Raw genomic sequence first — 72,089 nt, forward strand, 5'->3', positions numbered from 1 at the left:
CTGGCTGTCCTACAGACCAAATAAAAAATTATCGACCGGTAACCCTACTATCTGCCCCATCTAAGATATTTGAAATTATTATATACGAAAAAATTTATTCACATGTACGGTCATTAATATCTCCGTTTCAACATGGTTTCATGCCAAAGAGGTCAACTGTAACTAATCTTTCAGAACTTATACATTTTATAGCTAATCAAGTTGATAAAAAGGAACAAGTAGATGTAATTTATACAGATTTCTCCAAGGCATTCGACGTAATTAATCACGATATACTTCTAAGCAAACTTGTGACATTCAATTTTTCACAAAATCTTCAACAACTTATAGCATCCTATCTTTATCAACGGAAACATCGCGTTCGATACAAGAATATTTTAACTAAGGAATATGTCGTAGACTCTGGTGTGCCTCAGGGATCGAACTTAGGACCTCTGTTATTTATACTACTTGTTAACGATTTACCACCTGTAATAACATCTTCCCACGAACTTTTGTTTGCTGACGATCTAAAAATCTATCGCAGAATCTCCACGGAATTAGACGCAATTTCTTTGCAAAATGACATTAATGCTATTTCCCAATGGTGTGAATCAAACAAGTTGCTACTAAATATTAGAAAATGTAAAGTAGCATCATACACCAGGAAAATAAACTATGTACGCAATGTGTATACTATTAATCAAATGCCAATTGAGAGAGTGGATTATGTTACTGATCTTGGAGTCACTCTGCAGTCAAACCTATCATTCGATATTCATGTCAACAGAGTAATTGGTGAGGCCTTTAGGAATCTTGGCTTTGTGATGAGATTAGGAGGTGATTTTTCTAATACTAATGCTCTCAAAACATTATACACTGCCTATGTACGGTCTAAGGTGGAATATGCAGCGATAATATGGGATTCTAATAGTAAGAAATATATAAACAAAATCGAAAACATTCAAAATAAATTTGTGCGCTTTTTGACATATAAAGAAACAGGTATATATCCAAAATTTGAGAACTACGAAGGTCTTCGAAACAAATATTCATTACAATCTCTTGAAAGCAGAAGAAATCATTTCATATTATCTTTCTTACATAAAATAATTCATGGTGCAATAGATTCAGAATATTTGTTATCAGAAATCAAAATTCGCGTCCCACATAGAGCAACGAGACTCCATAATGACATATTCCATCTTACAGAGCAAAGGACTAATGCATTAGATGTATCGCCTATCAGAAAAATGTGTATATTGTATAATAAGATGTCACAAGAACACCCAGATATAGATATTTTTAGTTACAAACAAAATTTTCATTCTACATAAATTTGTTGTATCCTGTATATCGTGCTATTTGTATTTTAACGTATATTTTACTTTCATATTATTATTTTATTATGTGTATTTTAGAGTGTATTACAATAGAATTGAGGTCATATTAGTATGTTATTATATATGTATTTTAAAGTGTATTAAATATACACTTTACAATAAGGGAAAACTGTAATTAGGCATTTGCCTGTTGTTTTTCCGAAATAAATAAATAAATAAATAAATAAATTGGCTTGGTAATGGTCGCCATCTTTATCCCTTTTATGAAATTTTAGCCCTCAGTAGTGACCTAGTGTCTGACAACTCTTGAGGTTCGGCTGCCCGACGATTGAGCGTTCGCCAATTTTGGTGGATGAACAATTTAAAATATAGAAGTAGTTTTTATTCTGCAGGAATAGATTATTTATTTATGTACTGTATATGTGTAAAATATACTGTTAAGTAGTAGATTGTATCTATTGTTTCTTCTTGCATCGGTGACACTCTTAACAATGCAAATAATAGTTCTAACAGCTTCACACATACTCCTAGAATTGACGGACATATACTACTGGCAATAAATTTGTATCAATCATTGCATACGTATGATGAAACAAATTTTAATAATTACCAATAATATGTTTTTGATAGCAGTTAAGTGTTTCTTTATAGCTAAAGTAATTATTACAGATTAAGTATAGCACGTTGTAAACGCTCATGAGCAGACATTTCGTACTCAGATGGTTTGTAGTGTTCTTCTCTATCTTCTCCAAATACCAAAACTCCGGGCTTGTTTTTTGCGAGATGCGTTTGAATTTCTTGAACAACCTTTTCAGGTTTGCAAATCTTGCATGGGCAACAACAGCAGCACCATCCTGCAATATACATTATTGCTTTGTGATTATTTTGATTAATTTTACGTATATATCATTTAATATCTTAATTTCTTAAGTTGGCTAACATGCCAGAAAGTTTCTTTAATTTCTTTATTGTACGTGAATGTGAAGAATGATTTTTATTGATGAAAACTGTTTAATAAAACTTAGAAGACGATAGTAGACAGTGAACGCAGACATAAGGCGTATGTCAATTCAGTCAATTTTCTACTTTAACATGTGAGCGACAACTAAATGTAGTAAATATTGCGTATTCCTGCTGGATGGGACCGAGGCTACTTCGCGTTATCGAAAACTCGAATTATACAGAACAGAGATAAAATGTACAGATTTTCTACATGTACAGCATAGTATAAATTAGCTATAGTCCTTTTTTGTTTTTAAACAAACTTTAATCATGACTAATTCATAACAATCGTTATACCGCTATCGTTTTGAACTAAACATTGTTCAGCGTAAGCTCTAAACTCCGATAAACAAAATATTTGTATCCTTCCGCTTGTCACAAATACGATTGGCTAGTGATGTATCACTCCCACTCCCCACGGGGAGGAGCAAATTATACACGTGAATTTTGAGAATACTGTCTCGTGTTGTTCAGATACTTACAGCAGCAGCAGAAAAGAAAGAAAAGAAACTCGAAAGATTTTTTTAAAAAAGTATTTGAATTTCGCTCGTAAACAATTGTTGCTTAGTGAGTAAAGGTTTGCGTTGTTGGTGTTTCACCACAACACTCGCGGAACCAGGATTCATGTCAGTCATCTTTCAGACTTTAAAAGCAGAACACCCGTCCACAGTTGAGTTGGCGCCATAATTACTGCGCATGCTTAGTGTTTATTTCTATTGTTTCATTAGCCACACTCGATTGCAGTATTATTAGATAATCCGTATTATATTTTTGTCATTTATAATACTAAAGCAGTTTTATATGAAGCTTCATAGTAAAAGTAATAATGCAATCACATGAACTATTTTGCGGAGGAGTACAAGCGTCGGTAGGACAACAGCAAATCAGCGAGATTTAGTTTCACGTGGCTTTGTTTATTGCAGTTTAGAGCTTACGCCGAATAATGTATAGTATTGAGTCTTCCGGAAATTATTTACTAGTGAGTGTATTTGCGTTAAACAAATTAAATTCTGATATAAGCGCTCAAAGATGGCAGAATACAAGCAGAGAGCGATAAACATTGTGATAGGCTATCAACAAATAAAGTGCGAAAAAAAGGATTTACATAACCCTTGTTCTACAAAATTCAAGTGGCATTTTAGCATTAGTTTTAATAAAACTTGTACATACAGATATGGCATTAAAATTGGTATTACTGACATTAACTAAGGAAAAGAAACAGCATTGTCTCGAAGTTGGCCTGGATTTGCTTCAATCTTCTAATTCCGATCCCAATTTTATGAAATTGGTTATTTCTTGTAAAGATATCTAGGTTTACAGGTGAAGGCGGAATCACAAACCCAATCATTACATTGGAAATCTCATAGCTTCCAGCGACTGAAAGTGGCACGAGAAACCAGACCAATGTAAAAGTGATGTTGATTGTTCCTTAACCTTCGTGGTGTGATCCGCTACAAGTACACTCTGGAGCATGCTACCGCCACGTTCGTAGTCTTCAGGAAGTAGTTCCTTTCTCAGATTGGATGTGAAGGTCAGGGTTCTGGAAGTTTTGTCATGATCGCGATTAACCTTATTACAATCAAGAGTTTTTGCCAACAAATCCATCAACCTTCCTACCTAGAATCCACAAGATAGTGATTCTGGCTTTTCTTAAGCTAAAGTTGCCACTCGAGGATAGCTGTTTCCAAAGCAGATAAAAGCTAAAGATAACGAGAAACTTTTTAATGAGACTATGTTAGGACTTACAAAACTGCTTCAAACAACAGAAGAGCTTTGCACAGTGGAAATGACTTATTTAGAAGAGTATTGGAAGCGGAACTCCGCAGGTAAGATGTGTTACTTTTTGTTGGTTAAAGTTGGATATTATTTGAAGTGCTCAATTTGTTATCTTCAAAATTATGTGGAAGATATGAGGCGTTCCGGGTGGTGAGGTCGAAGTAAACAAAAATATTACAGAAGGCTTAAACTTTTGTGCTTATTATTTGTTCGGGGTAAGTTCTCCTGAGTAAGTCACATGATTTACCAGTAAATCTTGTGATTATGTTAGGGATTTGCTCTCTTTTATAAATTACTATATAAATTCTTAAATTTCATACATTTGTATAACATACCGATATTAAAATTTATAAAATGTTATTTATGTAGCTCTATACAAGTATTAGTTAAAGAGAAAATTACCAAACTATATATTTCTTAAAATTACCTCTCTGGCACCAGAGTATGATGGCTGTAATTGTAGAAACGACAAGTAGTATAACCATTATCCGAAATTTTCTAGCTGCGTTGTCTGAACTTTTATTTCCGATGTAATCAGAAAGACTTTTGTGGTTAAAAGATTCATCAGTGGTTCCCTCAGTTGACTGGTTACGTTCGGAATCGGTGAGATTTTCAACATTTGCTTTAATTAAGTCGTTGTATTCTTCCTTAAGTGATTCGTAGTTATATTCCACATAGTCTTCATGTTCTGAGTCTTCATTTTTCATTTTTTCTTCTGTCTTTGTGTCTCGTATATTGTTACGGTGGTGATCAACGAAGGCCTTTTGTGTTGGTTGCATTTCTTCTATTCTGTTAGTTAAAGAATGGAAGATAGGTGTTGTTGCAATGAAGTTTCTCGTGTTAAATACATAATTCCGCTGTGTGTGTTTATTTCCAAGTACTGGAAAACGTATTTGAGATTCGTGCTGAGGTTTTCGACTTTCAGAATCCATTCGCATTTCAAATTCTGCCCTCTTCATCATTGATACTTTACTATGTAATAAATCGAGTTTACCGTTTTGAATATTCAGTTTTCGACGATACGAATCATCATCCGTTAATAATTCGTCCTCATCGTAAGGTTTCATAATTGAAAGCTCAAATACATGTTGATCCTTTAAGAGACTATCATAAGACACAGGCCACGAGTCAATACAGACATTGCAGAAGTGCATCATGAGAGCAATACGTAATATTGTAAAGAATCTAACAAACATCTCCAGTTCTGAAATGAAATTTAAAAGAAATTTGTAGTTTTTATACTCAACGATGTATTTCATTCTAATAGCTAATAGATATACTTGTATAGAAAATATAATCTTGCCTCAATCTTTTATTAACATACCACTTCACAGAATAAGAGCTAAATCAGGAGGAATAAAGTAATCTTAAAGTAAATCCAAACTTCACTTCACGAATCACCCTGGTATTTCGAATGTATGTGTGTAAATGTGGTAAACTGTAATAATTTAATGACATGTTAATTTCGTAATACATTGCAAGAATTACAGGTGCGGCACTATTAGGTGCTTGTTTCGTAAACGATGCAAGTCTTATAATACCAGCCAGACACTTGTATAATAGAAACATGTTTTTTAGTGATCTTTGCCACGAAATCGGAATAGGACATTAATATTACAAATATTAACACGTTTATTCATGATTAGCTTGCTTGGCATTGTACTATTGTTACTGTTTTATAATAAGGGTTCGGCACTGAATCAAACGATTTGGCACTGCTATATATATATATATATATATACATTGTGCCGCTGTGCAATACATGAAACTATCAATAAGTTTTTGTCTTCGTATAGATAATATTGTGCTCATACATGAACTTTATGGCAAATATGCCCATGTCTAACTCTATGGCCTATGGAGCCCGGAGGTTCAATGCCGCGTTCTGATGTTCTTCAATAATTTCATCTGTGTATGGGATCAATCTTGCTAATACAATGTTTGAGAGGATTTTATAGGATGGTGACCCAAGAGAAATGTCTCAATGATTATTACAATCAGGAACAATGATTGATTCTTTCCATACTTGGGGAAATTTTTCTTTCTTCCAGACAAGGAGAATGAGTTTGTGTATCCTGTTCCACACTTTTTAACTCAGCCGGAATTTCGTCTTCACCCAGAGATTTGTGTTCCTTTAATATTTTAATAGCGATTTCGACTCCTGTTGGTTAGGCTATAGAATATACAGTTCTGTAGTGTGCATTCCACTTTCTCCACGAACATTAGTTTTGCCTACGTGTTAAGCAAATCGTCAAAGAAATCTTTCCAGCTATTCAAAATACTATATGTATCAGCCAGAAAAATAGTTGCGAATACCTGACAGATTTGGGACCCTAATCCCCTTCAAAGTAGGCCCCTTGTGCTTCCACACACTTAGCCCACCGATCCTTCCACTGCTGGAAACACCGCTGGAAGTCTTCTTTTGGAATGTTGTTCAGCTCCGTCGTCGTGTTCCGCATTATGTCTTCTCTACTCTCAAAACGGGATCCCTTCAGAGGCGTCTTCAATTTTGGAAACAACCAGAAGTCACAAGGAGCCAGGTCTGGAGAGTAGGGAGATTGGCGAACGGTTGTAATTCCATGTTTGGCTAAGAACGTGTGGATCAATTGGGATGAATGTGCTGGGGCGTTGTCATGATGGACGTGCCAGTTCTTCGCTGTCCACATGTCTGGTCTTTTGCGCCGGACTGCGTCACGGAGTCGCCTGAGAACATCTTGATAGTACTCCTTTGTCACTATTTGTCCTTTCGGTGCGTACTCGTGATGCACAATTCCACGGGCATCGAAGAAAACAATCAGCAACACCTTGATTTTGCTTCGCACCTGCCGCGCTTTCTTCGGCCTTGGAGAATCGGGATGCTTCCATTGAGACGATTGTTGTTTTGTTTCTGGGTCGTACCCGTACACCCATGACTCATCTCCAGTTATCACGGTATTCAGATACCCAGGATCAGTGTTGGTGGTGTCCAGAGGGTCCTGTGCAACGTCAAAACGGGTGTCTTTTTGTTCCTGAGACAACAACTTGGGTACAAATTTAACAGCCACTCGTTTCATGTTCAAATCGTCACGCAAAATTGCATGTGCAGAATCTTTACTCACTCCAACATCTTCTGCAATCTCCCGCACTGTCAAACGGCGATCTGCCATCACCAAATTTCGCACCCGCTCAACAACAGCTGCATTCCGAGCAGTTTGGGGCCTGCCGCTACGCTGCTCACTCTCGACTGATGTGCGGCCATCTTTGAATCGGTTGAACCATTGTTTAATTTGTGTTACACCCATCGCATCTTCTCCAAACACCTGCTGAATCTTACGAATTGTTTGGCTTTGAGAATCACCCAGCCTTTGACAGAATTTGATGCAGTATCTTTGCTCAATTCGTTCAGTCATCTTGCGAGAAACACTAAATCCGACGAACATTACCAACAGCACCTCACTTCGCGACCACCAGCTCACGACTGGCACACGCGAACGCGGTGAAAAAATTCAAGCATGCGCATTAAGGTTCCTCCTTCCACCGTGCACGGTGGCGCCGCCTGAGAATCACTACTTTGCGTGGAAAAAATTAAGGTCGGATACTTTTTAGACAGGCCTCGTATAAGCGCGGAGTTGATAACCTGTCTTAAATTCGTTGATGCTCTTATATATATATATATATATATATATATATATATATATATATATATATATATATATATATATATCCCTATTATCTTCAAGTTCATTAAGTTTTGCTTTCAAAAATTGCGTTTCTTTGTTCTAAAATTTTGGAAGTTTCCCGCCTAATGTCAACGAAATTTTTTGCAGTTAATATCGTTCGGATTTTGTAACCAACCCATTTTAGTGTTTTCTCTTCTTTGCTAGTTTAGTGCATTCCTGCTCAAACATGGTTTGTTCCTACGTATTTCCGAGTGTCCCAATTTTCCTTTTGCTGAAATTTTTGTGCTACCCCTAATTTCAACGCAAGTATCCCCAACACTTGTGCACTCCGAACCTTCTAAAACCGAGAATCTATTCGAAACTTCAATCTCATATTCCCCTCTATTCTGAGTCTCTTCTAACTCCTTTAAATTGAACCTTTCCATTTTCAGATGTTGAAGATTTCCTTTATTCAACGATTATCTCTCTCTTTTATTACAGCTCTTACCAGGTACTGAACAGTGTCACAGTCAACTCGCCTGAACGACCGACATCAATTATGCTAAACTGTCTTCTATTTAAACACGATCAATTTGAATATGTGTTTCTCCATCCGGGGAGGTCCAATAGTGCTCTCAAAGGGTCGGGTCGGGTTGAAGACCGACCAGACCCGACCCGTTACCCGAATTGACTGACCCAACGCGACCCGTGATTCGATCCGATTGACCTGACCCGACAACCCGACCCGTGATCCGATCCGATTGACCTGACCCGACAATCCGACCCGTGATCCGATCCGATTGACCTGACCCGACAACCCGACCCGAGCTGACCCGACTGACCAGACCCGGGTCGGGTCGGGTCAACCTGACCCGTTTGAGAGCACTATGGTCACGATACTGGGTGAACGCCAAAATGCACTCCCATTGGGAATTAAACCCGGACCACGTGTACCGAAGTCTTACACGTTAACCACTAGCTAGATCAAGCGGGGGATTTGTATATGCATCTTAATGAATATTTGGCACTTTTGAGGTTTGGTTATTTCTTTTTATAACTGATACCAATATCCGACGTGGGAGAAATTCGTTTTTTTTTCTTGCTTTAGTTCTATGTGACGAAATTTTTATTCAAGGTCAGTGTTCTCACCTGCTCGGACGGCAGGGGTCTTCGCGGAAGGCAGTAGCAAGTCTCTTGGCGGAGACGAAAGGAAATCGTTTAACTACAAAGATAAGGGTTGAGGAAAAGGGAGAACACCTGTGATTTTCCCAGCCCTTCAACTTTCATTCCAAAATAGGTTCTTATGATTCCGGGACCTGCGCCACTTTGATTTTTCTTCCTCTGTAATTAAAACGTATTTTACAGTATATATAGTTGCAAGTAAGAAGATACATAATATGAATTTTGTAATTTAAAATTTAAAAATACAGTACGATAATTAATTATAAAGTACTACTTTTATTTCATCACTTTCAGCCCAACAAATGAAATTCAAACAATTCACATCCTGGGTCTTGGTCATCAATACTGCGTCTTATTCTTTGCCTCTTCACAGTCAAGCCTTGGTTCTGCATTTCGTAGTATTGATGGTCTTTCATGTTATACAAGAGCCAAGAATGCTCGCCTCATCGGTACAAATGAAGACCATGTGTGATTTTGATTATGGTCTTTCATACTATACGGAAAGCAAGAAAATATGCTCATTGCTACTTGGTGATAACCAAAACAAGGCCAAGAGCAAGATTACTATGCACTTCGTCTTGCATATCCAATCTTTATCTTATTCTTGTATCGATGTTCTTGGGCTTGGTGAAATAAAATGAAATATTCAGTTTAAGGTCCCTCGATTCTGCACCGAGGCTAAGGGATATGGTGACCATGAGAAATGAATGAAATGGTGGAATGAAGAAATTAGGAGGGAAGAGGAGAACCTCGAGAAAACCCACTACACAGCGTTTCTCCACCACAAAGCCCACTTAGCACAAGCTGGGATCGAACCATGGACACCATGCACCAGAGATTAATTCTCTACCACTGAGCCACCGCGGCCCTGCTTGGGCTTGGTCGTCCATATCCAATATCTCTTTTGTCGTTGCTTAAACAACTTCTAGTTTTGTTCTAAATCCAGACTCCATATTGGCGTAGATATTAATATTACAGTCGATTGGTAAAATCAATCTTCCCCATTCAAAAATTAAAGTACATACAAGTACAAAAATAAGCATTTACCATAAAAACACGAGCTGCAAGTGTTCAAAATAGATTTATGGTTTCTATAAAATCTATTGAAAATTGCTATTTTTAATTAAGCAGCTAGTGAAAAACAGCAGCTTTCGACTCCAGCCGAGTTTAAGCTCAACCTAAACTCAGTTGACCAAAGTGAACTGACCCGACTGACCCGACCCGAGCTAACCCGACTGACCCGACCCGATAACCCGACCCGACAACCTGACCCGATTGACCCGACCCGAGCTGACCTGATTGACCCGACCCGACCCGACTCGAGCTGACCCGACCCGAATAACCGGACCCGACAATCCGACCCGAGTAGCATGACCCGACAACCCGACCGAAGTTGACCCGACCCGTTTGAGATCACTAGGTCCAAGTGTATTTACGAACGTCGCAGTCTGGGAATTTGTGTTCTTCGCAATAAGGTTTATGGATGTGGCAAAGTTAATTACTCTAACGCCTTTGTCATTACCTTCCTTTTGCGACTTTCATTCCCTATAGTTGGTTTGAAAATATCCTCTCGTCCTACCTTCGCATTGAAATCCCTTAATATAATTTTCATATGGTATCGCTGAAGTTGGTCAAATATATGTTCTACTTATTCGTAAAAACTGTCGTCTATATATCGTCATTATTATCTTCTGTTGTGACATGTTTGAGAGGATTTTGTAGGATGTTGACAAAAGAAAAATGCCTCGATAATTATTATAATCAGATTTGTCGCCTTTCTAGTGAATTGGAACACTCTTGTGGCAATTCCTCCTTGTTCCGGATAAGGAGAATGAATTTGTGTATCTTGTTCTACAATTTTTCCCGTCCAGCTAAGATCAACTTCGCCGGAATTTCGTCTACATCTGCCGGAGATTTGTGTTTCTTTAACTTCTTATTAGCGATTTTGATTTTTGTTCGGTTAGGCTCTAGAACAGTGTATTCAACCGGGGGTACGTAATGCTGCTTCTGAGGGTCTGCTGGAAATGTTTGTTGACAGCTCACTGCAAACGTAAAACTCTATACTTGAAAACAGTACAATGAAACTAGTGACAATACTATTTCACAACTTCTTCAATTTCCATCAACATATTTGTGTGAACAGGGTTTCTCTGCATTAACATCAACAAAAACGAAGTACAGCAATTGCTTGAATCCAGAATCAGTTCTGAGTCTCGCACTCTCGAAGATTCGACCAAGAATCGAGGAGTTGGCTTTCCGAAAACAAGAATCTCATTAACAGGTTAGTTCTAAATTACTTTTAGTTTTCGGATTTTTTGTTTTCGGATTGTCCTCAGTGTACGAATTACCAGGGAAGATAAGGGGAAAATCCTCCTCAGTAGAACTGGATGTCTCCCATATGTTTTGAAATTTTCAATGTTAATTTTTTTGGATGTGCACTTTATTCCCCTGTCTTTTGATTGGCAGACTGATTGTCCTCTTGTTGGCTCTCTATTTGCCCCGTTTTTAATCAACGAACATTTGTATTCAGTTTAATAAGTTAATTTCGATTTAATTTCTTTTAAACACCATCAGGGTTACACAATTGGTTGACAAACTGTGCCTAGGGGTACGCGAGGAAAAAAAAGGTTGAATAGCACTGCTCTCGAATATACAGTTCCGCTGTGTGTTGCTGAGTAGTATTGTTCCCTTTCATATACCAACACTTTTTTATGATTAACGATAATTTCGGGCTAAATATGCAAATTTGGCGATTTTTATGGCCCTAGAGGACATGTTTACCTATTTTGGGGCCAAAAGTAACCAGATTCTGGTGATATTTCCCATAATAAACCTCGATATTCATAAAAATACAAGAGTCATTATTATCAGTCCTTAAAAACACATTTCCTCTTTTATCAGACCTTGAAAGCACGATTCGTTTTTTACCTACTCTTAAAAAACGCGATTAATTTTTTTATCAGCTCTAACAAGGAAGATCCTCTTTATTTAGAAGTGTGGCGTATGTAAAAGAGAATGGAAAGTTTTTTACTTACCGAAAACCTGGTCATATTGCCGCAGCTTGTGGTTCTCTTTATAGGTGGGGGGCCGCGGTGGCTCAGTGGTAGAGCGTTCACCTCTGGTGCTGGGGGTCTCGGGTTCAAACCCTGCTCCCGCCAACTGAACTTTGTGGTGGACAAACACCGTGTGCGTGGGTTTTCTCGGGGTTCTCCCGTTTCCTCCCACTTTCTTCATTCCACCATTTCATTCATTACTCATTATCACCGTCTCCTTTAGCCTAACCGGCATAATCGTGGGACGTAAAACTCAAAATTTCATTTCATTTCTCTTTATAGGTATAGCGCGACGGGCTATTGCTATGTTTTCGTCATATAACGGAAAATCTGTGAATCGCACCATACCGAGGGCGCATATGACGTTCTCTGCACGTGGTTGCAGGTAGCGCGCTATCCTTCGTTTGAGAACCGGTCGTTTTCGTTATGCTCCCTTCGCTCGCAGTCACTGAGTGACCTGGCTTAGTTGCGTCACTGCTTGTGAAAAGACAGGCAGCCGATAGCAGGTACACTCCGCATCAAAAAAAATTGCGACACCTAACGCCGTGGAGCTAGGCCACCCAATATACACCTTCTTATCCCATAATCGTGTCTGGTAAAAAGACCCCCTCTCTCTCTCTCCTCCTTTCTTCTCTCCATAACTAAAATTAGCTAACAACATGAACGCAATTCTAATTCCAAACTACACATGCATTAATATCGATGAAATGAAATAACAAAACCGAGATGAAACAAGAGTCATAAGTTGATTTAGGGAGAAACTGAAACACACACAATGAAAATTTGAAACCAATGGATGTATATTACACAGAGGTTCAGAAATGAGCCAGAGAGAGAGAGAGAGAAAGAGATAGAGTGAGAGAGAGAGAGAGAGAGAGAGAAGGCGAGAGAAGAAGAAAAACAAAAGGGAGAATAAATAAAAATGCGGAATTTTGAACTTAGTAAGAAAACAACCTAACATTATAAAGTTCCGTTACCAGAAATCCAACAGTAATATAGAAATAAAGTTTGCTTTATATTTTTTCAGGACTATTCGAATATAAAGCAGTGGCGTGGCGTGACACTTTCACAATTGTTACCGGTTGTTGATATTACAAGTATCTCTAGTTTTTCAATATCAGAGGGAGCTCCTCAGTGGCTAAGCGGTTAGCGGGAGACCCGGGTTCGATTCCCGGAGGGAGCTCATGTGGTTCGGATTCCACATTAATCAGTAGGTCCACGTCTCATATAGCCTGGCTGCTGAAAAGGGACGTTAAACTCAAAATCAACTCAACTCAATATCAGAGAATCTAGTACTTTTTTTCTTTTAGCGTTTGAATCATTTCAGACTACAGGCATTGGCAACGATTTTTTATGGGGGAGTCAAATCCCGCTTCATTTACCTTGATCTTTTTGAAAAGTGTGGCTCTTCAGGTTCTTCCATTTTTTACTAAATATAATCGAAACCTTCTCTCAATGATCTTAGGTATTCTTCAAGTCATCTATTTTTTTGTGCAAAACTTACATCATGAATTTCCTTCTGATTCACTTTCTTGAACAAGATTTCTTATCTTGATCCTTTAACATAAAACAGGTCAAGTAAAAAACTGAAGTCAAAACTTTGAAGAGTTTGGTAGAATTTTGCTGCACGAACTCTGGTTTGAGAATCTTATTCGTCGATGTTTTCGTCATGGATTTAAAGAGTCCTAACAGTTCATCTTTAAAGCTATACAGCACATCATTTATCCTACTTCTATAATTCCACCTTGAGTTTGAGACTGTTGGGATATTTTTGTTGACTTCACAGGCCGGTAGCCAGCCCAAAAATGTAGGGGAGACGGCTGAAATTAGGGGGCCCGATCCAATCTTTTTATAGTTCATCACCAGGGCCCGGATCTTGTTGACAAGTCAACGTTTTTCTGTTACGCATAGGACAAGGCAACTTCAAATAAAAACGTTATCTGTCAACTCAAAGTTCTAAAAGTATATTGTTTTATGGTCAACTTTTGGTCACTTTTTGCCGTTTTGAAGTTTCAGGTCATTTTTTAAATATTTTAAGGTAACTTTCAGGTCACTTATGGTCTTTTTAGTTTTTTTTCTTCTACATAAGGAAATCTTAAAATGAACACTGTTCACGGATTTGAAAAATACGAAGTTATCTCTTTTCCTGGTTCCTGATTATTGGAGTGGAAAACTGCATTCCTAAGAAGCTAATGAACACTAAGCTTTAGCTTGTTGACTAGGGGTAGGGGTTGGTCGGTGGCGAAACAGATGGTTTTAGATCATTGACCACAAAGGATGTGATCACGTGAATAACTAACAATGGATTAGAAGACGTACAAAGATTTTAAACGGGGTTTTTATCTATTATTCTCATGTATACAGTCTATACTTGCGAACGTCTATTGTTTAAGTGTGTTTCCTAGTCTCAAATCGGGAGTGAATTGACGCTTTCAGTACGTACAATGCCGTACAATGGACTGATCAACAGACTGCAACTAACTGAAACAAAACTTTTGAGAATGAGTCAGAAATGGTAATTAAAATCTAATAGATATTCAAAAATGACAATGTTTAACGAAATAAACGTTTAAAAGAAAACAAATTTTAGGGTCAATTTTTGTGAATTTTAGGGTCATTTTAGAGAAATTTTAGTGTCATTTTATAGGTCACTTTTTAGAAAATTTTAGGTCAACAAGATCCGGGCCCTGTTCATCACCATATTATAGTTCATTTGCAAGCCTACCAAGAAATTTTAGGGGGGCAGCAAAAATTTAGGAGGACCCGGACCCCTAAAACCCCCTGGACACGGGCTTGTGACTACATAGCCCAAAGCATTTGTTCTTTCTGAAGACTGCGAGAATAAAGAAGCAAGTCACGACATAGTGGAAAAAAAAACTTACACCCTTTTGTACAGTCAACGGACTTTTCTAACACTAAATTAAGCCTATGGGCATGACAATAAAAAAAAAAATACTTTCTTTAACAAGAGACTGCTGCTTCCTACCTCACCAACCATAACCGAAGCTCCATCGTATGTTTGAGCAACAAGTTTTCCGTATTGAAAACTAGTCAGACTGTCAAACACAATTTGGGACAGTCAAACTACGGTATGATAAAGACGATTGCACTGTTCTTTTTCAACACATCAAACTGCAACAAAGTGCAAATTCAACTAGTAGCCTAGAGGCTAGAGCTGGAAATTTGCTGAATCAAAAGTATTTTTACTAAATTAAAAACAAAATATTTTCAACTTAATTATTATAAATCCTAAATAATAATAAATATACGAATTAGAAGGAGCGTCGGGAAACATCTTTACTTCTCTCTAATTATCATTACTATGAAATTGTATACTGTTAAGACAATGAGATAACTTCAAAGAATACGGAAATTATAGCCAAGTTTCCATACTTGGATTAGGAAGCAAACGAAACAGTATAGTTGAATCACACTGCCAGCTCGATCCTCTATAGCAAGAGGAGAGCGAGTAGAATAAACATGCTGATGATATTCTAGATTCTCCTTATTTTGACAGGGAACGCTCCTGTTTTTTCCTGTTCCACTCAGCCGAACGGTAACATAGGGGCTATTTCGAACGTCCAAATACGAGCGCGCAGGATGCTTCTGGCTGGCACGCTGAAAGGTGCTTGTGGAGTGAATGACCACTATCCGGGTTCGCGTTACCTCTGAAATCTACGGTATCAACAACAGTATGTTCCTATTTGGCGCTGGCAGTGTAAATGCGGCATAGACCGTCCGAACTTTAATAATAATAATAATAATAATAATAATAATAATAATAATAATAATAATAATAATAATAATAAAGAAAAAGAAAAAGAAAATTTGTAAACATCTTCCCATGTTGATGATGAAATTTAGGCATATGAAAACAACGAAAAATTGTCGCACTTTTACCGTTACCGCCGATAACAGCGGTAATATGCACTACACGCCCCTGATATAGAGGATGCTTGAAACATCCATTAAGTCACTTTCAAAAAGGATAGCATACTCAATTTCCAGTAAAACTGTAGATCTCACAGACACATCTAAGATAATGTCAACACATGCTTTGTTTCCGCGTAGTTCAGTTGTAAATTCGGTAGTGTTCATTGGACGTACTAATGCAAACCACATTCTAATAAACCAAGTAGGTAGGGTAGGTCATATCTTCCATTCCAGACTACTAAAGCAAAGTGAACAAAAAAGAAAAAACGAAAAGAAAAAGGAAGAAAGAAAGAAAGATAAAATTGAATGAGTGCCATTTTACTGGTAAATTTTTATCAGAAATATCCTATATTAAAAGTCCAAACCGTGTCAGTATGAAAAGTTACAAATGTTCAAATGGAAAACTGGATGTTCCTTATAGATGTAGCAAACCTTGCATGTTTCAAATTTCAACGTGAATAAATTACATTGAATTATAGGAAGAAACAAATTTGTATCGAACTAGTATAAATAAAATTTTGTTTTCAAATAACCAAAGAGGTTGCCATTCAACTGAGACTCGGTAACCCAGATGATAAAAAAGATATTTTGATTATTTCCTTGCGTTTAAACAGTATTTCTTTCAGGGATGACCACGACTGGAGATGTTTACCCCAGAGCACAAAAACTCGACGCTGAAGTTGGCAGTTAGTTACATTTTCCAGACCAGGTCTATCGGTCTCTTGCTCCGTTTTAACTTTGGAACATGCACACGCACAAGAAGTGCGTGTGTACATGAGAGAGGGGGGAGAGAAGTGAAAGATGCAAAGACAGGATAGGGAAACGTAAAGAAAGAAAGAAAGAGAGAGAGAGAGAGACGAATATAAATATGAAACATACTTATAATTACAGTGTATGATGAAGAACACACACATTGTTTATTCGAATTCTCGCCAGTGATGCTCTGTAAGTTCTCCAACAGAAGATAAATCTCTGCAGCCATTATTTTATGCGAAAAATTTATATTACCTGACGGGGAACCGAACCTAGATTTTTCGTTTGGAAGTCTGGTACTTTACCACTACACAACCGATTGCTTCACCCAAACTTTGTCCAACAAATACTGTAATATTTCTTTTTGAGAACGATAACACGAAAAGTGTTTACTGCAGATCAATGAAGTGTTTCGAATATCCTGGTAAATCCCTTGCCCTTTCCCAACCAACATTCGTAAATCGTCTCCATCATGATAAAGGTGTTTGTTTCCACATTCTTAAGTATTGCACGTCTAATATGAGAAATTTATTCTTCACTATCACTTTGTAAAATAAATGCAAGTTTGGCGTGAACAGGATTCAAACTTATGCTGGACTGTTGTACTAATCGTAATTCCATTACGTTACCGCTAAACTATCATGCCACCTGAAACTAGAAGCCAAATATTACTTACTTTTGCCTTGATCATTGGAACGATCAAGCTTCTTCCTGTAATTTTATTTGCACCTATGTGCACAACGAAATTCATTTATTTGACGACCTAGAGAGAAATTAGTGCCCACTAATAAAGAAAATCACATTCAATCCAGAAAAAAAATACAGAAATAAAAACATATTATACAGTAATTTCACCGTGCAAATTCAAAAGGACGCGAATAATAATAATAATAATAATAATAATAATAATAATAATAATAATAATAATAATAATAATAATAATAATAATAATATCCTATATTATAAAATTAAAGTGACTGTGACTTATAGTCTCTTGAACCACCCGACCGATCTCGTTAAATATTCAATATTTATAATGTTCGGACCTGGGAGTATTTTTATCTATTCGTTTGGATGGTGTTTCTTAGGGGAAGGGGTGAATGAAAGCATATAAAAAATAAAGAAAACTTAATAAGTTTTGAATCCAACGACCAATCTGGATGGAATTTGCAAAATAGATTACGTTTGTGCATGGAATGCTTTTAACCATTTCACCTTGATGGAAGAATGTTGGAAAGGGGGATTAAGGGGAGATATACAAAAATCAATGCAAATAAAAATAAAAGTGACTATGTTAATTAGTTATTAAGTCTTGAACCACCGGACAGATCTGCATCAAATTTTCAATATGGATGAAGTTCGAGCCTGGAGTAAATTTCATCAGTTTGACGGTAAAACTTATGGTTGAGGAGGGGAGGGGAAAGATATATAAAAATAAATAAAACTTAATAACTCTTGAACCACGCGACCTATCTCGATAAAATTTTCAACCTAGATGAAGTTCGACCCCAAGATGGTTTTCCTCATATCATTTTGATGGTGTAACTAAAGGAAGGGGGAAGGAGAGAAACATTGAAAAGAGAACGAAAAATGACCGATATTAGTACCGAATCTATAATTTTTGGAGTCGCTGAGATGAACAGTGACACATCTGATGCCGTTTAAATTCAAATTCCGCCCGCAACATGGAGGGGGGAAGACATAAAAATGATCAAAATAACCAATATCATTATCGAATTCATAGTCTTCCAGGTGGCTGAGATGAATAATAACACTAAAGATGCCGCGCTCCGCAACGTGATATATAAAACTCATTGAAATTGACCGATATCAAAGAGCGCTTTAGTAATAGAAAAAATGACTGAATAACGGAGCATATTATTATTTTTTCTCAATTTAGCCCAGCAAAGCGGCCAATTGATGCTAGGAATAATAATAATAATTATTATTATTATTATTATTATTATTATTATTATTATTATTACTATTATTATTATTATTATTATTATTATTATTATTATTATTATTATTATTATTATTATTATTCGCGTACTTTTGAACTTGCAGGGCGCAATTAATTCATAATATGTTTTTATTTCTGTAATTTTTCTGGATTGTATGTTGTTTCCTTTATTAGTGGGCACTAATTTCTCTCTAGGTCATCGAGTAAATGAATTTCGTTGTTCACTTAGGTGCAAATAACCTTACAGGAAGAAGCTTGATCTTTCCAATGATCAAGTCTAAAGTAAGTAATATTTCGGTTTCCGTTTTAGGTGGCATGATAGTGTAGCGGTAACGTAATGGAATTACGATTAATAAAGCTGTCAGGCGTAGGTTCAAATCCTGTTCACGCCAAACTTGCATTCTTTACAAAGTAATAGTGCGGAATAAATTTCTCATATCAGACTGTAATGCTTAAGAATGTTGAAGCAAACATCTTTATCATGATAGAGACGATTTAGAAATGTTGGTTAGGAAAGGGCAAGGGATTTGCCAGGATATTCGAAACACTTCATTGATCTGCAGTAAACACTTTTCGTGTTATCGTTCTCAGAAAGAAATATTACAGCATTTGTTGGACAAAGTTTGGATAAAGCAATCGGTTGTGTAGTGGTAAAGTACCAGACTTCCAAACGAAAAATCTAGGTTCGGTTCCCCGTCAGGTAATATAAATTTTTCGCATAAAATAATGGCTGCAGAGATTTATCTTCTGTTGGAGAACTTACAGAGCATCACTGGCGAGAATTCGAATAAACAATGTGTGTGTTCTTCATCATACACTGTAATTATAAGTATGTTTCATATTTATATTCGTCTCTCTCTCTCTCTCTTTCTTTCTTTACGTTTCCCTATCCTGTCTTTGCATCTTTCACTTCTCTCCCCCTCTCCCACGTACACACGCACTTCATGTGCGTGTGCATGTTCCAAAGTTAAAACGGAGCAAGAGACCGATAGACCTGGTCTGGAAAATGTAATTAACTGTCAACTTCAGCGTCGAGTTTTTGTGCTCTGGGGTAAACATCTCCAGTCGTGGTCATCTCTGAAAGAAATACTGTTTAAAAGCAAGGGAATAATCAAAATATCTTTTTTATCATCTGGGTTACCGAGTCTCAGTCGAATTACCGGGTCACTACGGTTTTGAACCCTCGACCAAGTGGTGGTCCATAAGCTAACCAACATCATCCGACTGACACTATGATCCGTTTCAGGTTTAGCGTGTTTATTCTATTAGTGCAAATTACAACGTTATATCCACAAGAGATGAAAGTGATGCTGGATGTTCGGAACAGATAAGTCTTCGGAAAAGACTAGAAAATGGCAACCTCTTTGGTTATTTGAAAACAAAAATTTTATTTATACTACTTCGGCACAAATTTGTTTTCCCCTATAATTCAATGTAATTTATTCACGTTGAAATTTGAAACACGCAAGGTTTTCTACATCTATAAGGAACATCCAATTTTCCATTTTGAACATTTGTAACTTTTCATAATGATAAGGTTTGGACTTCTAATATAGGATATTTCTGATAAAAAAATACCAATAAAATAGCACTCATTCAATTTTATCTTTCTTTCTTTCTTCCTTTTTCTTTTTGTTTTTTTCTTTTTTGTTCACTTTGCTTTAGTAGTCTGGAATGGAAGGTATGACTTACGCTACCTACTGGGTCTATTAGAATGTGGTTTGCATCAGCACGCCCAATGAACACTGCGAGTTTACAACTGAACCACGCGGAAACAAAGCATGTGTTAAACTGTTGACATTATCTTAGATGTGTCTGTGAGATCTACAGTTCTACTGGAAATTGAGTATGCTATCCTTTTTGAAAGTGACTTAATGGATGTTTCAAGCATCCTCTATATATTGGAATAGTCCTGAAAAAATATAAAAACAGACGTTATTTCTATATTACTGTTGGATTTCTGGTAACGGAACTTTATAATGTTAGGTTGTTTTCTTACTAAGTTTAAAATTCCACATTTGTTCTCCCTTTTCTTTTTCTTCTTCTCTCGCCTTCTGTCTCTCTCTCTCTCTCTCTGGCTCATTTCTGAACCTCTGTGTAATATACATCCATTGGTTTCAAATTTTCATTCTGTGTGTTTCAGTTTTTCCCTAAATCAACTTATGAATCTTGTTTCATCTCGGTTTTGTTATTTCATTTCATCGATACTAATGCATGTTTAAATTGAAATTAGAATTGCGTTCATGTTGCTAGCTAATTTTAGTTATGGAGAGAAGAAAGGAGGAGAGAGATAGGGGGTCTCCTTACCAGACACGATTATGGGATAGGAATATGTATATTGGGTGGCCTAACTGTACGGCGTTAGGTGTCGCAATTTTTTGATCCGGAGTGTACCAATTGCAGGTGGCTCGCAGAAGGTTGTCTTGCAGTTTTGTTGTGGAGTGGCGTCAATTAGCGTAGCTGTGTTGTAGTAGGCATCTACGCAACTTGTGGGTGATATGCATAGTCCGATGCTTTGGTGTTACGGGTGGAACTGCTGTAAAACAGGATAGGACGTGTTATGCTCAACGGTAGAGGGAGGGTTGCGTCCAGGTATTAACGATCGTGTAAAAATGTTGACATTGGTGTAGGGCTATAAGTAAAGTTGATTGTGTTAATCTGTAACGTGCCTGCACAATGGCAGATTACCCTGTCCACGAGCTGGCAGATATGCACTTCATTTATGGAGAAGCAGGGGGAAATAGCCCAGAGGCGTGACGTTTATATCGTGACCGTCGCCCTCAAACGAGAGTATCTTTCCCTGTGCTTTTTCCACTCCTCCATATTCGCCTTCGAGAGATAGGGTCTCTTCAATTTCCCCTACGTGAAATCGGAGGAAATCGTGCCATGTGGACAGTTAAAATTAAAGACAGCATACTGGAAAATGTCAGAGAACGTCCTGAAACTAGCAGTAGCTATGTATAGGGCATAAAAATCCGAATGTTACTCTAGTGAACGATCAGCAGCAGAGGTTTAGTGTGAGCATGCGGTGCGGTATAGTAGAGAATTTTGTGGTAGGGCCTTATTTATTTCCGACCCGCCTGTGTGGGAATAGGAATCTTTTATTTTTACGTAATGTTCTCCCAAAATTGATAGAAAATATACCCTTGAACATAAGACAACAGCTGTGATCCAAGCACTACAGTACACCTGCACATTTTGACAGGAATATGCAAACCTACCTAAATGAAACGTTTCCAGATCGTTGAATTGAGAGAGAAGCACCTGTATTATTTACCACCTCGTTCACCCTACCTCACGTCCCTTGATTTTTTTCTTTTATGAGAGAGTTTTGAAACGCCTTTTCTATGCAACATTAGCTACGACAGTCGAAGAATTGTTGTTCGTGTTAACATAACTGCAACAGTAATCACAGAAATTTCAGGTGTGTTTGACTGCACGCAGAAAGATTTGCAATGCAGTCAACGGTCGACAATATGAGATTGTGAACTGTTATTCTTCACAGCTGTCTCGTGTACATATACTGCATTGCACAAATAATTTACAAAGTACCTTTGAGTATTTCACAGTTATCCTACTTTGTACCAAACAGAATAAATTGGAAGTTTGAGACTGTATTTGTTTGTATCGTTGGCCAACACACACAACAGCTTGTGTTTCGTCGACTTTCATCGCTTGTGTGGTCAGAATTATTATCTTCCACGGAATTACGTACTACGAGGAGAAAATCTTTTAATGCAGCTTACTTTCGCCCAAATTATATTCTCATAATTTGTTGGAATCACTGTTGGAAAAATAATTGTGGGAAAAAGTAATTTTGATCCAGATTAGGTTTATAACGACTGTGCATAAGACATTCAGGAGGCAAATATCATGTATGATGAACGAGAGTACAAGGGATTCTCCACATAGGAATCACTGTTGTTATGTGGAGAATCCCTTGTACTCTCGTTCATCATACATAATATTTGCCTCCTGAATGTCTTATGCACAGTCGTTATAAACCTAATCTGGATCAAAATTATTTTTTTTCATTTTCACATACTCTTAACTTGGACAAGAAGCTGTTCAATTATCATCCGTCACCATTAGTCTAGAAGATATAACTGTGATACGTTGACTTCTTTTCAGTTAAATTCTTGATAGAGTTTATTCTGTGCTTAGACAAAATAGATCAATCACACATGCGTATCTACCTTCCTTTCGAATTTTAAGTGCTCTAATTTGAACGATGTACTATTACTTTTGATTGTTTAAATCTTGTACTTGATTGTTGTTCACTTTCCTCATTCAACGTTTGATAAAATATTCCAAGGAATACTCCAGTTTCTTTGAGAGTCACTCTTGCACCGCCACTGCACTACATCCGATTGTACACCAATGGAATCTATAACTAAAAATTATGAACATTCCTTTTGCAGGATTTCGATCCGACATTTTGTTCTCGAGTATGGCTGTTTTTGCATTTTTTCGAAAACTTTCGGGTGGTCATAGCTCCAAGGTATTTCCACACCCTGGTTGGTCTATATTTTTCGTTTTACCTTGGGGACAGAAATCACCTCCCGACGTTTACTACATTAAAGTTACTATATATATATATTGTTGATACATATGATTAATATTATTTTGGAATATATTATTTTGGGAAAGGAAGCATATTTAATTATTGAATGTTATGTTAGGATAAAGAAACTCAATGTTGTCATATAACGTAAACACGTGTGTGTGTTTGTGTGTTTACATCAATGTTTTGTATATGTGATGAATGTTATGTTTTGCTACGGCGAGACGCTAAGTCGTCAGTTCGTATGCTATTGTAATTTGTAATTTGTAATGTTGTGATTCAGGAATGAGTTGTCATCAAATTGTAATACGATAACATTGACACACTTTGACTGTGGCATAATCGTTACGTTTGCAGAAATTTGTTCGTCTGAGAATTTGATCACGATGTAAGTCGGGTGAAACCAATGTTTTACCAATAGCTGAGATATACAGAAAGTCAACAACAATGAATTCCAGGATGTCTGGAAACCTAGTATAAAAACTCAGGGTCCTAAAGGATTGGGATCAGAAGTGGACCGTCATACGTTGAGTATTCACATCGAGAACCACTGATACTTATATCACAGTTGTCATTTAGCTGTGATTCCAGTCTGCGATTAGATCAGGAGATCTACTACTTCTAGTAAACCATTAAAGTGGATTATGGTTTAACAATAGTCAACTACTACAGACTATTGACAGCGAGACATTCATCTTTCAGACCATCAACATCAGTTCCAGGCATCATCACTCGAAGGTATGTGTATCTCAGCTATGTTCGAGTTATTCGTGGTTAACTTCTTAGATGTTTGAGATATGTGATCTTGCGTTTATACACAGTCTACGATCAACAACAGTATTACACGAGATTTATGGAAATACAAAGATTTCATTCAAAGTTAATTTAATGTGGTTTACTTCTGTCATCCTTAACCTACTCATTCTAGATGGTGAGTAGCAGCGATCTTCGACCGTCAATTATCATTCCATCCTCATGCAATCTAGGCACGACGGTGGAAGGTTGTTAATATATATATATATATATATATATATATATATATATATATATATATATATATATATATATATATATATATATATGTATATATATATATAATACGTATTTACGTTTGCATGGGCGCCCTTTTGGTACACTTGTCCACCGCCCTCGTTAGTATCCCAGCACGGGCCTGTCAACGACATTGCATGCTAGTGAATTCTATTAACGTTAAATAGGAGACAACGTAGCTAACTATTACCATGATTATGAAGTGTTAAGATAGTGACTGTCAGACTGATGCGACTTGTTTCTCATAATAAGAACTAGCCACCTTACAAGCAGTGTTGCCAGACCGATCAGTTGGAAAATCGGAAGACTCGAAGATAAAAAAAAAGGAGAAAGCAGTAGATACATAAAGTGGCGGCATTTGAGTGCAAATCCAGGGAAGAAAAAATTTGCCATTATTTAGGAGACAGTGGTCAAAACAAGAAGTCCAGAATTCATTATTACTTTCATTTCAAAGTAATACATGCAAAAGATAAATTTGAATTTTAATTACTTCAAAATAAGTTACACAAAGAAAACGTTTTCCGATGATTAGGTAGTCCTTTGTAGGTAGAAAGACCCTTATGCCCCTTTTATATTAATAATGTTTGATACACTCGTGTGTGAAGTAAGTCGTAGTGAAAGGGCAAAGTGGAGTGGGAAAATGTCTTATCATGCACCTAGCGATAGTATAGCTATATCATACAGTCACATGTAATCACAACATAAGAAGATTCTTCGCCGACTATCGTGAAGAGGTGATCTAAGCTACTTTTTCAACTACGGGTAAAAGTGGTTCTGAAAAGGTAGGGTAAAGCATGACGTCACACCATCCCCCGTGCCTATCTTTCCTAATATAGATTTTTTAGAAAGTGGGGGACGCCATATATATTATAGATTTTCCCTATTGTAGATTTTTGAAAGTGGGGTAACAACGTCGCCCCGCATTTCTCCTCACTTTCACCCGCACTTCCAACCCATGTCCCAATCTAAACAACACGTACTCGTAAATCTTACCGTAAGTTATAAAGATCGCCTACCATCATGCATATAGAAGATGAGTACAGTTGTATCCTTGTATCATATTGTATACATCAAAGCTCTATAACTATAGGCCTATGCTTTACAGAGCTTTATACATCCAGAGAAATTTCCTCTGTTCATGTAACGAAAAATGAAAATTTAATATTAATAATAATATGTTTCTTTAACTTCTCGAAGTAGGGAAAAAAGCAGGAGATTGTTCACTTTCCATTTTCTTTCGCAGTAGATCAGTAGAACGTGGAAAAAGCAGGAGATCTCCTGCAAAATCAGTAGCTGTGGCAACACTGCTTACAAGTCTTCGGATAATCAACTGAATAGTGCATTAGTGACTAGTAACTGTGCTGCCTAGACTATCTAGACTAGTAATAGATAGGAGGGAGCACAGTTAACATTGGTCACTATACTTTTAGAACCATTAAATGCGTGACTATCAGATCGAGACGTTTCGCTTGCCAAAATTTAGATTAAAAAATACTCGAAATACCGGTACATATAATTTCAACACTTTATGGTGTAATATTGCAACACCACAATACTACAAGCCCCATATAACAACGTAACAAGCCTTAATCAAAGAAATATCGGCTTAGGATGGTCACGTTAGGACACATACCTACCCAATGTCCTAACCCAATGTTTTAGCGTCGCGATTCGCAAAAGAAAACAAACTTTTAAAATGCAAAAAATAAAGACTGCATTTGGATATAATACGTACTCACCTTAGCATTGTACACCACTTGAAAAACAGTTTGAATTACAGTATGCGTAAAATTTTATTATTCATAGATGTACCTGCAAAAGTAGTTTTCAACCTGTTTTCATAAAAGTCTTAATGATAATGGAGGCATTCCAGATACCGTAATACAGTTGGATACCTTTCGCTGTAAATGCAATGCAACAATATATTCATGTATCTTGGACTGTACTGAGCTAACAGCTAATGCATTTAAAGATTACGAAAAGAGAAGATACATAACGTACTTGCATACTTATTCGACTCTGCCAAAACTGTATTTCATTAGATACTTATCTTCTATTATTTTTTCTCTAACACTTCAATTTTAAAAACTTACTAAATAACAGATCTGGACAGTGTTGCCACAGTCCAATCTCTAGAGTGGGCTGAAAAAAAGTACCAAATTGAAACGAAAAGAGCTGAATTCATTATACCAGTGTAATACATGGCTCTATAACACAAAACTAAAAGAGGTGAAGTTCTACAACACTCCCACCCCCCTCTTCCAAGAGTGCAAATCAAAACAGTACTCTTTCTAAAAATTACTTTTTAAAAACATCCAAATAGGAGGAACCCGAACAACCTTGGAAGTAGAAGAAACTTTTCTCGCACGTAGGAAGTGTAACAGAGGACGCAAATTAAAAAGGGGAAAACAGCTATCAACTTCGGTACGTATTGTAAAGAAACCAAACGCGCCTCTATCTCAAAGTAACCAATAAACCAAAACAGTATTATGACCATACATGAAATAAATATAAATTATTACACCTTATTCTCCTTTATTTCACGACCGAAGGAGGAAAATAGATTGTAAGAAGAATATAAGGCAAGTAAACTGTCATTTGTAAAGAAAAAAATGTAAAACCGGTCCCGGGTTCTAGAACCTTCCCTGAAAGACATCAAAAGAAAGAGATGTAGGGAAAGGCTTACTGACACTTTTGAAAATGTTACTAGTATTTGTTAAATGGTGCTGAATTGGGTATAATTGTACTATTTTTTTCACAAAGGGGCTGGAAATGCCAGCGTGGTACCAACGGGCCGATGAATCACAAAAAGGGCCGAATTTGGTACAATTGTACCATGTGTGGCAATAGTGAATCTGGAATTACAGTCCTGAAATGAAATCTAGTCTTTAATTTTCATTTCGGCCTGCAGTAGGACACCGTCTTCATAGGCTCGAACGATAAGTTCTTGTAGCCTTCTTCCTATGTCAGTAATAAAATAGATTTGAGAGTGGTTTAATTAAGGTTTTCATTTTATAATTGTATACATTGTATACTGGAAACACTGGGAAGATAGTAATGATTTTTTTTCATATATGAATATCTTACAGAATAATGTTATATTGTCTATCTTTCCGGAATTGATGAAAATAAGAAGTTTTATTAGTTGATTCCCAGTTATTTCCCTTTTTAAAGATGGTTTGTTGAAAAAATATGTATAGTTAACAAAGACATTAAAATGCAGACTTTTTATAGATTCCAGTTGTTGTCTTGTATAAATTGTAATCATAATTTGATTAAGTCCCAGTTTTTCGCCAACAAAATTAACGACCCGCTCGGGAGAGTAATACTCCCGGAAGTACGTTTTTTCGCGCGCTACTCTAGCCAGCTGTTTTACGCGCTATCCTAGTCAGTTGTTTTAAGTTGGTCACAAAATCTATATCATTTAGTACAAGGGGAACAAAACGATCCTTATATCATGGAGTACAAGGGCAACAAAACGAGCCCTGCGGGGCTTCTAACCCGTTCCTACTACTACTTATCTGCACAAAAGTAGGTCCATGTTCCGTTAAGGGGGTCCAAACTACACTGGACCCCCTTAAGCTAACCTAACCTAACTTGACCTAAGCTAACCTACCTTAACCTAACCTGGCCTGACCTAACCTAACCTAATATAACGTTATATTATGTAATCAAACGAAAATCAATAGAAAGAAGTGGTGTCAAAGGCACTGGACCCCCTTAATGGAACATTGACCCAAAAGTAAGTAAATCACATTTTTGAGTATTAGTTTGGTATTACTTTAATTTAAAAAGTGTTATAAAAATGTAAAAAAATGTTAAAAAAACTTTCCTCGGGCCGGGTTTGTACTCACGCCAAAAGAGATCTTCGTTACTAGCATGTAGCGCTAGCCCACTCGGCCACGAGAACCGACACCAACAAACGTCTGAATTCTGCTATTTGAATACAACGTGGCAAGACTTAGATAACGCGAACCAATCAGAACTGTGTTTTTCGTTCCTACTTCCGGGAGCATTACTCTCCTGAGCTAGTCCTCAAAATTATGTTCATTGTAAGTGGCAACGTATGAAAAAAATGTAAAGAGATTATTGGATAAATTATTTCTTTCTTTAATCAGTTTACATTGGAAGATTAAATGATTGATGAATGATGATTGATGAATTGACTCATTCATTAAATGATTAAATGAATGAGTCTACTTCCTGAGCACGCCAGCAGTAATTTGTTTCCCTTTTACGTATGCTTAAGAGCTTATTTGGAGTTAATGCTGTATTGAAGATCAATCGGTAATATAGTATTGTCTTTGATCTTGACCATGCTTTAATTATATCCCTCGTATTTTCTTCCTTTATATCTATGAGGTTCCAATAATAAATTCCCGGCCCATCTCCGATTTTCCTTCTTCACTGAATGGTCTTTCGTTCAGTTTATTTGAGATGATATATTTAGTCATAGTAAGGGATTTTAGTATGTGTAGTTTTTTCCACTATGTACTGCATTTTTACATAGACTGTCTGCTTCTTCATTCCATTTTATCTGTACGTTAGCCTGTTATATATTAGTATTGTTTCAATATTATTACTATTTAGTGTATGATATAATTTGTTGATAAACATCACGTTCCAAGAAGTTTGTATAGGCCAGTTGGCGTTATTTAAAGCTTTAATGACACTTAAGGCACCAGTACAAATCCAAGCGCGTTTAATATTAAAATATTTGACATATAAAATGTCTTGCCGTATTACAAAAGCTTCTGCTTCAAAAATTGACATATCACTGGGTAATTTGAATTGTTGTTTAATATTTAATTTAAGAATTATTAAAGCAGCTCTTACTAGATTGTTCTTTTGTTTAGAGACGTCTCTAAAAAGTGGTACATAATCTTGAGGTAAGGAATCTATTGTTAGCAATATGTCACTACGACACATGTTCACTTACAGCTTTTTAATGTTCAAAGTTAACAGAGTATATGCGGTGTTATACCACACGTGTCCCGATATCAACATTAATCTTCTAGTTATGGCAAAAGCAAAATTCTTACCTTGTTCATGCTAAATTTTATCTGCCCATATATATTTTCGTCTTCTATCTTGTATGAAGCGTTCTCTCCCTCGTGACTTACTTCTTACAGAGGCAGTCCTGTGCACAGGCTTTTACTGTATTTCTTCATACACTTTTACTTCCTGATGCATCCTCTTCTGTTCTAAGTCCACACTTAATCCACCACTTTCGAAGAACTTCACTACCATAGAAGACACAACAGTTCAATGGAACTATTCTCTTTTAGAAAAATGGCGACTCTTCTTTTCAACTTACGTACTGAATCTCGGGACGAACGAGATCGAGACGAACCGAGAACTCACGATATTCACCGAACACACACGAAAACTTGTAAACATAATATACAGATTCTTCAGTATATGTAACACTTTCCCTTGTTGACAAGTTTTCTGTGAAAAAGAAATACTAACTAAATACAATAATGAACATAATAACATATACACAACTATGTACATCGACTCATAACTTCTTAGTTCACTAGTCCTTTCTGCTTACATAGACACACTAACTGGTTCTTCATAAGTGGTTTCGTTAGTAAATTGGCTAGTTGTTTCTCTGTAGAAATTTACTTCTAATTCATTTAATGTAACCTTCTCTCGTATAAAGAACTGTTTCGTCTGAATATGCTTAGTTCCCTTGTGAAATTCAGGATTCTCAGAACGTTTCACAGCTGCACTGTTATCTACTTGTATTACCGGTATCTGCAGTGACTGTGATTTCTTGAAAAAGTCGTTTAAGCCAAATGACTTCTTTTTCCGTTTGAATAGCTGCAACTAGCTCTGCTTCAGTAGTTGATGTCACCATATTTTGTTGTTGACTTATTCAACTAATAATTCCACCTGAATATACTACAAGTACACCAGTGGTTGATTTTCCTGTCTTCTCACATGCAGCAAAATCAGCATCATTGTAGTGTTGTAAAATCCCTGTGTTCGTATTGTGCAAATAAACAATTCCTAATTCAACAGTTCCTGCTAAATACCTAAATACACGTTTCAATCTCATAACATCTGTCTCTGAAAGATGTTCCGAAGTTCTTGGCAATACGCTTACACTATAGGCTATGTCAGGCCTTGTCCCTAACATCAAATACATTAAACAACCTACTGCTTGACGCTAAGGATACATCTTGTTTCCTGTTTCTGTTTCATCTGATATCTTCATTCTCAGAATCGAAGTAGACACAGTTCTACATGAGTCAAAATGAAACTTGGAGTAATTTCCTTGTGTACGACTTTTGATGTATCTTGATGTTACCATTGCTATACTTCTCTATTTCTAGTCCTAAGAAGTATTTCGCTTCTTGTACAGATATCTTAAATTCTTTCTTCAGTTCTATCAAGAATTCTTAAACTTCTTTCCTGTTATGGAATGCAATTAATCCATCATCAACAGATAAAGCGATAAGTATCTTATCTTCCTTTCTTTCCCTAATAAAAAGTCTTGGATCTGCTTCACTTCTCTTGGTTGAGCAGAAAGTCACCAAAGCGTTTATTCTAACAACGAGGTGCTTGCTTCAATCCGTATAAGCCTCTTCTTAACCTACATACTTTCTCTGATCCATCTTCTTACCCGTCTGGCTGTTTCATATATAACTCTTCCTCCAGTTTTCCGTATAAAAAGGCTGTTGATACGTCAAATTGTAATAAGTGCAACCCTTCATTGGCTGCTACACTTAAAATTGGTCTTATGGTTCCAACTGGACTGAATGTCTGTTTATAGTCAACGTTCTTCTTTTAACTAAATCCTTTTGCAACTAATCTGGCTTTGTATTTTTCAATTCTACAATTTGGTTGCGTTTTCACTTTATTAACCCATTTACAAGGAATTGCTTTTTTCCTTCTGGTAAGTTACATAATTCCCATGTCTTCTGTAATGATTCCATCTCATTATCCATCGCTTTCTTCCATTCAAAACTCTCTTTAGTTCGAACAGCTTCATCATAGGAAGTGGGATAGTCTATTTCACTGACAATCTCTTCCAATGACATCACAAAATCATCATATTTTGCTGGCTTTAGTAACTTTGAACGATCTCTAAGTACTCTTTCTTGACTAATGAGTTCTTTTTCATTACTGGACGTGGGACGTAACTGCGAATCGATCTCATCTTTAATTCAAATTTCTTTGTCCTGAAACGAAGATTCTGAGTTTTCTTCTGTAGTATCTTCATTCTGAGTTTCTCTTCTTCGAAGATGGACTTCTTCTCTTGAAGTTTCTTCATTTGTGTTCTTTTTAAACATAACATCTCTGGATATTACTACTCTCCTTTCATCTTTGATCCAAATACGATATGCTTCATTTCCATTATATCCAATAAGGTATCCTTGTTTTGCTTTCTTGTCCATTTTTCTTCTTCTTTGTACTGGAATATGCACAAAACACTTATATCCTATTTGTCTCATGTGCTTAATTCTCGGTTTCTTCTTCTTCCAAAGTTCATACGGACTTCACCTTTCTGAGATGACTTTCTCGTTCTGTTTAAAATGTAAATTGCAGTAGAAACCATTTCTGCCCACATTTCTGATGGAAATTATATTTCTGGATTAGAATAAAGAAACGTTCTTGCCATTTCTACTATGGTCCTCATTTCTCGTTCACTACCACCATTTTACTCTGGTGTGTAGGGAGCTGTGAATCTTTGATAAATGTCGTTCTCTTTCAGTATTGTACGTACTTCAGCATTATCAAATTCTCCTCCATTATCACTAAGAAATTCCTTAATGGCATGTCCTTCAGCTTTAGCACTTGCTAATACTTGTCGCAATACCTTCCTTTACCTCAGATTTCTGATGTACAAATACACCAAACCGATATTTCGAATAATCATCGCGAAACACTACCAAATATCTGTACTTTTGAAACGATTCGTGAAAAGACCCATATACGTCTGCCGACAGTAAATCTCCTACTGCTGACGCCGGTTTTCGATTGTTAAAGGGTAACCTATGTGCTTTCCCATATACACATGATTCACACAACGTGCTGCTATCTTTTAGGCAAATACTCAGTTCTCTCTTCATTAATTCTTTAATATGTTGTTTGTCCTGATGACCCCACCTTGAATGGTATAGCTGTAACAGAGCTCTGCCCGACAATACAACATTTACTTCTGGGTTGTCTTTTAAGATCACAGGTTCAAACTGAGCTTTAAATAATGTGCCTTGTACATTCCTTTTTCCTTGTACAATCACTTCATTTTCTACTGTTAAGCAACATTCCGTTGCAGAGGACATAAACTTACTATTACGATTTCTATTTTTAGCTGCTAACACTGAAAACAGATTGTTACTAATTTTCGGAACATACCAGACATCAGAAAGCACCAAATATACATGTTTATCGTTTACCTTTCATATTACCTGAACATCACCTTTTCCTAGGGCAATCAGCTGCTCTAGTACTACAAGGATTTTCAAACTTTTCAAAATTAACGAAAAACTCTGAAGTATTAGTAACGTGTTTCGTTGCTCTATTGTCAATCCTCCAGGCTTGAGGACTATCTTCTTCAGATGTATAGTCTTCATTCGTTACATTAACTACTGTTAACCTCATTTCACTTGGCTTCAATTTATTCTGACTATTTCTAGAAGGCTTTCCATCTGCTATCCATTTTCTACAAGTTCGAACCCAATGACCTTTAAGTTTACAGTAGTTACAAATATCATTCTTCCTAGATTTTTCAATCCTTGCTTCGGTTGATTAACAACTAACGCCTCTTGTCATGAAGATGCACCCTTGTACTCTGTTTCTGATGCATCTTGCTCAAAGTTCAGTTCAAACATACACAATTAGGTACTTAACTCGTCAAAAGTACGTTTTTCATACTTCGTGAGCAACATCCAGCTTGATTTAAACGTTTCAAAATTACTGGGAAGGATGTGTAACACCTTACAAACCAATAACACAGGGACGGCATTAAGGGTGAGCGGGGGTGGACAACCGCCCACTCGATGGATGGCCTCGCCCGCCCCACCAAAAGTAGAGTAATGAAGGTGACATCAAATACTTTGTAGTGCCCCTCTGTACGTTTGGTAACTTTTGGTGTTATATTATAAAATTAGTGTGCAAAATTTTCCTTTTTATGTTACCTGGCAACACTGCAAGCCATCATCTTTCGCGCGACCGCGAACAGGGGAAATATGTGTAATCATGGCGGCGGATGGACAGCAACTTATGTCGCTTAATATTACATTTATTAATTAATCATTGTGTTCAAGATATTATAAACTCAATCTTATATCGAGTGTAAAAACTAGTGCTGAAAATCATAAATAGTGGAAAAATAACAGAAGAAAAACCATCGAAACTAACTCACAGACAATTAAAACATAACGTGTTTAGTGAGGTCGGTGGATTTCTCTAGACTGTTCCAGATCAATCCAGTATTGGTGAGAACGTTCTTATATTTTATGTAATAAGTGTTTGAATTAATTAACATTAACAATTTTCATTTGTGTATATAGGTTTTTATTTTAAAGTGGTTACATTATGTTATGTTGTATATATAAAACTTAAAACAGAAATAGAAAATGATTAATGAAACGGAAGTTGAATGCGAAGAAGCTACAATACAATCAGATAATAATATTATGGACATGGAACAAAGTTCCAATACAGAAACAAATACTAACAATGAACAAACAAAAAGTTTGATGTCATTTTCCGTACATGGCATCCAAATTATAGGTAACAAAGTAGAAAAAACTACAAAAACTCAAAATAATTTTACGGAAATAAGTAAGACAAAATATAAACCGCATCATCTTGCGCCATATTTTGTTTTCGTGAAGTCAACCATTGAGGAACTAGGGAAAAAACACATCATGTCTATAAGTAGAAAACTATTCCTTGCGGAAATTCCAGGAATCGAAACAGTAGATAAAATAGGTAGAAACCTATTAAAAAATTAAATTCAGGTCAGGTGAGGAAGCTAATAAATTCCTAGAGCATCCCATTCTTGATCAAAATAAATGGGAAGCATACATACCCCACCATTTAATATACACCACTGGTGTAGTACATGGAATAGAAACGGAAATACAAATGAATGATCTCCTAAATGACATTAAAAGCGACTTTCCTGTCACTTCTGCCAGAAGAATATACAAAAAAAATTGCAAAAAGTGAAATTCAACCAACCGCTACTGTTATATTAACGTTTGACTCACAACAATTACCAACAGATATTAAGTTATATTACATTAAACGCACTGTTCATACATATATACCAGCTGTAAGACAATGCATCATGGGATGCAATAAATATGGTAATCGAAAAAACAATTGCCGCTTAAATAAAGTGCTATGTATTAAATGTGGATTACCACATTCAGCTGATCAATGTACTAACCCCCTTCATTGTATAAATTGCGGAGGAAAACACGCAGCGAACTATTCACAATGTCCAGAACGAATTAGGCAAAATAAATTGATGGAACTCATGGCTAGGGAGAAGATATCATTTAATGAAGCTAATGCTCTTCTGAAACACTCTAATAGCGTGACAAATAATTCAAATCAAGATAACGACAAACATAATAACAATTATAGGCCGACATCTGAAAATAATTCAGTGTTACAACAAAAAACGTTCGTGTCAGCTCTCAATTATGATAATATGCCACCTTTAGTAACTCCCCTATCTCCTCCAATAAATCGTATGTCTACTTGGGTACAATCCATGAAAGATATTTCAGGCTCACCACCTGAAAAACGACGCAGAGGACATGTGGAAAGTAACGCATGGAAAACACACAATACAGCTACATACCGAGAATATACAAAAATTGGTAACAAAAATAACAAACATGCCCAACCTTCTACATCCTTTGACTTTAATAGTAAAATCCTACAATCACAAAGGGAAACTGGATTAGATAAAAACATTAGTGAGAAACAAAATACAGAAAACTCATATCCAGTTAAAAACAAATCCTTATTATTGCAACAAAATACTCAGAATAAAAAGGAATTACAAAACACATACTTAAAGGGACCAATTAACAACGACAATTCAACTTTCACTAATCAGTCAGGATGGAATCACTCATCACAGAATCAGGATCAATGGATGGTTATAAATTCATCATCAAACGTGACCTTAAATATTCAAGACCAACAAAAAATACGAGAAGGCATTAAAAAATTTTATATACGTATGCCACATCTAAAGAGGATACTTTCTCGCAAAATCAATTTGATGCAACTTTAAATAATGTATATACATTATTAAAATTGTAAAGTATTATCTTATATGGCCATTTGCAAGAAAGAAAGACTAACCATAATACAATGGAATGCACAGAGCATATATGGCAAATTACAATATTTAAAAATATTAGTGTCTATTTTTTTTCCTGATATTTTATTACAAGAAACTTGGTGTATACCAAGAATTCCTCTAAAACTCAAAGGATATCAATGTATTAATCAGATTCGGCATGATGCTCACGGAGGAATTGCCATTTGTGTTAAAAATCATTTAAGTTTTAAAAATTTAAATTTTAATTTACAAAATATACATCCACATATACAGCTGCTTGGTATAATGATTGAGAACCTAAAAATAATTAATATTTATATACCTCCAAAAATAATTGTGGATCATAACTTTTGGAAACAATTATTTGCTAACAATGATATTGATTATATAGGTGGAGATTTTAATATTCATTCTAAATTATGGGGATCAAATAGAACTGATTCAGGTGGTAGGAGTTTTCTTAAAGAATTGTTAAATTCATCTTATATATATATATCTCAATAATGGATCTACTACTAGAATACAAAATAATATATTAAGTGCTCCAGATTTAACACTAACGAAGAGCTCACATTATATAGAAACAGAATGGCAAACGTATTTTCATACTTTCACCAGCGATCATTTTCCTATTATTTTCAAAACTCACTTTATCTCAACAGGACTTACTCATAATGACAGGAAAAATATTACCTTTAAATCAAAATTACATGTGACCACGAACATATCATGGACAGACTATCAACATATAATTCAAAATCAAATCACTCAAGACCAGAATACTTCAGAAATATTTAAATTGATAAAAACTACAATTTCTATTTTGAATAATGAAACTAAAAATTCAGAAAAAAAATTAGACAATCATCTGAGAGGAAACATCAAAAACCCACCTGGTGGAATACACTATGTCAAAAATATGTGAATCAAACTATTCAAACCTTCAAAATTTTGATATCAACACGCACACCAAAAGCTTTCTTCAAATAACAACAAAGAGCTCAAACGAAAAGAATCATTAACCAAACTAAACGCTCAAAATGGCAAGAGTTCTGTAATACTTTATCTGATCGTACTCCACCTTATAAAATATGGACTTTCTGGAAAAAACTTCAACAATATCACTACAAACATGATAATCAAATGTATCTGCATGATTTAGAATGGATACCTAATTTTCATTTAAAATTAACACCATGCACCGTTAATAATGATCGGCGTTTACTATCCAAATTTTTATTTTCTAATACGAATTTCGAACTGGATAAGAACTTCACCATGGCTGAATTAGAAACTGTATTAAAAATATACGTAAAAATACCACTCCGGGAATAGACGGTATTAGTTATGTACATTATAAAAATCTACCAACTAAAGGATTACAGATGTTATTAAATTACTACAACCACATTTGGAATACAGGACAAATACCATTAAACTGGAAAAAAGTGTTAATATTACCTATCCCAAAAAATACTACAGATCCAAATGCAGCAAACAACTTCCGACCAATTTCTTTATTATCTTGCTCATACAAAATTTTCGAAAATTTAGTATTAAACAGACTAAATTGGTTTTTAGAAAACTCACGAACCTTCTCCTTCAATATAACTGGTTTTAGAAAAAAATTTTCAACATATGATGCATTAACGATATTAATACTTGATATTTATAAAGCTTTTATTTCAAAAGGAGTTCTATTGGTTACATCATTTGATATAAAAGGAGCATATGATCATGTGATATTAGATATCCTAGTGGAAAAAATGTATAAACTTCATATTCCTGGGAAGATGATTAGAATCATACATAATACTTTGATTAACAGACAAGTATTTATAAAAGTGAAGAATTCATATTCAGCACCGAGGATAACTTCATTAGGTTTATTACAAGGGAGTAAATTAAGTCCGATTTTATTTAATATTTATATTGCTGATTTAATAAATTTAACATTGGATAATACCAGCATTACTTGTTTTGCTGACGATCTCCAGATACGATCTTATACAACACAAGTTGAACGTTCAATACCAAACATGGAGAAAAACTTAGACATAATTAATAAATGGATGAATAATAATGGACTAGAACTAAACTGGAATAAAACAAAATTCATTATTTTTTCCAGGAAAAGGAGTTTACAACAATATCAATTGACCTACCATGATAATAAATTGAAAGCAGAAAAACATATAAAATATTTGGGTATATTATTAGATCGGAAATTAAATTGGAAATTACAACTACAATCACTGAGTAAAGAACATATAAAATATTTAAGTTTAATTAAATGTCTATCCTCAAAGCGATGGGGAATCAACCCATTTACGTTATTACCAATACTACATCAAGGATATATTTCGAAAATTTCATATGGTAGTATATTTTATAACAAGTCTATATTATAAATATTTTATAACAAGTCTATATTATAAATGCTTAGAACAATCAATATATAATTTAACAAAAATAATATTCTCACAACCGTCATTCTGCCCAAAAATGGCCTTATTAAAGGAATCAGAATATACTCCATTACCTATATTATTTTCTATGCTGGCATCAAAATTTCTATTAAAAGCATTTGGTAAATCAAAATCACCTATTATTACCAAACTTCAACAGTTAGAAATATTACTTAAGAAACGAAATCTTCCTTACACTCGTAATTATCCATGGATAATTCAAGCTTATCTCAATTTTAAAATATTAAACACGAGGGTACATAAAGTTCCATCTCTTCCATGCTTTGTCTGGAAGTATAAGGTTAATACGACACAAATAGCAGTGATGAAACCTACTTATATCTCGGTATCAAATGAAGATCTAAAAGACAAAATTTATCAACATTTATGGAAAGAATTTAAACAAAAGTTTGATGAAGATGCTACATTCATCTATACAGACGCATCAAAATACAATAATATCAATGTAGGAGCAGCAATATATATACCATCTAGTACAACAACACTTAAGTATACCCATTAATACAACAATATTTGAAGGAGAAGCATTTGCCATCCGGCAAGCATTATTATACATCAAAAAATATAAAATAGAAAAATCTGTTATCTGTTCAGATTCGTTAAGTGTGCTAACAGCATTAAACTCTATTCACTGGAACAACTCTACAACCTGGAGCATCCTGAATATTAAATATTTATATCTTAACATGACTGAAAATAATTATAAAATTTATTTCACTTTTATTAAGGCTCATGTTAATATTGAAGTAAATAGTAATATTATAGATAAAGCGGCGAAAACAGCATGTATAGAAAGACAACCAACGGATATAAAATTATCATCCAGAAATTATTTTAATCTTATCAAAGAATATCATAAGAATGAGTTAAACAAATGGTATGACAAACAACAACCACTGCCTGGTGAATTTAATTGGTTAATTACTACTCCTCTTCAAAATTCAATGAAACAAAATATTAAAACGGACTCGCCGAGAAATTATAATTTACTACCGCCTTATTTTTAGAACAGCGTTATCACCTCTAAAATTATATCAAATAAGAAAAAAACCCACATATCATTGTTGGTGTGATAAAGGAATAGGAAGTATTAATCATATTATTTTTGAGTGTGAATTGTTTCAATCTCTACGTCCCCAGCTATTAAAGCAGTTATATTCTTATCTTGGATATGCACCTTTCTCCTATAAATACATATTGGCAACTAACAACTGGCTACCAATCAAAGCACTAGTACATTTTTTTGTAAAATCTGATATAAATATTTTTAAAAAATCACTACATAATATTACTAATGGATCATATGAAATACAGTGAAGCAATATGCAACAACAAGAATACTAGAAAATCTTTTTATTCATCTTTTTACTAAACCAGATATCAATTACGACACAGGAAAACCTGATAAACATTGCACTCATAGTGAAAATAGATCAATAGAAACAGCAAGACAAAATGGGAAATATATTACTTTATTGAAAATTTATAATATTTGTTGTTTATAAATTCTTTTTGGAAAATGAATAACGAATTTATTCCACATTTATAGCACATACTGGTGAAAAACCTGGTGCGCCCATAAAAACACTGATAATAGTGAGACAAGACAAGACAAGACCGCGAACAGGCTCTTGGTACTAAAAATCAACATGGAGTCAGTGCTAGTCACCTTATGGCTTCATCATTCAAAATTCAAGTAGATAATCGGGTAAAATAACAGCATCTCGGTCTTTCCAGTGAGTTTATTGTTCAACAGTTAGTGGATAGAAAAGGGCAACAGAAATTTAGGCTCCCGAAGTGTTATTTCTTATTGAAAGTGTAAAGAGATGTGTATCCCTTTGTGCTGGCATTCGAACATGTGCATCTTGAATTACTGATCTTCATTGAATCATTCGAATATACTGTGTTACAACTGAAATTAGCAGCGCACTGCATTTGAACGTCTTTGTGAGCATTACATTTCTTCTCAACAATCTAGCAAATATGTATGTTTTGGCTGTATGCAGTGGTGATTTAATCATGTCAGCGTAAGTCTTTCTGTGGAGCCCCTTGCCCTCGTCACTATCCACGCCATGCAGATCTTTTATTTATCTACATCCAGCGCACCTAGCCTATCATCAGTGTTTATCAACGTACATTTTCCAGACAAATTTAGTGAATTACATGTGATGTCTAAGGAATTAACTCTTATGTTTACCCTGGCAATGCTTCAGGAAGCATGCTTTTGCTCATGGCTTAGTGCGATAATTACTCACAACCACAGTTAGGTTATCAACATGCCCGTAATTCCAAAAACTGCTGAAATTATTTCGTTTGTTGGCGCACATTTACCTTGGACGGACTATCATTGCTTTGGAATTAGAACTAAGATGAGGGCATTTAGCCCACCTCAGTGGTATTCTTTCACTATGAACTCATCCGAGGCTGTTCTTTGTGATAGTGTCACTTGGATGGGACTTTTCTTTCCATGTTTTCGCAAGAAGAGTGAATTTAAATGTTCCTACTTGCCCACTGTATATTTCGGAGTGTTTTGGTACAGTGGTGGAAGATAACTTTAAACGCTCTCCTGTTGTGGGAATACTTAATCTACCCAGTGCAGGTCCCTCCTGCAAGTCACCGCCTGTCTTCAGTTGTAGCGCTCGCCATGTAAACCAGGGAAATAGCAGTAATTATCTACGCCAGTGTTCTGTTTCCTGTATACTCTTTAGATCAGCTCATTGCGTGGTCATTAAGAATGAAAGCAAATGTGTCAGTGGTCTTGGTTTATGTAGCATATGCTTATATATGCCTTCCAGGAATACTTACTGGATGAATCTCACCTAGCGAGACTCTTATTTACGCCCCTGCAACCGAGTACTAGAACTACGATAAGCGCATTAATTAGATTAATAATGCTGTGAGTTATAATGTAGATAGATATAGATATAATCTATTTAAAACAAAACATTTTGTTTCATTTTTATTTCCGAAGGTTAGAATTTTGCAGTATTAGTTTCTCAATGAATAACTGCAAATTAGAACATTAACTTTTAGCATAGAAATGAACTATAACTATTCATTTCTATGAACTATGAACTATGTAAAGCTCTTCAAGCGTTGTGAGATAAAGTTGTAAAATAACCATCAGCAGTGTTTTGTCTAATTTTGTTAATTTTGAGGAGAATCTAACACTCTAGAGGATATTAATGACTTTTTAACTTTTGTTGCAGGTATTTTCAAAAATCTTTGGAGGAATTCTACAAATTTGGGGGGGATCGTCTAGAAAACACTGTACTGTAATATATTTGCAAATTAGGTAGGTTATAAGCAATGGCAATAGATTTTTATTCATAAGTTATTTTTTACTAGATGGAAAATTAATCTAACAACCAAGAGTAAGTGAAACGAAATTAGTAAGTTACTAAGAGAGAAGGAAATCGGCGACTTCCAGTCGAGAGTGCTGAACTAAAGGAGCAAATTACTACAGGAGTAAAATTTTCATTTACTAGAGAAGTAAATTTACTTACTCCATAACTGGTGGAGAGCACCGTCAAGGAGTATGTTACTACATTAGTAACTTACGGAGTAAGTAAGACCAAAATTTACTCCTAAGCAGTAGTAGGAGTAAAGTTAGAGAGTAAGGTGTGTTTTTTGGTTTCTGCGTGTTAAATATCGAATTCTATGGATTACCTGGAATACAAAACAATATACAAAGATCGAGGAAGAGGTAGACATCCCAAGAATGAGGGCTTTAATGGAGAGAAAGACCCATTTGAGATGTATAGCGATAATGATTTCAAAGAGCATTCGTAAAGAATCTTTTCAGCCGCTGCTTGGTATTCTGGAGCCGTAACTGCAGCATAATTGTGATAGGAAGCGTGCTTTGTCTCCTAGGCTGCAACTTCTTTGTGAATTGCGAATCTTTTGCACTGGGGACCTCAACATCTATCGTACTACTGCTGGAAGAGATTTTAACAGTATGATAGAGAGTTCAATTGCGTTAAAGTCACTGTGTGTGTTCATGCCACAAAGCCAAGAAAATACATCAAGGAACAAAAAGGAATTCTATCGAACTGGTGGATTCCCAAATGTCATAGAGGCCATAGATTGTGTACATATACTCATACAGAACTCACAAGAATTTTTTTATATCAATTCACAAATCATTTGTGATGCCAATATGCAGATTTTGACCGTGGTAAGCCGTTGGCCGGGTTCCACGAATGATGCACGCATTTTGAAGAATACACTGAGAAAAAAAATGTAGGTGGCATACTTAAAAACGTAGGTTACATTCGTAATTCCTGTAGTTTCTGGACTTAACGTACAACCGTATATAACATCCTGCAGCAAACGTATAGCTGAAAAAGTATGTATTATACGCACTGTCTGCATAAGTGCAATGACGTCATTCGTGTGACGTCATCTGCAGTAACAAATGTATACGGAGGTGATATCTAGCTTTGTGACGTCAGGATCGTATGTAGCATGTGGGTTAATAATGATGACACACACTGACTATCAGGACGGAGCATAATTTCAAGAAGTATGCAATATACGTTCTTTACGTATGTTTCTTTCGTTCAACCCCAAGACAGCATCTATATTGTACTTGTGCCCCGTACGTACGACTAGATACAGTATACGTATTGTACGTATGTATTATACAGATTTTCCTTATGTCGCACACAGCTTGTCCAGATACAGCATACAGAATATCCATATGCACCATACAGGGTGCACATATGTAGCTTACAGACTGTATGCATGCAGCATATAGATTATACGTATGTCGCGTACAGGTTGGCCATATGTAATGTATGGATTGGATGTATATAGCTAATAGGTTGTCCATATGAAATATACGGATTTTACCTGTATCGCATACGTATTGCCTTCTTGTAATATATGGATTGGACATATGCAGGATCTAGATTGTACGTATAGTGCACCATTATTAAAGTGCTGCAACATACTGCAAAATGCATGATAAATTCTTACTGTAATGTTGTCAAATATTGTTTTACTCTGTATGAAAACTAAATAGCTTAAAATATGTTTGATCTCCTTTGTGCCAATAATAATAAAATTAACAATCTTAGTTTGGAGCAGTGAAAGTGTCCAAAGAAATGTATTTACCTGCAGGGTGTCCTATAAGTTTGGATTTCCTGCTAATTCGTTGGGAAGCTACTGCAAAGCCAAGTGTTGAAAAGTGACACAAGCGTTAATTTTAAAATTATGGGCACAAAGGAGGTTAACCATATGTTAAACTATTTTCGTTTTCATACAGAGTAAATCAATATGTGATATATTACTGTAAGAATTTATCATATGCTTTGTTGTTAGTTAGTTCCAGCACTTTAATAATAATGCAAAATGCACAGCCATATACAATCCTATATTCAAACTCAAACAACTTCTCTGTACATTTTAATTAACAGGTATGTTTTTTTTTTATGTCGCAACAATTAAAAGTATGGTGTCAGCTGAAAACGTGTTCGCTCACAAGATGATTTCTACTCAGTACTCGCCATAAAAATGCAACACCAAGAAGGAGGCTGGGTAGCTGCGCCAAAGTTCCCAGGCCGATACCTAATAGTAAGTGCAGAATACTCTTAAACGTCCGCCGTATTCGCTGTGCGACAACGTGGTGACAGCGGAGGCGTTGTGCAGCCATCGACTAAACATATTTATCCTTCCCTGCTCTAGACATTCTGCAAATTTGGATTTTCGTGGGTGCATCCTTCTTAGTGCAACATTTTAAGCAACGAGCGGATTAACAGTCTCATACATTGCTTAAAGAAAGAGCAATGATTCTCAGAATTACTCGGAAGATATTATATATATATATACAATAATTTAAAACTGTTATTTCAAACTTTACAATTCAGAGCACGAAAAGAACTATAGCTAAAGGAACACTGATTTTAGCCAGATAGTAACTAGTAAACTCAATCACACTCAGTACCATTAGTTCATGGTGTTATCCGTAAGTCAGAGATCATGGTATCTCATTTCGTGTAGACTTTTGCATTTGTTTAATGCTAAAAATGTATTTTATCGCTACTTGAACCCAGTACCATATATATATACCGACAGGACGTACCTTAGTCACAAGGTGACATGAGTGAAACACTAAACTATTCGATTGACACCTGCGGCCTTGTCAACACTAGAGAAAGTTACAAAGTGATTAAGTAAATACGGAACATAGTTCATACAAAGTATAGCGATGTATGAAGTCTCCGTTTCATACGACTTGGATAAAGGATACATCTGAAATTGCAACAAAAAATATATGATTTCTCTGGATAATTTGGATTAGTCCAGAATTCGAACACATATACGTTGGTAAGTCGAACTTTTTTTTTTTTTTTTTACTTCTTTCTTCGGATTCCCAATAAAGTTGACTATTGAAAAGCTGAGTTACAGATTCTGTATTAAAACAACACCTTTGCTAGACATGTTCAGTATACAAATTGTCTTACATACAGAACAATACATTAGTTATTAATGCATGTCTGAAATAATAGTGCTTCGTATAGAATTTTACTTCATTCAAACGTAATAGCACGAAGATAAAAAAATATTGCGAAAGATAATGTTCTTATTACAGAGAAAAAGAGTTGAAATGACTTAACAGTAACAAACATTTTCTTTAAACAGAGACAATATTTTATTCTAATTTATGGAAGAAAGAAATAATTTGTAGTACAGTATCTTTATTAGGGTTATATGTTCGTACAAAAGAATGTAAGTACAATTGGGTCTGTCTTCAGAAAGGACGTATTTTTAGCCACAACCTACACTGCTTCTTTTCACTGTCTTTCAAGCAGAATCCTGGTTTGATGCACGAAATACCTGAAACAAAAATCAGAAAACATTTAAAATGTTACATTCGGTGTGCTCAACTTGGTTGTACTTAACAATACAAAGTATCTTAACATTTTTGAGATTAAATGGACAAAATCTGTTCGGTCAGGTATGGACTTTTAGGTTGCACATAGAAAAATTACGAAGTGTTTATTGATGCTGAATAACAACTCAAAATGTATTACTATTCAAAAGTAAGTGGGTACCCCAATGGTGTTCGGGGTACCATGGGGTATCTAATGTCTGTATTTTTTTAGATATATGGAAATGTATGTCTCTAAAATGTAAGGAACTGACATCTGTTTACCGAAAACCTCAACTCGGTAAGCCTTATGGATATTGAGATATGGGAAAATAAAGAGCGACACCATAGAAGTGTGGGGTTTGAGTACTAGATGGTGCAGTTTCGGAAATGTAATTACGAGGGCTTACAACAACCTCAAAAGTAATTTCAATTAAATACACTACACACACGCCCTGATGGGGCTTTTCGGGTACCATGATATTCGCAGAACTCTCATTTCTAAATATTCTAAAATATGTCTTAATAACGTTTTAAAGAACGTTAGAGGTGTGTGTTTGCCGAAACTGCAAGTCGGTACGCCTAACAGTTACCGAAATATGGTGAAATAAAAAGCGACACCATAGGTACGTGGAGCTTGCATATTAGACAGTACAATTTAGAAAATTAATTAAAATATGACTATCAAGATATTGTCAAATAAAGGGAGGATCCATACAGTTATGGGATTTTCGTGTTAGGTGGTAAAGTTTCCGAAACCGGTCATGGAAAGTTAATAAGCATCAGTAGCAATTTCATCTTAAAGTAATTAGGTACTTCCATGGAGTTTAAGAACATCATGGGGTCTACCAAGGTTAAATTTTAAAAGCTTTGGAAAATATATTTTGACATTTGTAAAGAGTATTAGAAATATGTATTTACCTAAAATTTCCAGCTAGTACATCTAGCAGCTAGAGAGACACCATACAATAAAAGCGTATTAGATCTTGAAATTTCAGAAAACAATTATTGATCCTAACAAAAGTTAAATAAGATGGTACTTCTATGGGTTAAGTGACTACCTCAGACTTGTCAGTACAATTTCGATCGAAAGATTAATTCAGCTCTAAATTTTCTTTGGACAATTCCAAGCGTTCATCGGGCTCTGAAATAAGTGAACATTTTTTGTCAATATCTAATACAGCAAGCGAGATATAAGAAATTATTTTTATGACGTCGTAAAAATAGAGACCCACATGGATTTGTACTTTTGAGTCTTTGCTGTAAGAAGAAATTTCAGAAAACAACCGTATATACCTTAATAGAAAATTAAATGGGCGGGAGCACGGTGGCTTAGTGGTAGAGTGCTTACCTCTGGTGTATTGGGTTCGTGGTTCGATCCGCGGCCGTCAGTTTGTAGTGGACATCGTATTCGTGGGTTTTCTAGGGGTACTACCTCTCCTCCCACCTTTGCATTCCATCAATTCTGTCAACAACATTCACTTGCTTTAATCGTAATCTCCCTGAGACTAAAATGCATAATCGTGGGTCGCTACACTGAAATATTTCCTTTTATTTAATTTTAAAATGAAATAGGGAGTTAAGTATGATCGTATCTCTATGGGATAAGTGAAAACTCCAATAGTTTCTGCAAAAGAAGACTAGTTAAAAACCCTACCACTAAGCTACTGTATCCCCGTCCATTGAATTGTCTATTAAGGTATATACAGTAGTTTCCTGAATTTTTTTCTTATGGGAAAGACCCAAAAGTACAAATCCATAAAGATCTATTTTTACGTCATAAAATATATAATTCCTTATATCTTCTCGACTATCTTAGATATTGACAGCGACTTTTCATTCTTTTGCACAGCTCGATGAACCCTTGGAATTGCCTGAAGAAAACCTAGGACTGAACTAAATTTTCGATCGAAATTGTACTAAGGTACTCATTTAACCCATAGAAGTACCCATCTGATTTAATTTTGTTGCGACCAATAATTGTTTCCGAAATTTCAAGATCTCATACGCTTTTATTTCAGTGTTTCTCCAGATGTTAGATGTACTAGCTGGAAGTTTTGGGTAAACACATATTTCAAATATTGTTTACAAATGTCAGATTATATTTTCAAAAGCTTTTAAAATTTAATTTTGGTAGACTCCATGATGTTCTAACACCCCCTGAAGATATCTAATTACTTTAAGATGAAATTGCTACTGGTGTTTATTAACTTTCTATGACCGATTTCGGAAATTTTAGCATCTAACACTAAAACCCCTTAACTGTGTTGGTCCTCCCTTTATTTGACAACATCTTGATAGCCGTTAGTCATATTTTAATTCAATTTCCGAATTCTAGCGTCAAGTATGCAAGTCCCACATACCTATAGTATCGCTCTTTATTTTCCCATATCTCGGTATCCATAAGGCTTACCGAGTTGCAGTTTTCAGTAAAAAAAAAATCAGTTCTTTACATTTTAGAGACATGTATTTCCAAATATCTAAAATGCAGAAATTAGGTACCGCATTGGAACCCCATTGGAGTACTCACTTACTTTTGCATAGCAGGGTAAAAACGCCAATGGTTCTCACTTTAAGGTTGAAAACACTATTTTGTCCCTTCTCTGAGCATCGTGAATCTGTCGGAGCTGTACCATAGTTGGAAGGACTCACTGATCCGTCCTATAATGACCATATAGTCAGAATTCAAAAAGGAGTAGCCGTTGAAGGAAAAACAATATTTTAAAATCCTTGCACCAGTAGTCGTCACCTTAAAAGCAAAATGTTCCAGTAGTAGTCAGGATTTTCTACCAGTATTCGTCACTCAAATAACTTGATATAATTTATTCAAAAACGCACTGTGTATCAGTTTAGGGTTAAGAATACAATATAAAGTAGTAAGCTTAATAACTTTGCATCACTTTTAGCACTCAAGAAAGAAAATAGAAACGTTTTTACATACTTTTTAAAGCAATTTCAGAAAGAAAAATGTTAACTGAATTCAAAAGTTAACTGTATATCACTTTCACGTTAAGAGTACAATATTAAATACTATGTTTAATAACTATACATCACTTTAAACACTCAAGAATGAAAATAAACGTTTGTACATTCATTTTAAAAACAATCTGAGAAATAAAATAAGTTAACTGAATTCAAAATTTAATTATACATCACCTTAAGCTTAAGAATACACTATAAAATACTGAGATTAATAAAAAATGCAATCTTTAACGTCCCACGGTTATGCTGGTTAGGCTAAAGGAGACGGTGATAATGAGAAATGACTGAAATGGTGGAATAAAGAAAGTGGCAGGAAATGGGAGAACCCCGAGAAAACCCACGAGCACGGTGTTTGTCCACCACAAAGTCCACACGGCGCGAGCTGGGATCGAACCAGGGACCCCCTGCACCGGAGGTGAACGCTCTACCACTGAGCCACCGAAGAGTAGACGACTGAAGGCGCAAGTAGCATACAAATTTATGATGCTGAAGGCGTTATTTTTCACAGCTATGGAGGAAAGAGATAGAAACAAAAAAAAAAATAACAGGAAATCTTTGTTTTACGTCCTACGAATATGCTATGTAGGTTGACGGTCAGAATTGAGTAATGAAAATTGATGATCTTGGAATACGATTTGGCCGAATAACGAGGGAGAAAATAATCATTGATTAAATATTAAATTGAAAAGAATTAAGAACCTGACGCTTAAATACTTATCTATCCGGCACCCATCTTGATCCCCATAAAATATCATGAAGTGCTTGATTGATTCTAAACCCAATAACAGTAATAGTAATTTAACAAGAAACACAGAATATATAATTTACGCACCTTGAAATGTAGAAATTAATGATTGTAATCCCCAGCTTTCCAATAGACCTTTGATTTCTTCAAATGAAGATTCGGATATCTAGTTTCTTCTCAAGCAATAATGGGTTACAATAATCAGTTGCAGTCCAAAGCCAAGTCACTAAGTGAAGCATGAATATAAAAGAATTCATTAGTTAGATGCATACAAAATCCTACGCATGTAAATCCGAATCTACTTATATTAAATTGTAAATTTAAACAAACTAAATTATACTACAGTTATAGTGACATAAAACATACATTAAATAAGGTATACAGGGTGTCTCAAAAGTCCCCTGACATAGGGTAACTCTGTTATTATCAGAGTTACAACAAAATGTAGGAGAGGAAAGCATCTCCAAATATGATGTTTTCAATCTAAAGTGAAGGAATTTTTAAAATCGGATGACTCGTTTGCGCTGTACACTCTTTATGCGCCTAATGTGAAATGAAAATGCAACGTTCCCATTTACCTGGACCTACAACATAAGTGAATGAAGTTACTTTCTTTTGCGCTAACATTTCGATGGCCAGCCCCCGTTTCAAACAGGAACTTCATTCACTTATGTTGTGGGTCCAGGTAAATGACAACGTTGCATTTTCATTTAAATTTGGGTGCATAAAGAGTATACAGCACAAATATCTCGTCCGATTTTTTTTGAAAAAAAAAAAGTGTTCACTTTAGATTGAAAACGTCATATTTCGATATGATTTTTCCTCTTACATTTTGCTGTAACTCTGATAATAACAGAGTTACCCTATGTCAGGGAACTTTTGAGACATACTGTATACATCATAAGAAGTTCCTTTCTAAATTCTACACGGATGTGGTTTCATTGAATGTGAGGTGGGTGATACACATTAGGCCTTTTGGGAGTACATCACACGGACGACCGTAATTTTGTGTTCAAAATTTTTATTATGAACTGGTGGGATATGTGATACATATGGCCACGGGCTAGAATTTTCTCAGTATGTCAAAAATGCAATCAGATTTCATGCAGCTTAATTTGGTGAAAAGCTATTGCCAATTGAACGTTACATTTACCTCTTTCTTGCAGATGTTAAACCATGCCGTTAGCACGTGAGGAATGGATCGAAATAATAAAACTGTGGGACTGGAGGAGTATATGTGCAGTGGTTGCCGATTGCAGAGTCATCCACAACGTGACTCTGTGTCACATGTTTCAGTGCTACAGTAATTAACTAAATTTGAGAAGACGAGCACATTCGTGAACATACATCGTAACGGTTCAAACTCGCGGGCCCTTTTTCCTTCCCCATTTTGAACCGGTACATGAAAATGCCATTTTCTTCATGCTTGCCTGCGCCGATTTTGAAAATTTCTTCACTAGTCGATTTCTCTCGTTGAGTACTACAAGAATCAGTTAAAATTTCGCGGCCCTTTTTTCTTCCCCATTTTGATCCGGTACATGAAAATGGGTTTTTCTTCATGCTTGCCTGCGCCGATTTTGAAAATTCCCTCACTAGTCGATTTCTCTCGTTGAGTACTACAAGAATCAGTTAAAATCTCGCGGGCCCTTTTTCCTTCCCCATTTTGAACAGGTACATGAAAATATGATTTTCTCCATATTTGCCTGCGCCGATTTTGAAAATTCTTTCAGTAATCGATTTCTGTCGTCGAGTACTACAAGAATCAGTTAAAATCTCGCGGGCCCTTTTTTCTTTCCCAACCCAATATTTTTATATATTTTGAATGTATTCAAGTATGGAACAAAAGTGTTTAATTAATTCCCTTAGTAGGCTTCTCAACTTAATATTTTTCAACTTAAATTTTATTTGTTTTGATTATTTATTTTCTTGTGACTCAATATTTAATTGCAATCGTTCATTGGGGAGAAGGGTGGCCATTCTCAAATATATAAATATAGTATTCTTAAAATTTATGTCTTCTCGTATTATTAGTTTCTTCCACTAGACCTGGAAATTGCAAAATTAATACCTGGAAAACCTGGAAAATTCAGGGAAATTGAGTTCCATATTTATGTATGAACCCTGCTATTTACAATTTTTTTCGAATAGGGAGAATTGTACAAAAGGGTGTTTTGGGAATGGTATAACAGTAGGTTTCTGGGGGTGTTGTTCGAAATGAAATAAAATCTTTAAGTTTTACGTCCCACTATTATGCTTGCTAGGCTACAGATGACTTGGTGTTGTTCGGTGGGGGTCAATGTTGCCAATTTTGGGAAAAGTCACTAAATCAGGGGAATTCGACCTCAACGATAGCGTAGGGTGACCATAAAATTTTCAGTTAAAAACGGGATAGGTTCTGGCTTTTAGATCTACCTTTGTTCTTACCAGTGCCTTGGGGCCGCGGTGGCTCAGTGGTAGAGCGTTCACCTCTGGTGCTTGGGGTTCCGGGTTCAAACCCTGCTCCCGCCAAGTGAACTTTGTGGTGTACAAACACCGTGTGCGTGGGTTTTCTCGGGGTTCTCCCGTTTCCTCCCACTTTCTTCATTCCACCATTTCATTCATCTCTCATCATCACCGTCTCCTTTAGCCTAATCGGCATAACCGTGGGACGTAAAACTCAAAAATTTCATTTCATTTCATTTATCAGTGCCTTGATATCAGAGTTCCCCCTCTCTCTCTCTTTGTTACTGAGCGGGTACTTATGAAAAAGGAAAGACACGTTGAAGTTTGTTCAACACACAACCAACTGCTAAATCTCTGCTGTCTTTCGAGCAGTACTACGAACTATAGAGTATGTTTAATATAGGGAATTTCAGTTCAATTTTTGCCTCTTTGTTGTTATTAATACTTTTAAAAGGAGTAAAGGTACTGGGTTTGTTATTTACTTCTTTCATTTACATAAAATGGGACGAATACTACTTTTTTCCATCTACTGACGGGAAGGCCGGGAAACGCCCCTAAAACGGGACTGTCCCGGTCAAAACGGGACGTATGGTCGCCCTACGAATAATTTTTCCGATTGGAGACTTTTATGGGTGATTTTTAAATGACGATTCAGCTACTTATACATTTAGCGACTTTTTGCTGCAAACAAAATTTTCATCTGTAGAGAAGCATTATTAGTTCAAAACAGTTTTTGAACTAATAATGCTTCTGTTTGTTCTTTTTTCTGTTTGTTTGTTTTAATCAGCGCAAGTGATGAAGAGTTTGGAAATACAGCGTACCCACTGGCCCACAATCCTGCATTGTTATGTTGCCCTTGTCCTCTAACGAAGAAGAACTACAAACTTGATGTCCTTTAGTTCGCAGTTTCCGTTGAGAGACACACGTAATACATCTTTACCGATAGCAAAAAGATTAGCTATAGATGCGTGAATAAAGGCGATGTGGATGTTTGTTATATTTGTTCTTTGGGGTCTTTTAATTATTCTGCAGTTTTTCTTTTACAAAAAATTGCTTAACGTAAGTACTGTAGTGTTAATTATTTCGGAACTATTTTGACTCCACAATATGAACAAAAGTACCCGAAACAATCTGAAATGATCCCTGAATTCAAGGATTGGTTGCGCCCTGTTTACAAAGATGTGAGTAGAACCAGCGGCGCAAATCTGTCTTCAACATTGGGGGGGAAGGGTAAGACCGTTACCATACTTTTTATTTTGCGATGTCCAAAATAGTTATGAAGTTGAAAAACAATGTTGTGGAGTATCAGAGTTGTCTTCAGCATTGGGAAGCTGCAGATTTGAGGCTTATTCTGGGAGACGTCTATTTTATCTCACGTTCCTTTGTAGCAATTGGACAAAAATCATCAAATTTCTCCCAAAAAACACATTTCAAATCGGATTATTGGGGAAAACTCCCCCTCAGTTCCAAGATTGGAGGGGACATGTATCCGTCATCCCCCCCGGGATTTGCGGCAGTGAGTAGAACATATTGTTTAGTTTACATCTACAACTTTAAAACAATGCTTATAGACAATGAATTTCTCGATTATTTTTTATAGCGACTTTTCACCCAAAATTCGAGTCGCCACCTCTCGTTTCGCAAACTTATTGTCAACAGTTTGGCAACACTGGTTGCGGGGAGAGCTACAATGGAAATGAAAATGAAATTAAATCTTTGAGTTTTATGTCTCACGGTTATGCCGGTTAGGCTAAAGGAGACGGTGATGATGAGCAATGAATGAAATGGTGGAATGAAGAAAGTGGGAGGAAACGGGAAAATCCCGAGGAAACCCACGCATGCGGTGTTTGTTCACCACAAAGTTCATTTGGCGGGAGCTGGGATCGAACCCGGGACCCCAAGCACCAGAGGTGAACGCTCTACCATTGAGCCACCGCGGCCCTAAGAGATTGAGAGTCATAAACTTAGTCACTTTCAATTTTGTAATATATATATATACTGTATATATATATTACAGTATATATTACTGTATATATATATTACATCACTGACTGATAACTAAAATGCTTGGATTGTATATATAAAAGTCACCGTAAAAAGCCCGTAAAAAGCTTCATTCGAACTCGGAATCGAACAATTGCATCTGTAAAGCAGTGCTGAGTTGATTTTAACGTTCCTTTCAGCAGCAAGGCTGTATGAGACATGGACTTACAGATTAACGTGAAATCCGAACCACATAAGCTCCGGCCGGGAATCGAACCCGGGTGTCCCACGCCAAAGGCGTGTACACTAACCACTTAGCCACGAGGGAACCCATCTGGGTAATAGTTAAGAACAGCTACTTCTCATCTCCCGTGCACGAGGATACATCTTATTGTTGCACTACCTAAACACCCTAAGTACAAGGGCAAGAACTCAGTCTATTACCTGCTTTTTAACATCCTAGATCAGCGTTTCCTAACCTTTTTCAACTTGCGGCACACTACGGATGTAACTTGAATTCTCGCGGCGCACTCATAGATATTATTATTTGTAAATATAAAACTAGTATTTTTTCTGCGATTATTGATCTCCTTCTCACAGAGAAGAAAGCTCAATCACTGTTTTTTTCCCCGTGGTAAATTATTATGCTTATTTTTCATTCTAATTTAAAAATATAAACAATTGCAATGAAATATTGGACTCAGGTTTTTAAAACTAAGCTTTCTTGTTCGAAAACTGTATCCAACCTTTCACTAAGAAGTCAGATCACTAAATAACGAACGAACAAACAAATCTTTTTTACTTTTAAAATACAAATGTATTTAATTTGTCGAAAGGATTGAATGTTATTTTAAATTTTCAAGTTACAAAATAGTCTGCAACAATAAAGAAGCAATAATAGTCACAACAATGATAACCAATATATATTTTCAACATTAAAAATGTACAGAAAAGTAACACGGTATGAAACTTAAAGTTGTAGATTCATAGTAGAGGTTCATAGTAATGTGAAATAAAAATATACATTTTTCCTTCGTCTTGCAATTTGATTGCTATAGAATTAATAATTTGCTTCGACTTCCTCGCGGCACACTAGCGGCCCATTCACGGCACACCAGTGTGCCGCGGCGCACCGGTTGGGAAACGCTGTCCTAGATAGTCAATGAATAATTCCTGAAAGTATGGCGTTTCTCGTCCTTCCCTAAATGGGAAGTACGGCTCCTTAACTATAACCCTCATCTGTAAGGCAGTGTAAGCAACAAAAAATTAAAAAAAAAAAAAACGCACACTGGATGTTTGCGCAACTGAGGATCAAAACATCCTCAATGGAGTATGAGAAATCGTAAACGTCAATCAAAGTGTGTTTTTGCTTATTCATTACTTCGTTAATAGTTAATTCCTTCTAGAAATAGTGAAACAATACTATGAAGAAACACTAATTAAACTAATAACTATTACGTTGTGTTTCTTACCATACCGTTTTTACCAGCCATAGAATTTGAACCTAGTACTATACTGCATTAGTCACGCCGGAACGAAGGGTGAAATTCAAACGCCTGGCACTCGTAGAGCTGTTGAAGCTGTGTTGTAGTTACGCGGCCTGCGTTGGTACTCCTCAACATAAATACGTCACTGCCCAAAACCAGGAAACATCACAGACAGAAGACAGGGGCACAATCAGTGCCTGACACTTCACGAACTCAAACCCGCCAAGACTCAACTCAACATGACCTTCAATTATGTTCTACAGTAGAAACCAAACCAATGCTAAGGCACAAACTTACCAACTTCCTATATGAAAACACAAGAAAAAAAAATCAAACTTTTTGGTTCCAAAGTGATGCCATAACAATAATACTAAAAAGGTTTTAGTTCTCAGTAACCCAAACATTAATTAACTAGGGAACATAACAAGCAAAAATAAATAAATAGAAATCAAATCAAATTAAATTTAAAAAATAAAAACCTGACAAGTAAGCTCTCCCTGACTACTTTTTTTTTAAATTTCAGTGAGGCTGTAAAATATATCAATATCTTCGTCAAATATATATATTTCAATGTAAACAAGTTCTTTAAACAAAAGAAAGCTCTGTAGTAGAGCGCTTACCTCTGACCTGTTAGGTCCCTGGTTCGATTCCTGCTCCCGACAAATAGCCTTTTGGTGAACACTGTAGGTGTGGTTATTCTTAAGACTTTCCAGTTTCCTTACATTTTCTTGATTCCACCATTATCATGTATCTCATCGTCACCTTCTCACTTACGTTTATGTACAATCATGGGGCGTTAAACTAAAAGTAAAAAAAAAAAAAAAAAAAATGCAAATATCCTAATAAAAATGAGTTTTCTAGACTACACAAGTGGCCCCGCGTAGCGTAGTTGCTAACGCTCTCGCCTTCGGTGCGAACGGTCCCGGGTTCGATCCCGTTGGGGATCGATTTCCTCAGTCGAAAAAGTATCAAAAGATTTTAAGTCCAGCCATCCTGAATGAGATTTCCTTGGGTTTTCCTCATTCACAGCAGGAAAATGCCGGAGTGGTACCTAACATATAGGTCCCAGGCCGTTTTCTTCCTTCCCAAATCCTTTCTTCCCTTCCTTTACCCGGATAGTGTGCTCATCGAGGGACGTCATCCCTCATATGTGACGGGCTAACAAGGCCATTGATGCCGAAAGCCCAGAGACCTAAAGCCTAAATCTTCACTACACAAGGGAATTTTCGCGCTGAAAACGGTTTCTTAGCAATTATGTTAAGCAGTCCTGTAGTAACTCTGCACCACGTAATAAATCGTCACATATAAAACGGAATGAATAAACACATAACATTCATTTTGCTACCTTGTAACGTAAAATGTTTCAAAACATTAATATTCAAAGATTTCTCAAAATTCAGATTCACCCATTCCATTCTCCTCAATCATTAACGAGTTGTAGTCATAAACTATATTACTTACTTAGTACTATACTAAAGCAAGTTACACTAAAAGAATATATAATTAATGGAATATTTAACTAAAGTAATAGTTAACTAGTGCACTTACCCATGTTTTTGTTTCCTTCCTCTCTTCTTTTCCGATTGTAACAACCTCGTTTCGCAAGCAAAAGACGCTAGTTCAATGACGTCAGCCATGGCGAAAGAAAGAGTGTCTATAGGCGGTCTGGATCTCACGTACAGATGGACGTATATAACGTATAACTGAAGTACTTAACATACGTATATGTATATAAAATACAGAAGATTGTTAGATGTCAGACATCCTGCAGCGAAATGATGTAATATCTAAGCGGGTAAAAGGCAGTACCTGTGTAGTATATGGATAAAGTACGCTCCGTACAGATTTCCTTAGTAAACATAACGAATCCTTGTATTTGTACAATATACCGCTGTCCGGATAATGGATTTTTCTCAGTGTAGTAGAGTTTCTGCACAGTTTGAAAATTGACAATATGATGGGTTGCTTGTTGAAGATGCTGGATATGCTCTCTTCACACATCTTATGACTTCTATCCTTCGACTAGTGGTGGGCTCAAAAACCGGTTTTTCGGTTTTCGGTTTTTAGGAAAACCGAAACCTATTTTTGAAAATTTTCAAAAAACCGTTTTTCACCTAAACTGATTTCGGTTTTCTCCAAACACAGTTCGATTTTCACCGAAATTGGTTCGGTTTTCTCCAAAACCGGTTCAGTTTTTCACCGAAACGGGTTATCGGTTTACTTCAAAACCGCTTCCAGTTTTTTTCAAAATTTGTTTTATTTCAGACCAGAATAGTGTTTCGTTGTTCTCCGGAAACCGATTCCGTTTCCACAGAAATAGTTTCATGTGTTTTCCAAAACTTTTCACCAAAACAAGTTTCGGTGAAAACCGAATCGGTTTTGAAGAAAACCGAAACCGGTTTCAGTAAAGAACCGAACCGATTTTTGGAGAAAATCGAAACTGGTTTCGGTGAAAAATCAAACCGGGTTTGAAGAAAACCGAACCGGTTTTGGAGAAAAATGAAATGTCAATTTTTCGGTTTTATAAAAACCGGTTTTCGGTTTTTATAAAAACCGGTTTTGCCCATCCCTAGTTTCGACCCCACACAGGAATTGAAGGGCGCTACAATAGAGCCCATATTGCTACGAGTACTAGTAATAGAGCGTACATTCGGTGTTCCAAATAAACGTTTCCAAATTCTCATTAAAATAATGCTATATTTTTTTCTCAATAAAACAAAACAAGTGTGGGAGTGTTGTTGTGGCTGCTGCAATTCTGCACAACTGTGGAATAGAAATTGGAGATGTGTTTCACCCTGATGCTGTGGATGTGAATGACATAATTTAATACGCATTTCGCCCAGAAGCAGATGCTGCAGGGCAAGCTGGCAGAATGACTATTATATTTTGAAAAATACAAAAGGTATTACTATTACTTTGAAAAAGTCTCCTGTTCCCTCCACATACCATATCAATGATTTCCCTATCACACATTCTGCTAGTCGTAATGATCTTTATGTAATTTTTGATTCAAAACACATTCTTTGACCACATCTCCTCAATACTTAAGAATTCAATGCGCATGTAGGGGGCGCGGTGGCTCAGTGGTAGAACGTTCACCTCCGGTGCTTGGGGTCCTTGGTACGATCCCGGAACGCGCCATGTGGACTTTGTGGTGAACAAACACAGTGCTCGTGGGTTTTCTCGGGGTACTCTCGTTTCCTCCCACTTTTTCATTCCACCATTTCACTCATTTCTCATAATCACCGTCTCCTTTAGCGTAACCGGCATATACGTGAGACGTAAAACTTAAAGATTTCATTTCATTTTTCAATGTGCATGTTGGGACTTCTTTATCGATTCACTGAACTACGCACTGTTTTATCATTAGCAACTTTTTATAAAATCTTAATAGCTTCCAAAATTGAATACTGCTCTCCCATATGAGCCATGGCAACACCTACACATCTCTCCAGACTTGATTCTATTCTTAATTTCTTTATTGCTATAGTCCGTTTTCGTGTTCCTGCACTTCTAATATTATCTAAGAAGAAACTCTTGCGACATTTTAATATTCAGACTCCGGAAGTACGCAGAATTATCTCTAACCTGAAATGTCTTCATGAAATAGTTATTGGAAACTTAAGATTGGAAATATTACTTCAGGAACTATCCTTGCGTGTCCCTTCCCGCATAACCCGGAATACTCACCTATTCCATCTTGCTCGTCCTAGGTTGGCAATTATACAGAGGTCTCTTTTTTTTTTTTACAGAATGCCAAACTGTTATAATCAAGTAACAACTGGTGTGGACATTTTTTCGAGTTACCCGGTGTTTGATAGGCCAATTAAACGAGTTTTGACGGAATAATATTACTTTTACACTCGTTTTTGACTGTTTTATATTGTTCTTGTTCTTGTTTTTTTAATTTCTTTTGTTATTTCCCTGTGTAAAATGGCAAAGTTATGCTGAATCTGGGGATTTGTTCAATAAATAAATACTTAAGTATTTCAATTGAAAATATATCTAATTCGTAAGAGAAGTAAGAAGTAAAGACCTTTTCTTCTTAAATAAATAAATAAGGCACTAGATGATCACTACTGCAGCGAAAAGAGACCCATTTTATTTATGTATAATTTTATAGTTATGTTTTCTCTCTTTTCTTTCTTTCTTTTTCTTTTCTTTCTTTTTCTTTCTTTTTGCAATTAGATGATTAACATTTTCATTTTATTTCCAAAATTAAATGTTCTGATGTTGAAAGAATAAACACAAATAGTATGCCATGTGTAAAACAAGAACATATTAACCATTGTAAAAAATATCAAGCAAATAAAATATGATTTATAACATAAAACATATTAATATTCATTTACAAAAAAAACAAATTTCTCGAGTACATTGCCTGAAGAACCGGAACCTGAAGTTTGCTCCATTTCCTGAACTTATTCATAACTTGCATTTTAGGGTTACTTTTTCTTCCATGATTTTTCTTTGTCTTTCAATTAAGAACATTTTTGTATTATATTCTTCTCGTATTAAATGCATTTTCAGTGAATGAAGCACGTTTGCTTTTCCCAAAAACTTCCTGTTCTCCACTACAACCGCATTTTCTCTGTCTTTTTTCATAGGCACATCTGATAACCTCCTATTCCCGATAGGAAACGAAATGCACGTGCCAGCAGTGTGCAAAAAAGGGTTACTTCTTTAGTAAAAAGGCATTACTACTTTAGTTACATGGGATACCTTGATTAAAAGGTGAAAGGGAAATAAAATTATTGCAGGTGGTTTGATATCTGAAAACGTCACCATGAAGTTCACACGATTCGCAGTTTTCGTTCTTTTTATTTTTTTGGTTTAAACCAGTTATTTAAAAAAAAAGTTGGGGTAAACCAGCCAACCCTAAAAGTAAACACTTCTTTTTTTTAAAAAAAATGCACAAATAACTAGCAAAATTGTATGTAGTATTTTTACTTCAAAATATTCCGCACCCTCTTTTTAAAACAAAATAAAATTAAAATAAAACGTAAGAGAAATACTTAGATTTATATGATACACTTAAAGGCTGCACATCTAGAGCTTTTGGTTCTGTATATTCTTGAAATTCTACAGTTAAGTTTTAGATAACCACCATCATGGTTTACCCAATCCTCAAGTTTTCTGAATTTTAAACAAGAGGGATTCAACATATCATTACGGAACTCTCCCCTCCCCCCCCCCCCCCCGCAAAAGGACTACGGAATATATTTAAGTTAAGCTAAATACAACTGCATAACAAACATGAGTAAGTGATTAGCTTTTGCGCTTCTATCGGGAAGTCCGGGATTCAATCCAGCATTTGACCATACTGACAAAGCTTTTCTTCATTCCATCTGTGAAGTAGAAATACGGTGTAGTGCGTGTACTGTGAGTTGGCCGACTTCCTTTCTTATTGTTTTTAAATCGTTATTATTACTAACAGTGACAGTTTTACGAAGGTTAGGGGGGCGGTCTTTCGGACTGAAATGAAATGAAATGAAATCTTTGAGTTTTACGTCCCACGGTTATGCCGATTAGACTAAAGGAGACAGTGATGATGACTAATGAATGAGATGCTGGAATGAAGAAAGTGGGAGGAAACGGGAGAACCCCGAGAAAACCCACGCAAACGGTGTTTGTCCACCACAAAGTTCACTTGGCGGGGGCTGGGATCGAACCCGGGACCCCAAGTACCAGAGGTGAACGCTCTACCACTGAGTCTTTCGGACTGAAGCCTGTACCCCAAAGTTACGGAATGTCTGCAACAAACGAAATATCTATTAGTTATGCCTTTACTCATAAACTTTAAGCTACCGTCAAATACAAATTACAAATGTTTAGAAAAACTAAACATTAGTAAGAAAAACCCTTCCCAAAATACTTTTCTAAATCCGCCACTAATTCTCAGTATAAAATGATCTTTAAGGTTGTATTCGGAAGATTATTGCTAAACATATAAACGAAACGAAATATTAGTTATGCCCAGGGGTGTAGCCAAGGGGGGGCATCGGGGCCAGGCCCCCCAAATGGTTTCCTTCCCCCCCCCCCAAATGACCAGCTTTTCAAACATTATAGTAAAATTATCTCCCTTCATTCATTTAAAAGTAACAAAGTTTATTGACAATTAATAATTTACGGTAAAATAGTATGGAGAAATATTGTTTTTCCATACCGATCGAAAAATAGTATAATATTTCTTCCTTATACCGATCGAAAAATAGAATACTTTTTTGTGATTACATAACTTACTGCGATTTATATTTGACACTTTGAAGACAAACGTTTTAACAAGGTACTACAAATACAGCCATAAAACAAAGGTACTAAACTGATTTGTAAGTACAATATATTTTTATAAGCTTTAACAAGTGTTTTAAAAGACATACAGGATGGAAAATTTGGTGAGAAACAATGTTTTTATTCAATTTGGATTTCATTCGCTCTCTCTTTTATTTCTACTCAGTGTAATAAAATAATTATGTTTCTTTTAGTCACGAATAATAAATAAATATTTTTTGTCAGGAAACTGTAAAGAAATTAAGTGAAATTTCAAAGAAAATCAATCTTGTGTAGATAGGTTATGTATACAAGGTCTTAAATTTAAATATAAAGGTAACCAAGAAAAGTTTTGTTCTTTTTTCACGCAATACCTTCGAACATCGATATGTCACATAACCTGGAAGATCAAAAATAGTCCCCATCAGCATCGACGAACTTCTGAAAACGTTCTGGAAGGCCATGGAATCCATCGCGGTAGAACTTGGTGGGTCGTGAAACGAAGAACGTATCAGGTACATTTTGGACTTTTACTAGGGATTTGAACTGGTGTCCTCTAAGGTGAATGTCCAAAGAATGGAACAGGTGATAAACGTACGGTGCAATACCGGGGAATATAGTGGTTGCAATATTGTTTCCCATCCAAGGCGGAGAATGGTGTCCTGAGTCATCCTAGCCACGTGGGACTTAGCGTTGTCCCGTAAACGAGGACCCATTTGCAATTCAAAAGTGATGGCTCCAGAGTTTTGAGTTTTTGTTGAGCACAGTTCAACTGCTGACACAACACAGTTGCATTGATACTCTGACCAGCTGGTAGCAGTACCCGATGCACGATGCACCAAACACACAGAAGGACCTTCTTCTGGTACAGTGCTGGTTTCGGCTGTTTTGAAATCGGTTCATGGGATGCTAACCAATGATGACAGTGCCGTGGAGCTTCGTATAGGACCCACTTTTTATCACATGCTAACGCCCTGTCCAGAAATGGTTCCGAAACAGTAAATAAACACAGGCGAATGCCGCGTTGCCTTCCGGCCTGAGTTAAAATATATGAGACCCATCGATCCAACTTATAGTGCTTTCCAAGTTGATGGATGTGCTGCCGAATGGTTTCTCCACACACTGAATTGTAGTCCCAGTTCCTCTTTGTACATGTGTTGGTCTTCTGGCACGTGGTGTTTTCGGGTGTTTCGTCAACGTCCTTAAACTTGTTAAATCATCGCTGCACTGTCCGCGTCGTCACGACACCCTCACCAAAGGACTGGCATATCTTCTGCCCCACTACAGGGGCGTTTGACCTCCATTTGAACTCGTTCAGCATACATGCTCTTATGACGCTCTGTGGATGTCCCATGTTAACTCTGTCTTTACGCAAGTTCACTGTGTATCTAAATTGCCACAACCAGGTAGTATGTTGGATATACCCACACCAACAACTGACGTTCGCCTTATCTCCACTCGCATTCAACTCACGGTGTGAGGTCCAATTGAACAGAGACCTCCACGAAAAGGGACAGAACATTCTTGGTTACTTTTATAGTTATGCACAAAAGTACAGCGTTTGATTCCGGGCAGTAGTTCTTGATTAAGCATAATAAAAACTATCTTGAATATAATTTATGGATAATAATAATAATAATAATAATAATAATAATAATAATAATAATAATAATAATAATAATAATAATAATAATAATAATAATAATAATAATAATAACAACAATAAGAAGCTAAAATAGTGTTTTTAGTTTTCCAGAAGGAAACCAAAATTTTTCTTTCTTTCAGGCCTCAAAAACACTAGCAGCAACACATTTTTTGGCTTTGTACATTGTAGCTGGCCCCCCCTCAAAAACGACGGGCCCCTCCTACGCAAACCTGCTGGCTACACCCCTGGTTATGCCTGTACTCATAAACTTCAAGCACCTCCCAAATAAAATTAGGAGTTTTTTAGAAAACGAAACAATCAGAAAAACCCCTCCTAAAGTACTTTTCTAAATCCGCTTCTGATTATTTGTATAAATTGGTATTCAAGGTTGTATCCGGAAAATTATTGCTAAATCACTTCACAACTACAGTATAACAGAAATTTGGAAGTACGGTTTGACGGATATATTGAAAAACGTACGCTTTGACGGATGAATAGAAAAACGGGAAAGTTTAACTTTGTCGCTAGAAGCTAGAGTACTAAGCTCTTAGAAATGAAACACGGATGACAAACTAAAATGATCTAGAGAAGAAAAAAGATGTCGATAACTCAAAAGTTAAAATAAAGTTAAATAGCCTCTAAAATTGCCCTCAAATACTACATTCTTCATGTTAGCTTTAATTCGCAAAACATGTGCTCCATCCATCTTGATGGTGAATTTCAGAGCGAAATATCGCATTTAGGTCATGGAATTCTTATCTAACTATAGAATATACTATAAGAAAGCTATTTAGATAGAAAAATCATGAAAATGAAAAAAAGCCAAAATTTCCAAAATTCTCGTTTTTTTTCCAAAAAAGCCGGCTTTTTATGTGAAAAAAACCATCGATTCAAAAAATGCCGGCTTTTTTGCATCTCTACTTAGCATATCTGACAGATCATCATGAGAAATGAACATGAGCAAAATCTAAGGTGCTATGGACCAGAAGGATAGGAGCTAAGGGGCTTCAAAATTTGAATATCCAAAAAATTAGATCATGAAATTCTGTAAGTTTAAAGTAAATATCTTGAAAACCGTTAAAGCAATCCAAACAAAAGTTGCACAATATAATGAGAACAAAATGCCCTATCGAAAACCATAAACAGTGTTTCCATAGGTGAAGCAGTATTGCCAACTCAGCACAAAATACTTTATTATGAATAGCATCATATAAAAGTGTGCACAGATTTAAAATACACTATTATCACTAAACATAACAGTGAAGTGCAGTGGTACAGTGTTGCACACTATTGGAGCTACATGTGCTGAAAATGTACAATGGAGAAATCTGATATGTGGGAACAAATTGTAATAAAAGAATGCATTAGAAAAAGGTGAGGATTTTGCAATATACTTCTGTAGTCCCGAAGAATAAGCAGACAACTCGCAAAAACAAAATGATACCCGCGAGGAAAGAAACACATGTTTTCTAATTCGGGAAACTGGTTCTCCAGGTTATCTTATCAGTATTTGGAAGAGTACTTTCTAAGTTTGGTCTTTCGTGTTAAGTAACATATTCTTTTACTTCCTCTCATACATATTATATGATAATGTTTGTACACCGTAATATTACCATATTCACATTGTAAATATAATTATTTTGTTACTACCTCATTTCGTTTTTAGTCGGACCAGATAGCGGTGTGGTCTAGAAGGCTAGACAACCGAAGTATTAGGTATCGCGGGTTCCAATCCCGAATCGGACATGTTTTTGTTGTACTTTTTACCTTACATTTCATTATTATCTTTCTCTTTCATAGTGATTCGAATCGCACTTTGCACTCCAATATAGCTTCGAAGCTGACACAAGACGTAAAAATGGCATCACTCAATTTCGTTTTTCAAACGCATCAATATTTTGTGACACTGCTGACATTTTGCTATGCTATACTATCTGTGTTATGCATTTGAACTAAATTCACGAGACCCAGATTCCTTTATTACCATCTGTTGCCACATAACAGACTTCTTCATTGTACACATTCAGCACACGTAGCTCCAATAGTGTGCAACACTGTAAAACTACACTTCACTGTTATGTTAATGATAATAGTGTATTTTAAATCTGTGCACACTTGTATATGATGCTATTTATAATAAAATATTTTTATGCTGAGTTGGCAACACTGCTTCACATATGAAAATATTGTTTATGGTTTTCAATAGGGCATTTTGTTCTCATTATACTCTTGCAACTTTTGGTTGCTTTAACGGTTTTTAAGATACTTACTTTAAACGTACATAATTCCATGATATAAATCTTTGGATATTCAAATTTTGAAGTCCCCTAGCTCCTATCCTTCTGGTCCATAGTGCTTTAATTTTGTTTATTTTCATTTCTCATAATGATCTATCAGATGTGCTATGTGGCAATCAGATTTTAGCGACAACTTGTAAGACCCTCCCGTGTAAGGATACCGTGGTTCAATTTGCAATCATTTCTGAATATATAAAGACTAGTTAAACATATAGATCACGTAACAACATAGACTTGTTCAGTTGAACTGGACAGAATGTTATCAAAGAAATACGCACCCATGAAATCATACATTAGTATTCATGGGTTGAATCAAAATGTGTATGATTATGCCATTTTTTTAAAACATTTTTCATTCCCTTTAACTTTCTTTAAAAAATCTCGATTGCATAAAATCTTATCATAAACTTCTATGCATGATACAGTACGTCTTTCATATTGTACAAAACCAGTAGTAATAATTTGAGTTTCTACGTTCATCTTGTTTCTGTCATCTGTCCACTCGCGATTGAGATTGACACAGAGATGTAGCAGTTTACGTTGAATATAACAACACTTTATCAATAAAATCGTCTTAGATTTTTCTCCAATCCAAAAAAGGGAGTGTTTTTTCGTGATTAAGAGATGATTAAACGGGGGACGAATATAAGACCTGAAAATCTGGAGCCAGCACTTCTGAATACCAATGGGGTCCTCTTTTTACAGGACAACGCTAAGCCCCACGTGGCTAAGATGACCTGGGGCACCATTCTACGCCTTAATAAGAAACATTATTCAATCCACCATACTCCCCGGACATTGCATCGTCCGATTACCAGCTATTCCATTCCTTGGACAATCATCTTCGAGGACGCCAATTCAAATTTTTAATACAGGTGCAAAATGCACTTGATATCTTCTTCGCTTCACGGCCCACCAAGTTCTGCGGCGATGGAATCCATGGCCTTCCAGAACATTGGCAGAAGGTCGTCAATGCTGATGGGGACTATTTTTAATCTTCCAGGTAAGTCTTAGGTAACATATCGATGGTCGAAGGTGATGGGTAAAAAAGGCGACAGAACTTCCTTGGTTACTTTTATATATTGACAGAGAACTGTGTGCTAGACAGAAATATAATGTTTGGTCTTTCCTTGGCATGCACGTAACTTACATGTGATCTGTAGACCCTAAGTGTTATGATCTCTCTTCTTAAGGATCTACCATACATTCTCCACCAATTTTGTTAATTTTAGTAAGTGAACTTAATGATGTTAAATACCCAAGCCACTGGATTTTATCCTATTTATTTATTTATTTATTTGGAGAATTATTTTTCTGTTTTCTTTGAAATGAATTGAAACCCAAAAAAGTTTGTTTAATACTTTTAAATTGACGTATGATGCAAATTCAGTTTAAAAAAGCAATAAACTTTAGTCAAGACATTAAGAAATCAATATAATTACATAATTGAAATGCCAAGTCATTAAAAAAACAGAAAAATAACCCCATATGTAAATAAATGTGCTAAGCAACGAAGATGGCGTAGCTACACACAGTGGCGTAAGTTCGTCTAGGAGGGCCAAACTCATAACTTAATATAATTTTAGGTGTTTGTATATAAATCTTAACATAATAAATGTTTATTTTTGCATAATATCTTGCTTGAGAAGGTTAGAACTCCAAAACCCTCCTTATGCACGCAACTAGGTACACAACATTGTTAAAGATAACACAGAATATCAAACATTTAGACAGCGCGTTACATAGTGTATATAAACTACTGTTGACAACTAATTACTGCTTCTAGATCTTTTAACTGATTGATTGGTTTGTATTTATGATCTTTGTCAGTGGGTAGGCCATATATCATGAGACCTAAAGTTTTCAATATCTGAGTTATTGTAATGCGTTCAATGCTCCTACCAGGAATAAAACTCAGGAACTGCTCTATCAAAGGCACGCTCTCTAGCCACTCGGCCAGTGAAGATGACTAACGTTTCTTTTGCTTTCTTACAAAATAGGAATTTGAGTGCACAGTTTATAACGACGTAATTGTCAGATATTCAAATTTCTGCATTCTATCAAAGATCATGAAACCAATATAATTAGAAAATTTTAGTACCAATCTGGAAGTATGAAATGGTCCACTTTTCAGAATTATATAATCCGAGTGTATGTTGTTACGTAGTCGTTTGCTTTAAAAAAAAAAAAAAAAAAAATCAGAAAAAGTGGAGAGAAACATACTGAAAGTCCTTAACAAAATATATGATTCTTGTATATGTGACTGCAAACTTTAACGTAACTATAAAAGAACATTGTTTATATATAAATAAGCTGTTTTGAAGCTATAATTGAACTACTAATATTTTATATATGTTTGACAATATTTAATTTGCTTTCAACGAATATTTACACTAAAAATCGTTCTTCACACTTGTTTCAATGATTATTTACAATAATAGGTATACATAGTTGCAATTTAGATAGGAGTTCATCAACATGTTCTTGAAGTAAGACGAATTAATGCTTGCAAGTGCGTAACGAAAATACAAAACTGATTGCTTTTGTACACTAGCTCAAAAATACATATAATTTTTCAACGAAGTTTGCGTATTTTATATTTAATATATATGTATGTAAACTTGTAAACAACTGGGAGTTTCCTTAAGGGAAATGCTTCACTAAAACAAGGAAGTCTTTTGTAAACATAACCACTTCACCAAGAAGAAAGTTAGTCCTTTCTAACAACAAGTAGAATGATTATAACCACCGTCTTTTTATATAGAAGTATGATCCTAGCACTACTGCACTCACTGCTATAACCAATCTCGGAATCTTCTTATGGGTTCTTTCTATAACAGCGTAGTTCCTGACAACCACTTCACCAGCTATTTCAACTTCTCTATCTACAGAAGTTTCTGAAACAGAATAGTCTTCTAATGGTTCATGGTTGTTTCTGAAATGCTCACTGCAGGCAACAGATGTTAGAAAACTGCATATACCAAAACATAAACTCCTTCCACTAGCTATAGAGCACGACATCAAAGCACTAATTCCAAGTGTTATCGATGTCCAATGATATCGATCTCCAACAAAAATTGTTTCTATCAGAAGATTTCTCGGAGTTTCGGGATTTACGTACAAAATGCGTCTTCTGCGTTCCAATGCATCTCTAATTACAGGCCAATATACATCTAGTTCATCTGAAGGATCTACATCTATGTCCATTCCAACATATAATGGATCTTCATCATTAATATTATTAATAGAGGCTCGTGTCCTGGCTTCAACTAAGTTCATTACACTAGATAGTACCAGCATTCCAACTGTACTCATAACGGCAGAAGGACCAGCCAATCCCTCCTGCATGTCAGCAACAGCTCTTGCTGCTTCTGCTCCTGTCAGGGTAGCAACAGTTCCAAGTACATTTACCATATCTGTAGGAGTTATTGGAACATTTTGTACACTACGAAGGATACATTGCGGAAACGACGTGTAGTCGAATTCCTGCAACACTTCCTCTTCGCTTGGAACTTCATGTACGTGTGGAATGTCTGGCTCTGGGTTACGTTCATCAGGCGACTGCTGACGATGTCTCTCGGTCCTTCGTCCCAATCCTGATGGACCAGGGAGGTCTTCAGGGTCACTTTGTCGGTCCATTATCAATTACTGCCACTATGTGAACTGACAAGTAGAGGCCACAATTGTGGCTGTAAATAAATTCAATTGCAGTCTTTTTATTTACTTAGTCTTTTCTTTATATATAAAACACTTGATATGTTTAAAATAAACGTATCAGCTTGCTTATATAATAGGGCGTGTCATTTTTGAAGGTGAAATATACTTTTCACAATTTTTCATGATGAGGGGTCTTAAAAGTATGTTTTTAGGTATGAGGAGTTCAAATCTGTGCTTAGTTTTGCGATTAAATAAATTCTAGCTAGGTAAATCAAGATTTGAATATAGCACAAGAGGAGTTTTCGGAATTTCATACTGAAATACTTTCGAAAATGCCATGCAATGCTATAAAATAAATTATTTTTACTTATGAAACATTTTATTAATCATGAAACATATTGATAAAGTTAGAGGTATAATAAGAAATAGTATATAACCAATACTTTGAGAAAACACTCAATAAAATTTCATACATAGACGTACGTACTGAAATACTGTATTTAGACTTTATATTATTGCATTGTAGTTACCACGAACAGAAAGAAAGCATTATTTTGATTACGAAGTATTATACTTTATAATTGTTTTAGTAAAAACATGTAACATTCTCCATGTTTGAAGTGTCTAGCTTCTGTTATGAATTTTGGGAAACGCATTTTTCATTGATTTTAAAAATACTTCACTCAACCTCGTTGAAAAACTACTAACTTTCAATTATAATGAATTATTTTGTAACTGCATCATACAGTTTATACACTTCTTACATACTACTATAGTATTACTATATATATATATATATATATATATATATATATATATATATATATATATATATATATATATATATATATGCTATATTTGTGTTACATTTTGTGATAAAGCTGTAATTGTTTTACTTAATACAATTGTATTGAAGAAACAACAACAAGTAAGCAATACTGTTAACGCACAAGTTATTCACAAAACAAGTTTCATTATGTCCTGTTTTGATTCATTTTCGGACATCATCTGTGGACTTGCTTCTTGAACTCTCATGTACCCCTCACATTTCTCATGCGTATAGACGTTTGCTGCTGCCTCTGAGACTTGTTTCTTACGCATTTCTATAGATTAAGTGTGATATGGCGACTGTGATACTTTCATCGGAACGTCTACAATTTTTTTTTACTATTGTTGAAAGTTTGCATGTCAAGGGAGGTTCATAAACACCTTTAAACCAGTCGATCATCTCTAGCACGAACGAGGCATTGGGGTGTTTTCTTCGGACGTACAGAGAGATATCCTTGTGCTGCCTCACCTCTCAAGTTAAGTATCTTTTGAAGTACAGCATAATCCACAACAATCTTCTGCATTTTAAGTCACTGCAGTTTAAACAAGATGTGGTGTGGCTCTTTCCCCCAGCAATGCTTGACTTTGGTGTTGAACCAGCAGGGTAATAGACATCAACAATGTATTCCACTTTCCGCCTAAGATTTATGAAATATTTGCCGTTAAGTCCATGTTTAGAAACCCACAAACGACGTAGTCTATTTGCTGTGGTGAATCATCTTGAATGACTGACTGGACATTTTTCAAGAAGCGCCAGATCCCATGGAGGTTTTCCAGTGAGAATGACCTGTTTAATCTGATATCCGTATGCTTGATCTGTAGATAAATCTTTTACGATATTTTCACTCAGTGCAATATGAGGCTCTCCAATTGGGAATTTTTGGTATGATGGATCATTTCAAGTTCAGTAACTGCGTCTAGCGTATCTGTAATAGTACCTTTCCACTGATTGCTAGACAAAATTATGCTATCCAGTGTTGTGATTAAGTATCGAAAGATAACCCGTTGGTGTGAAGAGCGCACATTAACCAATTTAGCTTACGACCGTGGTTGACTTCTACCCAATGCATAGTACCACCTTCCCAACCAGTGTTGACGTTAGTAAAATCACCTCCAACTGCTTCTAAGATTTTATCAATGTCCTTCATAAAATGTACAAGATTATCAGCAAAAAATTCATCTTGCTTTTTTATTGTCACAATCTTTCTGAGGAGTGAAATAAAGGTAGAGTCAACCTGGCTCGCTGTAAACAGAATAGTGTTGTACTCTTATAATCCCAGGGAACTGGTGATTTGAATTTTCTGCTACCAACATAACGTTCGTAATGCCTTCATGGCCGTCAAAGAAGATGCAGTCGATTTTACCTTGCTGACAAAACTCATCAAATTCTTGGTCCACGGATTTCATTATTTTTTCTTGTGCTCTCTTCACTTTATTGTGATCAATCACAAGCCTTTGGTCTTTGTCGGTGATCAAGCCAACATCCATTAGGGCGGCAGTAGATTTGGCAGCTATGGCACGCAAGCCGACACCATACCAAATGCTCTGCGTGGCAACAAGGCTTGTGACGGGAAGTTCAGAGGGTAACGATTCTCTGCCAGTTCCAATCAAATTACTCATATGTGTAAATGTATTGAGTATTATTTTTGTCTTAGAAGTCATTGTAAAGAAACATCAAGAAACTACGATGTTAATATAAGGACTAGTTGAAAAAGTTTGCACACCCAAATTTGAAGCCCTCAACCTTATACTCTCGGAGCTATTATAACGGGTGTTCAGAAAGTAATTATGCAATGCCATGTTGTGGTGTGTTAAGTGATGACTGACATGATTGTAAATTAGTCATACAACATTTTCCATTGTTTAGCATATTTGAACCATAATTGAATCCAATTTGACCATGTATTTGTATTTGTTCAAGGTCCGGTTTGATTGAAGACCAACGTCTTGTGTGACATCATTGTGATCCAGGTCATGAACTGCATAGTTACTTTCTGAAAACCCAACATAATAAATGTGAAAATTTTAGCACCCGTTAAAAATTGAAAATATATCTAATTTAATGATTGTAGAATATAAATTTCACATAATATTAAAACTGTAATTCAGCAAGGTGCAAATAGATAAAACTAATGCAAGTATTTCTGCTCAATAATGCAAGTATTAACAAGCATGTATTTCTGCTCAATAAATGAAATACAACGCTGGCGCCATCTATGAACAACAAAAGTAAATTTGTAAAAAAAGAACGAAAATGACAAAACTTTGGACTGATATTTACCTAGCAAAACAACATTATATCGAATTTGTAAATATATGCTTCGAAATACAATGTTAAGTCTCAACTTTTTAGCACCCCTCATTTTAGGATTTTAAAAATTGAAAAAATCGACACGCCCTATTATATAACTTTGTATTCACTTTTTTATATTTTCTCGCTTGCGCACACACAACTTATCTTCTTTCTTCGCCCCATTGGGCAAATTCAACAATACATTTATATCCATGGTTAATAGAACGCCGACCGCGTAGTAAACTTCGAATAATAATTAGAGTAATGAATACTGTACAACAATAAGAAACAAAGTTTTGTCTTGGTGCAATAAACTGAATTCGCAATAGGAGGAAATGTACAGTGTATGTTTCACTATAGGCTGTTTCTATTATCCAACAAGGCACAGGCACTCATTTTTTAATGTTATTATACTATTCAATAACAAATCTAACACACAGCAACAGTAAAACATCCATTTTGGCATTTTCTGAGTTGTGTTGCCCATGAGACGAGACGAGAAATAAGGTTGTCTCGTCTCGTATTTTTGTCGGAT

At 35.8% G+C, this 72,089-nt stretch overlaps 1 protein-coding gene across 2 annotated transcripts; it reads right to left on the minus strand.

Annotated features, from left to right (window-relative positions):
* Positions 1 to 1,425: 1,425 nt before the first annotated feature.
* On the minus strand, positions 1,426 to 26,361 carry LOC145663683 (uncharacterized). Of its 2 annotated transcripts, none has more exons than XM_081729780.1 (3): positions 26,238 to 26,361; positions 4,528 to 5,304; positions 1,426 to 2,176 (listed from the first exon to the last, which is right to left on the minus strand). In XM_081729780.1, exons 2-3 carry the CDS (start codon positions 5,294 to 5,296, stop codon positions 1,986 to 1,988), a joined length of 960 nt encoding a protein of 319 aa, XP_081585906.1. In that variant the 5' UTR covers positions 5,297 to 5,304; positions 26,238 to 26,361; the 3' UTR covers positions 1,426 to 1,985. The 2 variants fall into 2 exon arrangements, with proteins under 2 accessions (XP_081585906.1, XP_081585905.1); XM_081729779.1 differs by having other exon boundaries at positions 25,976 to 26,349.
* Positions 26,362 to 72,089: the final 45,728 nt, after the last annotated feature.

The sequence above is a fragment of the Thermobia domestica genome, chromosome 11, assembly GCF_964235325.1.
Source record: "Thermobia domestica chromosome 11, izTheDome1.hap1.1, whole genome shotgun sequence".
Lineage (NCBI taxonomy): Eukaryota > Metazoa > Arthropoda > Insecta > Zygentoma > Lepismatidae > Thermobia > Thermobia domestica.

Excerpts from the sequence above, each read along its gene's own strand:
- LOC145663683 (XM_081729780.1), bottom strand. The coding sequence starts at position 5,296 with ATGTTTGTTAGATTCTTTACAATATTACGTATTGCTCTCATGATGCAC. Across the intron at positions 2,177-4,527 it reads CATACTCTGGTGCCAGAGAG|GATGGTGCTGCTGTTGTTGC; the intron begins GTAATTTTAAGA and ends TGTATATTGCAG.